The sequence below is a fragment of the Zophobas morio genome, unplaced genomic scaffold (genome assembly GCF_036711695.1).
Source record: "Zophobas morio isolate AGI-343-1 ecotype UQ-CSIRO unplaced genomic scaffold, CSIRO_AGI_Zmor_V1 ptg000021l, whole genome shotgun sequence".
Lineage (NCBI taxonomy): Eukaryota > Metazoa > Arthropoda > Insecta > Coleoptera > Tenebrionidae > Zophobas > Zophobas morio.
The window spans coordinates 6048295-6120383 of NW_026972126.1; the positions used below are offsets into that span (position 1 = coordinate 6048295).

The window sequence follows — 72089 nt, forward strand, 5'->3', positions numbered from 1 at the left end:
TCGAGGTTGAAGAAGCACTGCAGGTGACTATTCGAAAAACTGTAGGTATATAAATGCATTTTTGAGGTAAATGTACGTTTTTTCAACAAGATTGCAGCAGTGTAACTTGATGTAGTAACACTTTACTGAATTAGAAACGATATTTCTCTATCTGTTCACATTTTAAAATCGCAGACTTCTATTCAGAACAAGTTTATTAGTGTTGATTTTGATGTGGTGTCCTATATGGCGAACTCGACCTACAGTGGAAAAAAACAGGCACAGCTGTTCTTGTTGAATGAGATAGGTACCCAAATGGCCTCTTCAAACAATAGTTGGGATACTATAGTGATTCGTGTTGACAAGGCTGCAACAGTTATACTCATTTGGAAAGATGTGATTTTTTTTCAAGGTGGTTGCAAACTGTTACAGATGTTTAGAGAGTCTACAGAATTGCAAATGTGGTGTTTGCAAACCCACAAAAACATTTGATTAGAGCCAAGGTCGTCAAGATTTCTCACTTTTATTCCACCTTGAAGGTCACAGCACAGGCAGTGACCATAAACTTAATAAAATAGACCTGCTTAATTAAAACTTTTAATTGTTGATAATAAGCTCGTATTTACAAATTATTTTGGCACATTCTATACCTCTAGGATTATTGTTTTCATGAATATTATTAAGTTAGACAAAACTTTTTTAAATATGATACAAAAGTTTAGGGAATTTTAGCACCTAAATCTACCACACTAAAAATGCCAAAACCCTCGTTTTTAAACAACAAACAATCACAATTACAAAAACGCCATTAGTAAAAGTAACAAAACTATTAACATAAATAATGACAGTTTATATGGCAGTATACAAAGTTAAGAATTGGTGTTACTTCCTATAGTTGCTGTTTCTGACTTCGATAACGACGGGACTTCCCCCGCTATATCTCCGCTCGGTTTCGTAAAACTTAACGCTAGGGTCCCCTCTGTAGTGGCTCTTCGTGACCGACTTCGTTTCGCTCGATTCTATCGTTTCCCTGCTGCGACCATTCTTCGAAGGTATAGTCTTCTTGGTGTAGCTTTTCATCGTATTCGTAACGCTAGGTCTGAGCGGATCGTCGTTCCTCGTCGTGGTGTGGTAAGTCTCAGAATAGTCCGTACTTGAATTGCTGCCTCTCCTCAGAATAGACTGCGGCTCCCTCAAGCGCGTGGGCGGCTCATAAATGTCTCCGTTGTACTTGTTTTTGTGGTGGTTCTTCACCGGCGTGCTGTAGACCACGGCGTCGGGCTCGTCCTCGTGCAGCGTTTTGAACAGTTCCGGCGCCCTATCCTTCAAACTTTTCATGAACACTCTTTTATTATCACTGGTGTTTTCACTGGTGCCGTTTCTTACAAAACGGTTCGTGTATACACTGTCTTCGTGGAGGTCTTTCTGGCTTCTACTAAGGCTGGAAATCAATCCAGGACTCTTGAGGCCGACGGGGTTCTCGTCCAGTCTGTTCAGATGGGGGTTGCTGGTGTACATCCCCGGTCTCCTGTAGTCGTTCGCGTGAACGTTCAAACTCTTGCTTCTAGACAGATTCGACTTGTAAGTCCTCGCAGGTTTAGCCGGCCCCAGCTGCGGTCCCAAAGTCCGCGAGACCGTGTTGATGATGGACACGTTGATGGTGCTGTTCGACTTGTTGTTCTTCTCGAGCCTCGTCGGCGGCTCGTGGTGACGCGACAGGTGCCGGGGAAGGGTCTGCGAGTTGCGTTCGTGGGGCGCCGAGCTGTTCAGCAGACGACTTGTTGATTTACTGAAGCGGCCCAGGGTACTCTGTGACCTGGAATGGTCGTGACAGTTTAGACATTGGCTTTTATGGATGATGCCCACGCCGCCGGCTGATCGCCTTAATATCGAAAGCGTGGGCCAACGGCGTACGGCATGGGACGAAAGGACATTTCAACATGAACAAAGGCACAAAATTTCCATATTCGCTAGTTTTTATGTCTGAAGTTTTGCCATTGCGTCATTATTTCAGGTGATTTGCGCTCTATGTGTTGTAAAATGTGAAATCTGCGAAAGCCGCGGGATTTTTATGAGTACTATTACGTGTGATAGTTGTGACCAAATTTAGATGTGGCATAGTTGTAGACAGCTAAACAAACAAGATATGTGTTTACACGACCATGCAAAAAAAGATTGTGTTGTGGCAAGGAAGTTGTACCACGTAATTGCATACACCAAAATTTCCATGCGGTGTTAAGCAAATGTAGAATTGACATCTATGTGGGATTAAAGGACATATTTTTGCACAATGAATTATTTTAACAAATACATAACTATCATATCGGTCTGCATTTCATTACAATCTGAGTGTAAGTATAACCATCATACACCGCAAACACTTCTGAAAAATAAAATAAGAAAGCCTCCTTTACTAGAACTGTAAACACTCCTGTCGATTTGACAAAAAAAGTGGTATATAAAATGTTTATTTTTGTATTCTTGAAACTGTTGATGTTGATGTTAATTATGTTCAGTTACTTTCTGAATTACGACTCCACCACGCCCACATATTTATAAATAAAACCTATACAATCCGTAATTCCTTGGGATGCGTAACAAACGCAAGAGGCGTACGTGACACCTCATTTATGGCATGAGGTCAACAAGGTAAGGATCTGCGTTGTATTTATTAAATTAGATTTATAAGGTTGCTGCAGCGTAGACAAGAAAGTTTCAATTTCTTGTAAAAACTTTACGTTTAAGGCATTCACATGCAGTATGTTTCCTTTTAGAAACAGCTTTCAGTCGTTTAGTGGCTTCCTTTTTGATCGCTGAGAAACTATTCCGATTAAAGAATTTAGAACGCTCACACTTTCAATCATTTTCTTAAATGTATCGTACTACAGTATATAACAACCGATGCAAATTAACTTAAACCATTTAATACATTCCTCGGTCTATGAGTTTTTGGGTTTTGGAGGATTTAGAGGACCTCGACATCTCTTCGGCCTCGGATTACTTGTGCACCGGCATGCAGTATTCTAATCGAATGTGGCTTTGATCAAAGAGTTTCGATTGCACTGTATAAAACGTAATAATGATTAATTATCCGACTAAGCTCTTCTAAGGACAAAATCAATTGATACGACCTGAATCTGGAACACGAATATCATACGATTCGAATGTTGTCCATAAACAGCAATGAGCACAAAGGAAGAAAGTCCATTCTTAGCCAAGTGGTGATTCCATATTTGCCAATTGTGGATTCTCGAGTCAATTTTGTTGTATTGACCTAATTAAAGCGAACTTACATGAAGAAATCACCGTTATAATCCTACTGTCTTGCAGATGCCGTAAAGTGCTGGAAGGTGTCAATTTAAAGTGGGTAAACTTGATTTTTAGTTAAGAATATGTAGTTTTCCACCCACGACAGAATCATCGTAAATTGGTTACTGTTAACAATTCTTTCGTGGCGTCAAACTTCCAAAATTCCAAATGAGTAATAAAACTAAGTATTTCGACTAGCGATAACCTTAAATAAAACTTGGTGAATATCTAAGCGGAAAGGTGCTTCGATCAAGTGTCCACAATAACTATTTGCATTGTAAATATTTTTCAACAAATTCTGGGTATGGTTCTGTTTTACATGACTCATTCTCTATTCATTATGTCAGGAAATCTAAATTGCGGTGGAGGAGGTAATCTGTTCAAGAATCTCGTAACTATATGGTCTATTGATTGTTCGCCGATCCTCAATCGCACTTCGTAGGCTCATTTTAACAGTGATCTAATATGAAACATCTGTTTTGCATTGAATGAATGAGAATGTCTTCGATTACGGAGCAACGTTTTACTTTTACAATAACAAATTGAAGAGCTCAATTATTGCACAAACCTCATTCATGTCGGCGTTTCGCACAAATAGATAATAAATGTTTAAGTGCCATCAGATTCAGTGACAATAAAAGAGGTGATGTAATTGCGGCAGTCAACACATCGATTTGATCACTATAAAATCACTATTTTTTCAGTCACGGACTCGGTGACACTATTCGCAACGGCGTAATGTCCGTGTGTCGCCCGTAGCGGCGTCATATTTTAACAGATTGTGTAGAATTTAAGATCACTTTCACACTCTCGACTGTCCAGTAGACCTGCGGACAAATTCTTCGATACGAAACATACTTCAATGTGCGCTAATGGTCGGCACTGACTTTCACGTGATCAATCGCACTGTAACAAATACAGCCGAACACGCCCACACAGATGCAAATTCAGTTATATTTATGGTCGTTTTCATTAATAAAACCACCTGTGCGACGCAATAGAAAACTTAATTAGCACGCCATATAAGTCCTTTGCCGTGAAACCGACCTCGTCATCGATGCGTCTCCTGCCCCTTCACTCACCTGTGGTCTTCTTCTTTTTTCTTGGAGCTCCTCGCCGGTTTCACCCCGTCGTACTTGTTCTCCTTGCCGAAGATGCTGCCGCCGAACGGGTCCTCGCCCAGGTAGTACCTGTGCACGGGCTGCTTGTTGTTCTCCATGTGGCCGTTGCCGTGGTGGCTGATGTTGTTGTCGATCACGTGGCCTTTCTGGTAAGAAGGACTCGGCGACCTCTTCGTCCTGTGCCTAGCCTTGCGCTCGGAGCTGGCCGAACGGATCTTTCCTACTAATTTGCGTATCGACTGGCCTGAACCGAGAACAACAACAAAAACGATGATGTTATCCTTGCGAACTTGACTAGGCGAATGTCAATACGAGTGTGTCAACAGGTGTGGATTCGAGGAAAGCAAACACGTGGGTCGATGCGAAAAACGTCACTCACCTATTATGTTCCCGCTCTTCGCCTTAGGAGGGTCCGGTGCGAAACGCGTCTTCTGCATGGCCTTCTTCTCGTTGACGCCATGGTTGGGCGACGGATTCGGCGGCGAGTAGTCCGGTGGTGGTTCCGCCATCGGTTCGCTGCAGCGACCGTTGGTCAGGCGGGAGTTCGTGTAGCGACTGCGTTCGTCGACTTGGTGACGACGGTCCGAAACTCGTTTTCGCTGTGGAGGTGTCGGAGTGATTTCCCGAATGGGGGAGATGCGGATCGGAGGAGGCATTGGTTCGCGGTAAGCGGGCATGGGCGAGCTGGTACGGTAATCTGGGATGGGGGAACGACGCGGGGGTGAATGACGTGGAAGACGGTCCACGACGGGCGAACGGCGCTCTGGAGGATACGTCACCGGTTCATGGACGTAGATCGGCGTGTCCTGACGGTACGCCACGGGCTCCGGCTGATGGTACGTGGTCGTCGGAATCTGGTGACGCTCTGACCACTGACTAATACCTGCAACGACAAATTGAACGCCCCCGAAAGTTTCGCCCGTCTCCCTCACCTTTGTAGTACTCGGAATGCTGCGGCCTGTCCCTCTCGGGCTCCACTGGACTGTACACGCGCGGTCCGTTGCTGATAGTCGTGATGTACTTCTGCGGTGGTGTCTCGGCTCTGGTCGGCTGCGATTTGATAGTCACATTAAAAAAACTAGTTTTAGGTGGCTGTTCTTCATCGTCAATGACGGAATTATTCGACGACCTTGATTCGCTCCCGAAATGGTGCTCCAGCCACTTGGACGTTTCCACCTTTCTGGTCTCTTCCTCCTGGTCGAAATCCAAGGGCTTCTTCGTCAGTGCGTCTTTCCTGTCCAACGGAGAGATCCCGTTCTCTAAACCTGGAACTCTAACTAGTCACGGTGCTACGACGCGAATCGCGCTTTCTCACCTCTGTATCTGTGAGGTGGTCTGTTATTGGGTCTTCTCCTCGCCCTCGCACTCAACGAGTCGAAATCGGGCTCGTCATCGTCGTCTCCGTGCCGTTCGACTTCCATCGTTTCGGTGCGGAAGCGCATTTCGTGCCCGATTTTGACACCGTCGGCTAAGTAATCAACATCTTCTTGGTCACGTGTTTTCAGGTATCGTTGTGAACTCTCTTTGTAGAAATCTTGTTCGGGAGCGTCTTCGGGCAGTTCGTCGTCTTTGATCTCTTCGTGTTCGGTGGTTCTTTGCGTCTCTGTCACGATTTTCCCATCGGGCAGTACGGAGCTCAGTTCGCGCGTGTCTTCCGTGTCTATAACTTTGTTGCTTTTCGACGTGTCGAGGACCAAACGGGGACCGGTAGATACCAACGTCTGACCGTCTTTCGTTGTTCGTAGGACTTCGCGCAAATCTTTCCGCCCGCTTTTCACGGCGGCTAGGAAATCCTGTTGACAGTAATACAACGCTTGCATCAGGAAATGACGTTTTCAAGGTTGAGGGCTCTTGACGAGCCCGGACGACCTTGCAAACATCGGGCAAATATGTTTTTTCGTTCCGCGCGTCTATTTTTCTGGGTCGTCAACGGTGAAAATTTCATCCCCGATGGCTAAAAGGACGCACAACTGACGGAGAAAGTGTGTAGCAGTGCCAATGATTGACAGAAACAGGAAATCGGTTTTTTGTTTTGACGTGAGCATCTCGATTGATCACCCATTAAGATTTCACCGAATTCGGGACAATTACGTAATCAGAAACATATGTAGGTATATGGCATAAAGTTGCTGCTGTCGGTCGATTGGCGTACTTTCTCCCGGTGTTGTCTCGTAATCAAAGGGGACAAACTTCCTGGCAAAAATATAAATAAAAAAAGAAACACACCACCGCGAGGCGTAACAGTCGGGCGTATTCTCTCCGCGGAATTCCACAAGGGTGCGTGCAGGGCCCGATTCTGTTCGCCTTTTCGACGTCCTTGATGTAATCGGCACGGCGGACAAGTGTGCGATTTCGTCACAGTCTAAGCGGATCACGTTTTTAATGTTGCAAGCCTCGGTCGTTGAATAAAACTGAGATCTGTCCGGTCCAGTTTTGTCGTTTTCAACCAGCTAACCGAATAATGACGGTGGACAATAAGGCGGTTGAGACCCAGTTATTACCAGTACCACGGACCGTATTATAAATAATAATCATTGCGATTTCTCGAGAGCATTCTCTTTCGAAACTAAAACTCCGTGAAGGCTACGGCAAAGATTATTGTTGTCGTGGTGATAACAAATACATTTTCTTACGATTGTGATTTAGCGAACAAACGTAAAGACCTGCGGTGGATTTTTTCCGAAGCGGTTCCGTGACGTAATCCAATTCACAACGTTTAAACGCTCGAGAAAGTAATAATAATTTCAACAATGCATTGTTGAGGCCATGCAAAAAGACGGTTTAAATGTCAGAGATATAAATAGCATCATCGCGGACTCGAATTTGATAAAACTGAAGAAAACTGCGGCCATTTGTACGTGCAAGAATGTGAATTCCAGGGCAGTTCCCTTCTGACGCAACGTCGCGAGTTTCACCGACGGGATTTTTCCGGGACACCGTTAGAACACTGCGAAAAATACATACTTTCACATAAATACTATGCACTTATCACTTGATTAGCACTTTATGTCTTTGTTGGTACTGAGTTTGTGCTGGTTGCTTGGTTTCAAGTCTTCGGCAGTGCCGGTGAACGGTTGTCTGACTGGTCGTGGAGGCCCCGTCTTCTCTCTGCCCCCCTCGTATACAGGGACGAATCTCGATGGCCATCGCTCCTATGCACAATAACGAAAGCCGCCGCCACATATACGCGCGTTCGCGATCATTACACCGCAAAAAGGGCGTAAGTGGCAGGTCGCGATTGACCTATCAGGCATCGGCATTTCTTACCTCATCGGTGATGTCGCCGAAATGTTGCACGTCTTCCGTTTCTTTAACCTCTTCGGTTTCTTCACGGGAGATAACTCTCTTCTCTTTAACTTCCCTAACGATGCCGTCCGGGTTTGGCACCGCCACCCATTTGGAATCGTTCTCCACGAGCTCCTTCCCAGGCCCTTCAAGGGCACGGGGACCGTCGACCTCGTCATCGCCGCCCAGTTTACGCAGCTACAAGCAAAGTGTCTTGATTAAAAAAAGGATGACAACATAACCGGCGTCTAGAAAGAAAATGACTGGTGACGGTAGAGTACGATGAAGGTTGAACCTAGACCTGGTACACCCTGACCGTTGAGAGTAAGCTGTCAAACGTCTATTTTCTATTTTCTTTTCAGCGGGTTATTCACTCTACAGAAGGCTGATAAAGATTTTACGACACCTATTGTTAACAGTTTTTTTAACATACGTGAACAGTCTCAAGGAACAGTCTTATAGGATTAAGGATTCAGATAAGGTGGGACCGAAATTTCAGAAAGGATTGATCCCTAAGTGGGGTTTAATTTACAAGTAAGAACATTCTAATTCTGGGCTTGGAATAAAGACAGAAGGTGGCTAATTGTGTTTTGAATAAGTACTTAATTTGATATTCTTTAGTAACTGAGGCATAGCAAAACCAACAAAGAAGCTAAACAAGTATGACCTACACTACTGACGTAATTAGAACTTTGTAAACAGGTGGATTACCTTAACATTACCTGACAACAATTAAAGTACTTTTGAATCTATACTGGGAGACAAAAATTATGAGTGGAAAATGTACGCCTTCGAATTTTCTTAACAACCTTTAGGTAAGTCAAAAATATCTTAGATGCTTCAGTTCCAGGACCGACTTAAAGACTTACGTACCTCGGTCTGGTGGTGTTCCTGGGTTTCTGTGTCTTCGGTGGTGTTGGTGGTGACCATGGGCCCAGAGTCTTCGACGACTTTGCCATCTTCCAGGACCACCTGGCGCTTGACTCGAGTTTCTATTTGCTTGGTGTTGGTCACTTCTGTCTTCTTCTTGCTGACCCATTCCTCTGTGGTTCTCAATTAGAGATGGGTTTTTGGGGTTGTGCGTACTTACCTTCTTTGGTGGTTGCATAGGTTTCTCCCGGTTCGACCTGCGCGTAAAACAAGCCCGGTTCAATGAAGATGCGCGAACAATATGTAACTTTTTTGGCGGGAAATTGTGAACGACCTGTAGGGTCGTCGACGAAAACTATAACCACCATTCATAGCACAGGACAATCTTGAATTGCAGCAAAAACGTGAGTATTTTCGCACTGGCAACCGAACAATGGGACGTTTTTAAGCTAATTAAGTACCGACACGTCTCAATTGTAATTAAAACAGCTAGAACAATAAAAGGTGGCGCTGTTGGGCCGTGCTTTTTAACCTTCAAAACGACGCACGATCGAAATTGTAAACATCCGGCGATTGAATCGATTGGAAAGCCGTTCGACGTTTATAGACGAACATAAATTAAACTGCTGTTTAGGTTTTATTATGAGTCCATGGTAGGTTGTCGTGTTTATGAACAATTACGTTTATTGCGGCCGGTCGCAGGTGATTAAACATGTACTGTGCACACACTGTGGAAAAAATTCTCTAATACGTTTATTTGCCAGTTTATCCGGAATCTAGTAAGACTAATTACTCTATTGCGTAACGTCCATCAAATTATATCATTATTTAACCGGGTCGTAACGTAACGAGACGTACAGCGGGAGACACGCACCCATCTCTGGCCGAAACTAAACTCGCAGTTAATTTGTGGAAATTTAGAAATTTTTGCCGTTTCCCACAGACAATAATGGCTTTGCGCAATTTGTAGGAGGCGACATAATTAAAGAATAAAACGGACAAAGAGAGAAAACCTCGTACCTACTTGAGAAGGTTATAAATAGAACGCGAACCTTCAAACAATTAATTGGTGATTTGCATTAATTCTAATTAATACAAGCTGGACACGTTAGTCGGTTGGATCCATAAGGGTCGACGATACGGAAAAAGATAAGCACAGATACACTGTATGTGGATTTTAGACGCACTGGTACCACTTTCCCGCATCATTTCCGTCCCATTTCCTCACGCGAACGCCACTGCACTAAAAACCATTCAGAATTGCAACTCGTTACTACTACCACCACACGTTACCGAGTTTACGGAATATACACACTCACACATAGGTACATGGTGATATTGTTACATCATAGTGTATTGTTCCACCTTCCACCTGTAGCAGTGTATTCTATCCCGTCCCAGTTGACCGCGCCTCGATCTCGCAAGAACAACTTCATTTATTTGTCAATATTATTATACTTAAATGGTAGTAACACTATCATTATTAACAACATTGTTACAAATAAATAAGTACCGGGTACAATCTACAAAGTCCATTTTTAATATGGTCTAAAATAAGACAGATATAACGTCACGACCAGCATTCAACTTTATGGGTACCAATTTTCTTTACCCACGTTTTACAAACTAATCAGTTTCTATATGCGACCAGAGGAAAAACATTTCAATTTTTTATCAACACCGTTGTATATGAAACTCATTTGCACTTTAATGCATGCGGATGTGCATTAGTTATTTGTGTATAACAAGAGCGAAACGTGCAACGCTCAGGCAAGTGTGACAAACACACTTTTTTGTGTGTCGCCCACATTTTTTCTTGAATAATATGTAAAAAACTAATCTAAAAGAAAGTCATATTTAAATTTTAATCGACGTTTTAAATTCCTCATTGAATTTCCACCTCGCCCAATTTACCGAATATTTTTAGTAGTGCAGATATAATTATATGCTAACATTTTTTTGGCATGAGGTACCATTCAAAGTAAAGAAAATCTCTCTTGGGTTCAGTCTGAGAAAGCTGTTTGTGATCAAACCTTTGAAGAATGGAGGGTAATTATACTGATGGTTATCAAGCGATGTCAGTGTCAAAAACTGAAAACAAATCAGTGAACCAATATTTGAGAAGGATGTTCCATCCATGGTTCCATCCAAATAGCGCCGATAAAAAACTTAATCACAATAGTATAAAAAAATGCGTTCATTTCGTAATCTGATTTCGATTTTATCGCGGTAGAGAACGTGTTCTGTAGAGAAAAACATTACGTTAAAAAACAAACATCTAAATGTTTACATTATGAAATCAGACATTTATCAAAATTATGCTGTTGCTGTGGTTCTTTTGGCGAGGAAGTAACTAAAAAGCGAAAAAGTCCTCTAGTAAAATTTTCTATTTTTCGTTTATTAAACTGTCTTAAACTAAACAAAAAAATTGGCATCATTAAAAACAAACTGCAAAAAAATAACGTATTACACCATGATTAAGGAAGTTAAATAAGACTTATATCACTATTTTCGAAAAGATAACTACCATATAAGTTTGTGTGAAAAGTCATTGAATGGTCGAAGGGCTTTTTTTTTTAATGTCAATCTTATAATAATTTTTGTAATTGAAGTTACAGCTGTAGATGAGATCATTGTGGCATTTTGAAGAGGGGAGGAAAAAAATCATGCAAAATGACAGTTAATAAGGAAAAGCGCACAAATTAAGAGCTTTATTTGTTATTGATTGTATCTGTTGTTATATTGCTATTTTGTGTACATTAGGGTGATTAAAAAAAAAAAATAATTTTTTTTTTCGTGTCAAAGAGGTTCAAAAGTTTCTTTTCAACGTAAAAAAATACCAGTTAAAAGTTGAGCTCTTAATATTAATATTAAGACCGTCCGCATCGCGTTTTTCTATTTCCCATAAGAATAACATGGGAAAATTTTTGTTTGCACCTTCTGATTTTTATTGCTAGCCCGTCGTGTGTCGTGAAAAAAATTCAATCACATATTTTTATAGAGAATTGAACGCTCTACAAAAAGTGTCTCCTATGATTTTGCGAGAAACCTGACTATGATTTTTTAACCCACTGATGCTGAAAATGTTCGGAAAGAGTTTTACTGGCCTTATTATAGCATAAAATTATAAACAATTACTGTTTAAAAAACTAAATTTAAAATGTGTATAAATTTTTGTGGTGATTTATTCCAATAAGACCATCAAATTTATTGTAATGCATCAAAAACGTCAAAATTTGGATAAATTTAACTTTAGCCTAAAATAACTCTTCAACTATCAGGTTTCTCGCACAATCATAGGAGACACTTTTTGTAGAGCGTTCAATTCTCTATAAAAATATGTGATTGAATTTTTTTCACGACACACGACGGGCTAGCAATAAAAATCAGAAGGTGCAAACAAAAATTTTCCCATGTTATTCTTATGGGAAATAGAAAAACGCGATGCGGACGGTCTTAATATTAATATTAAGAGCTCAAATTTTAACTGGTATTTTTTTACGTTGAAAAGAAACTTTTGAACCTCTTTGCACGAAAAAAAAAAATTATTTTTTTTTTTTGAATCACCCTAGTGTACATACAGAAGTTCCAAAAAATTGATTTGGTTATCGATTTGACAAATAAATATCTCTTAGAATGACATAACATGCGTCACTGCCTGTGGTTTATCCAACATTCTAACTAGTTTTTTGGTTTAGAGTATATGTACAAAAAATGTACAATGAAAATTTACAGTCAGATTACCCGTCAGCTTGAAAGTTTGAATTGAAAATGCAACGATCAAAGACAAACTTTTAAAAATCCATGGTTGTCTTTAATCGTGTTTTTTATTGCTCTCTTGGGTTGTATTTTTGATGAAAACGCAATTTATCCGAAATTCTGCTGATGATATATGTTAGATTTATTTATATTCGATGCATTAAATAAGCTTTATTGGTCCATCCCTTCTGTTCTTACATTCCTTCAAGGACACTTTCCCCTTCACCCAAAAGAAGCAACAAAATATAAACCCGTTTAATTTATCCATTATCTTAGACACTATTCACAGAATTTCTTGAGAATTGTGGGAAAACAATTACGTGCATACAAATACATTCGTGCTATACTGTATTATCACGGATATTAAACAAATAGAAAAATACACTGCTTTTATTTTTAATCCTGAACGTAAGTTTTAGGAGTATTGTAATATGATCCATTTGACGAATGGCTAGTTCAATGTTTATTGGACCTGTCATGACCCCTAGAGTACGACACAATCGATCTCCCGTTTCCGTCCGTCCGTCTGTAAAATTTTAGATGTATGTTATGAAAGGTAAAACGCTAACCAAAATTTGTCTAGTCAATTTAATTACAAAAGTTTCTACATTAATAAATGGTCCAATCGTGGGCTTTTATCTTCTCTTACACTGTGACTAGTGTAATCTGTAGTGTTTTTGCTTTATAGAGGTGATCACAAAAAAGTAAAATGTTGCAAAATGAAACTTTATAATTTTTTCAAAAATGTGGGATTTGTTGCTTTAGAGGTGAGGGAGGTTCAGTCGAAATAACTTTCAACCAATTTTTTAAAAGTTATACTGCAACTGATCTTTCTAAAAAATGATTTATGGTTTATTTTATAAATTAGAAACGAAACAGTTACATTATAACTGTTATTTTATTATTACTAAAAATAATAATAATAAATAATAATCTTTGGAAGATACAATCTCACAAGCATGCTTACCAAGATGAAGAAAATTCTATTGAAATAACCTTATAGAATATATTTAAAGGCCACTAATATTCAGCTTTGACGAAAACATTACTGTAAAAAAATCCTCGAGCGATTAGAACATCAAATTATTTCAGTACTTACTAATAGACATTTTTACTTCCAGATTTTTGAAAAAAAAATCAAAACTGTATAACAATATTTAGCAATTTAATTTTGAATCTGCAAAACCAAATGCGTTGAAATCTTGCAGATGTTCTAAAGATTTCGTAAGCATAGCAAATTTTTAATCAAGATATATTTTTGCCCCCCCCCCCCCAATTGATGACGTCGTCTCAAAATTTTGCTGAATAGATCCTATCTAAAATATGTAAAATAATGTGAATCTATACTTGTGGTTTATGAATGCATTCATATTTTTTAGGATTTCTTATACAAGATGACCCAAACAAATTAATCTACTTTATAGATTAAATCAAGAACGGTTAACTCAATGTTCCCGAACATTGCTTCTATCCAACTGTTATATGTGTCCTTGCAAAAATGTCGATGACGTCATCAGAAAATTTTGTAATAGAAAAACCTACTTGAAACAATACATATGCGTAACATGCTTCTTCACCTTTACTTTAACGTTACATACATGTTTTTATTTTAACTAAGAGGGGTTATCATAAAAAAATAAAATTCGAAAAATCTAGTAATCTTATAATTTTTCGAAAAAGCTGTTGTAGGTATACTTTAAGGCGAGGGAAGTTCTTTCGAAATAACATTCGACCAAAATTTTATACTTAGCTTTTAGCTTAGTACTAACATTAGAACTTTTAGTTTTTATGTCTTGAATTCCAAATTTCAGCGCGTTTTAATTTTGTTGCCTTTTAAGAGCCATTACTTTACAAAATATAATATGTATATATGAAACTCTTTGTGTAAATGAAGACAGTCACCTACCTCATGAGTAATTAAACACAAAAGTAAGTTTTGGTGAATTCAGATCAATAGGTATTATGGTATTTGTTATTCACAAACGACTTTTTTTTAAGTGGAACTGCATACAATGGTAGATTATCGAAAAATAATGTTTTAATTAAATAATATGTCGTCATTGCGTCACCACTAAAGAATTTTTTTTAGTATTACTATAGGTAGAGACAAGAACCTTCTTGAATATTAAAAGTTGAGGTCATTCTATTTTAGAAACAAATGTGGTTTCCACTTCCAATGAAGTCCATTAATAAATTTTATTTTGTGATTCCTTTATTGTCCAGTTTGTTTCCCTTACCGGTAATAGTGAAATAATTTTGACGAATCAGTTGACTTGAGACACTTTATAACTTATGTCATTTTAATAATATGTTTTACAACTTGTAAACACATTATTTTTAGATATGGTATGGTTCAAAAAGAACTGCACAGAACTGAATAATTTTAAGCCACGACTAATCAAATGGTTGCTGACATCCATATTCGTTTCTGTGAACAATGTGACTTAACCATGGACAACTTAAAATTCATAACAGATAATTAATTTTTGCAGTGATAGATTATTACAGTAAACATTTGTTAACAAATTCCAGTGTTATTTCATACACAGAAACAAGCTCCATAAAATTAATTAGTTCTAACAGATTTACAGAAATTCGAAAAAAGTGTTTTATTATAATAATTATCTCAGCCATTATCGCTGACAACGAATTCTAAAAAAATCCAAAAATGTATAATTATAATAGTTATATTCCGGATGTTTTGCAACGAAAGTACAGTCTTATTCGACGCTATTACAGGAACGACCCAACATTTATTGTTACGGTAAGGATTTACCGAGTGAGTCTATTGTAAGGAGAATTAACTTTTACACAAATGACCATGTCGTAAAAATAGAATAAGACTTGGAAGAGTGTAGTAAAGAAGCAATTGTAAACTGAATTGTAATTTAGGGAAATGTTTTCCTTTAATTAATTTTATAGAAAAAAATTGCACAGAACAAAGGTATGTATAAAGTGCACAGTGAAATAAGTGGAGTGAGTAGTTTGTAATTCCAAACATTTAACTCGAGCCGATTATTAATAAAATAAAAATAGACTAAGTTAAACCTACTCTAATGGATTTGTCTTACTGCTAATAAAAATATCTAATATAGATCTTCAAACTTTCCTAAGATCTCATTTTTAAAAAATATAAACTGTCACCTGTAACTACCTTTAGAGATACGTATGTACTTTTAAAAACGAAACAATATACCATGCGATTTTTTAAATTTCGGCTCTAGTTAGCCATGACGCTTACGTCAGCACTGTAATTGAAACGGCTAAGCGTCAATGGCTACTAGAGCAGAAATTTAAGTTATTGTCTTAGACGGGAAGACTCGACGTTTCTGGAATCCAGTTTGCAATTTCCTCAGGCCAGAAGTACCCACAAGGAAATTTACAGTCAAGGTATAAATTCACACTTTACTTGAAAGTAACACATTAAAAATAAAAACTACAAACCGAACAGTATAAGTAGTAAGTATTATATCCATATGTCAAAAGAAAAGAGGAAACACTAAATTTTCACATAGTAAAATGCGAGGGAAATGCCCTAGGAACATACATTAAACTAAATACAAAAAATTTCACACACGATAGAAATTCATAATTGCCGCTTTAGTTCCCAGAGATTACGTACAGCGATGTCATCGAAAAAGGTTTGCGAACGGCTTGGCGCCAAAGAAACTTTTTGTGGATATTTTACTGAGGACTTTCTCATTAAATTTAGGTGTGTCACACATCGATATTTTCAGTGGTACAAAAGATGTAGTCAGTTGACATATACTCTAAATATAGCATCAGTTGTATTCAATTGACATTTTACATTGTAACTTATTTATTTATTTAAATAGTGGCATTGTAATAGCTGTCAGTAATAAATACTTCAGCTGCCTCTTCAAATTATGAAATTAGGTGGAAGGTTATCGAAAACTGAAATATCAAAATATTTGATAATTTAACTATTTTTAGATTTTTACTTACAGAATAAAAAATTTCGCTTGCATGTTATTCACCTGTATGTGCTTAATTGGTCAAAATAATCGTTCTAGAAATCAAGGACGAATTTCACATTAATTACTCAAGTGAATTTACTAAGCAGCGAAACAACATAAATATTCAGGATTCACGAGACCAAAAGTTAATAAATATTTCGACACACTAAATGGTAAAAAAATAAAACATAAATTTCGAATGAAGCATGAGTTACACCACATTAAAATGCTAAAAACAGACCTAACCTACAACACATCTTTTATTCAAATATTTCAGAGGCAACAAAAACAAATCCGTATCGCAAGAATTTCAAACAGGTGCTCACGTTTAGTTTTTCCTCGTAGGTACGTGTTGTTTAAATAGTGGCAATTTTTTAAAGGGGTTGACATTTGAGATTTTGATGTGGAACAAGGCAGGTGCGGTTACTGATGGAATGTTGTAAGTTGTTCACTTTCAGTTTCAGTGCTCTAATCCTGAATTTTGAAAGTAGCGTTAGCGTGAGAACAATACTGAAGATATGAATCGTGTCTGACAGTGCGGTTCGTCAGATGCACCGCCGCTGTGTGAACGTAATAACAGTGGGTGGAGTTGTGTCATATTGCTGTTTGATTGCCACTTCATTATTATTTTATGCTTTATCTCTCGGCAATAGTTATGAGGTTTAGATTTATTCACCAAGTTTGCTTTCCAATGTACCGTAAATTTATACGTTTATTCATGAGACCACTTTATAGATACCGAGGGGTGTTCTCTGTTGAACGAAGAGGTAATTATTAATGAAGGGTTCAGCAATGGATTTGTGATGTAGCAGCAACCGAACTTAGCGATGTGAAAATTTTATAACTGTGTGGGCGGATACTGCGTGTCGGAATCATTCATTCTGCACAGTTTATATTTTTATGAAACAGAAAAATGTCCTACTGAAACGAATCAAATATTAATTGCTCCTTTACCTCCTTTATGATAATCTGAATGTAAACGTATTAATAAAATTCAAATAATACATTCATTATTTAGGAAATTGTACCTCTAGGTTGATAACTAACTGACATCTAACCTAAAAAATCTACGAAAATTATTAAGTTTGATAAAAAATAGGTTCCCATACATTATTAATTGTTTATAATCACGTGCGTTCAAACAATATTTAATAAAAGAACTGTCTACTATAAACAGTCTCTTGATTTAATTTGCAGGTACGAGTAATAATCATTTTGACCCTTCAATGTCATTCCGGTATTCACAGCCAGGGATGCCAACCAGTCAAACAAATGGTTGAAAACGAACGGAGGTAAAGAAAAGAACAACATATATAAAATAGTAATTGATTATCGAGAAACTGTGAAGTTAATAATTAATAAAATTCAGCTCTTCAATAAAAAAGACGTCTTCAAATTTTGAAAATATTTTCCATACATAATTTTAAAAGTAAAAAACAATTTGTTAAACGAATTCCTCCGAAACATCTACAACATTCCAACTTAAACAAATATTCACACAAAAAAGAACGTACCGAACACGAAACCTTCAAGAGATACAATTATTATCTCCGGCTATTAGCTAAGTCTTCTTAATGAAGCCAACAACCGGAAATGTTTAACTTCGTTAAAATGAATGAAAAACATTTCAAAAGTCAGCCACTTCGATTCGCAAATTAAAAATGCAAACCTTTTAAATGCTTATTAATTCATGAATACAAGCCTTCAATGAAAGGAGAACTATTATTAATAAATTAACGCAAAACGGATTGAATAGCACCGGAGACAGAATTGTGTAACAGTCTTGCATAAAAACATCACTATTAAATTATTAAGATGTCTTCATCTGGTAATTTGTTATTACTTATGTTTTAAAATAGTTTATAGGTGAGATTGCGATGTTATCTTGCGTAAATATCGCCTGGAACAGGTAGATCGCCAATCGAAATCATGTGTCAATTGACACGATACTAAATTTAAAGCGAAATTTAGGATGAGCACGACTTGGAGTATAGAAACCGGATAAAATCGTATTCGGCCCAAATTTAGTGTTTACTTTTCCTTTATTAGCCCAAATTCCTTCCAATTTGGTGGTATCTGTTTTAGATTACCGAGTAATCACTAATCACCAAAATGTTATTATTTATTAAACCGAGAGAAAAGAAATTTTACTGGAATAACTGTAACTTCACATTTTCAACATCCAGGAAATGCACCACAGGAAAGATTAAATTTTGTAACTTAAATTGTATTGCGTAATCTTAAATCAATATGTATAATACCTACATAACAATTAGGTTTCTACTACTGCTTTGGAAAGTGATATTTAATTTCAGAATAATATGTAAAGGAGAAAATGTATTACAATGAGATTCCAATTCGATTAAATTATAGAAAATTTGCGTTCGTTTCATAATGATTGTTCCCCCACGTTTTGTTGATATGCGAATAATGAAATATTTTTGTAATAGAATACCCTATAGATATGTTGTCCCATATTCTTATTAGCATTTTCCTAGGCATTATAACCATAGTTTAATTTTAAAATTTTGATCCGACGTTGCCACGTATTTCATTCTTTTTGAATTTTTTAACACATGACTGCTTCATAAAAAAAATCGCAATAACGTTATTTGTGATGTGTGTTGGAATATTTTATGGAAATATAAACAAAAGTACGCGATTTGTTATGGTATCAATTGAATAAAATTTTAATAGACTTTAATAGAACAGATTGTCAAAAATTTACAATTTTCAAATATCGATATTTCAGTTTTTTCAGTAGAACATTCTCTATTTTATTATTGCTTCTTACTTTATTTTATGTTTTCTTTCATTCAGTATGTCGGTGTCCCTTAAAAAAGTAACAAATCTCAACAACCGTCAACTTTAAATGTAGAAAATAGTGAACAAAAAGAAAGAAAGCAAAAAACAGAATAAGATGTAGTAATACAATACATGTTCTATTTGAAAAAACTAAAATTTCGATATTTAAAAATTGTTATAATTAATGGTTTTTTAAAAACATCAGTTTATTAAAACCTAATACAAAATGTTTTAACCGAGGTGTTAAAAATAAGACTATTACGCTTTTTTTCAATTGTTCGATTGCTAAAAAAATGCAAGAAAGGTGGAATAACTTGGCAACGTCGCAACGAAATAAACTGTGGTTAAACAGAATATATAAAAATACACAGGCTATTCCATTTGAAAAACCTAAGGGCCAGTTTATACAATGTTTTTACTGAGATTAAGTTGAGAATTTTAAATTCTCAAGGTCGTTTGACATTTTCGCAATACATATAGGTTATAACTTATAACACTTTTTTGTTGTATGATACGTTTTCTTAAAAGAAAATAAATTAAACTACGAACAAAAAATACTACTTTAAGTTTTATAAAATATATAGCATAAATACCATTTTTCTACAGTTAAAGAAACAGCTTGTTGATTAATGAACACTGTCTCACTACTAAACAAAACAACAACGTTTAAAAGTCTTATAAAGCAGTGAATGAACTTATTTAAAATCTGGTTAATCTTCACAAATTAGGAAATGTTTTATAGACGCATATTCACATATAACATAACATTATAAATAATAGAGTAGGTATCAATTGAAACAAAAAGTTTGCAATATTTAGTGATCTCTGTTGTATTTTTTTTTGTGCTTATAAGTGTAAGTTTCAACTAATATGTAAAATTTTAAACTGAAGAGCTTAAATAAAAGAAGCAAATAATTGTATTTTTTTTTCTTGCTATCCGAACGGAACCTGTCGCTAACGGCCAATTTCATATTTCCTTTATATTCCATAGATCCTACAATATGAAAAAGTAGGTCGCTCGTTTTCGTCTGTATGTCGTCTATTAGTGAATTTATTAGATAAATAATCTCTGAAACTACTAGACATGTTATCATGAGATTTTAGGTATATTTCAGATGATGAAACACTAACCAAAATTTGTCTGTTCATGCCCATTAAAAATAAGGTGGCGTCATTTCTTTTTTTTTTTAATAACTCGGATCTAGAATGTGCATAATAATATTTTCTATCATATATATACATATCGTTTAAATATCCAGCTTTATTTTTAACCTTGGGCATGTAGATTTTTGGAAAAAGAAAATCAAAATTTTAGAAAACCGATTGCTCTGAAATTTTGCACATCTTTCAAGTTAAATTAACCAGTTTGTTAATGTTATTTAAAATGTTCAGAGTGGGCTGCCTGTACATGTAGTGTAGTCTCTTGCAGACTTCTATTTTTTTAGAACTGATTATGCAGGATGCCCCCAAAAATAAACGAACGAAGATCATTGCGTTATAAAATTCAGTTTTATGGAAGAAAAAATATTGAAGCAATAATTTATTATTAACCTACGTAGTTACTTAAACTCCAACTTAACTACTTAAGTCACGCTAAATGTAGCAGTTAGGTTAGGTCAAGAAATCGTTTGATACAACTGAAAATATTTCGTGTTGTGGAGCAAAAATGCTTGTATTCGCTAGGCAAATCCATATCGAAATATCACCACATTCTTATTAAGTATATACACATAAACAGCAAAAATTGTTACACTAGAATTTCATTCGTAAACAAATAAATGGAGCTTGCATTTGCCAGAAGCTATAAACAGTGTTATCTTCTGATATTTTTTACATTTCATGTTGCTTTGTTTTGTAATTGACAAATATAGACCTCAACAAGTAAACAAAAACAACTCCTATCTATTGTATTACTACAAAACTGTAATCTTGAATACAAGCTTCTATTTATACACGCATTAAGCGCTCGAGGTAGTAAAATTGAGACAATAAAAACACAACCGGTCCTGGCAGGATTTTTTTAATGATGTAAACTACAGACAAACTGCTTTGTCTCAATCCCATTTATAATTCATAACCAACAACATTGCAATTGTCAAATTATAATTATCAGATAAAATTTACACAGTGTAGTCAAAATATGTACATAATTTTGCGATAAATTCGATAGCTAAATTTAATTACTAAATTTTCAGTAGTTTCGGCATTGTCTGTCGTATTATAAAATCTCCAATAGACGTAGAGACAGACAAGATGGAAACGGGAGACCCATTTTTCATACTCTTGGAGCCATGAGACGTCTATAAAATATGAAAATAGTCTTTTTCTCTAGCTTACGTTCGGAAAGTAAAAATAAATACAATTCGATTGTGTACAAGCTTCAAACGGTTAAACCACTTAGGAACAGATATATCCACGACAAACAGGTCAAATGCATGATACATTTATTATTATGCTAAATTTTTCATTTTCTAATACATATTAATGATCCACGATATAAAAATACTTGGATCGTCAACACTTATCTACACGCCCCACATTCCAAGAGTAAACTTGACAGACTTTGCCCGTTGTCCTGTTGATGTCAAAATGGTGATTGATGATATCACATGTATATCATACTTGCATTCATATAGGCTGTTCGTATTGTAATTACAAAATTAGCCGTTTATTTTTCAAATTGTTGATGCAGAGGATTTCCACATGTTACTTATTTCCGTCCAAATTAAGTACAGCTGACGTCATAACTCAAGAGTTAATGACGTCACAAACGGATAGCACTCCGCATTTATTATTGCACACTGTATAAAGAACAGCTATGTTTCAAGTGTCCTCCGTGATAACATCTTTTATGGCTCGAACAACCACTTGCATACTATTTGTATATCTCAACTACTAGTATGTTAGAAAGAACATACCGGTACCTTCACAGTGGCAAAGATTTTATGGAAATACCAATTTTTATAAGAAACATGGGAGTTATTTACACTACTGCTATAATTATGTGCTTTAAGTTTTTGTAATACTGCCCATAATTTTAGTTTAAATTCTATGTCGTACTGGAAAACCGGTGATTTCAACGATAAGTAAGAGCCAGTTTACACGATCTACTCCGTGAATGTCCGAGCCAATGAAATAATTAACGATTTCAGCTTACTCCATTTTAAAAGTTGATATTTATAGAATTCGTGTTTATGTACCAGTCTACATCAGTAGATTGAGTTGATTTCTAAACTCATGCCAATTTTACCTTTTAGCTAACAAAGGACAATTTTTTCTGCTAATGTAGCCAATTTTTTTCGATATTTTTTATCACGTAAAGATAAAATTTAGATAGGTAACCATTTTCGTCAAAAGGTTAATGTAACCCGCCCACGATGCCAACATTTTTTCTGCAAATTCTTTACTTTTTAAAAGCAGGAAAGTAAGACGCTATTATATCACTGCGAGCGTTGATACATTTAGCTTAACCGGCCTTAAAATCCGAATGATTTATCTCTGAGTTTTTATAATTTTACATCAAGGCTCGAACTGAAATAAACCGTAACGATTAACCAACAAATCGATTCAACATGATTATGATCGTGTTAAAACGCGTTACGCTATTGACGTTCTAAGATGATAAAGGTCACAAGGTGTGTCTCGCAATACTTATTTATTTATTGCCCATGATGGAACGAGTGCAGGTCAACAAAACGCACAGATTAAGACTAAATAAGCGCTTACGCGTATGTTTGGTTGCCTGTGCAATTCAAGATTGTCGTATTGCATGAAGTCTAGTTCGTATTTTGTATATTTAGTTCATGATTGTTCTTACCAGCTCTAATCCTTCTGGGGGTCCTGCTTCATAACGTCTAACAGAAGTTAATCTGTGGTCTGCCGGCAGAAGACTGGCAACTTCCGTCATCGTCTGAAACGAAAGATAATTAAGTACAGAGGCGGCAACGAGAAAAGGTCAAAGAAATAAATGACGTTGACAACCAAAACAAAGTAACTGTTTTATATAAATATATAATTCAGGAATTTGTTGTAAGGAAGTTGTGAGAGTAAATTACTGGAGTTTTTGCTCGCGGGCGATAGTTGGAGGATGTACTGTGATAAAATCATTTTGACGAATGTCTAATGTTATATTTCTTGACGTTGGAAAGCTAATGGTGAAATACGAAAATGTTCCTTGTCTGTTTGTGTTTGTGCTATAGTTAGTACAGATTGTTCTAAAAGAATACTCAACTTTAAAATTAGTTTCGGGAATTATTACGTAACGATTTCTTAGAAGTACCTTAAAACTGATTAATTTTAGTGGGATAGCAGAACATCGTTTAAAATTTATTTATTTTTCATCCAAATTGGCTAGTTAGTTAAGTGCTATTTTAATCACGGTCTTTATTATTTTTCATTATTTTAAAAAATAAATCGAGGCGAAAAAACTTTTGTTTTTTGTGCTTTTTGACTGATTGTTATATAAACATGCTACAATTTTGACTTAATGTCACAAAGAAATAGACTGATTGTTTAAAAATCACAATCTTAGTTTAAACCTGACAAAAATGTTTGCTACCAGGAAACCACCTCTCTTCTGATTTCATAGCAAACTGAAGTCTACAGTCTAGTCACGATTTCCTAAAATCAAAATGACTACTAATAGATTACATGTGGAAATTAACTTGCATGCATAATATAAACAACGGCAGTCGTTATTACCATTTTACCATCTGAAGTAAGCAACTCCTCCACGCAAAATGATTTAATTAAGAATTCTATTCCTGTCCTCTGAATAAAATAATATTGTCGCCATACATTATCGTCTAATTATTAAATTCGTTCCCAGAATTTTTTTCTCAAATTAATTAAAGTGTTGACAGGCATTTACGTCCAAATTAATTACAATTTGTATCTTATAATTCGTATATAAATGTATCGAATAATTAGCAAAATATAAGTCCTATTAATTTTATTTATGCGCAGAATAATAATAACGCTCTCAAACTAGTAGGTATATCTTCAGATAAATCATTTCAAAACCGCAGCACGATTTATGTTTTTTTCCAAAATATTAGAAACCATAAATTTATTTATATATAGTTACCAAAATAAACGGAAACATCAATAATACGATTTTTTACTTCTCGAGCGTAGGCTAAGGAAGTATTTTAATAAGGTCCATCGCTACTTTCATGTTTTCTTGACGTTTCTTCAGTTTCCGTCTGTCTGTCTGTCGTCAATTTTCATTAGGGAGATCATCTGCGAAACTACCGAACCAATTGTTGTCAAATTTTATGTGTATGTTAGGAATATCGTATAGATGGTAAAGCGTTAACCAAAATGTTTGTAATTATCTCCACCAACAGTGGGATGACGTCAGAATATATATAACATACTCCTGCACTTGTAGTTTATGGATCCGTGTTAAAGCGGAAAACCGATTAGTTCGAAATCGCAAACGTTTTAAGGTTATCATTAGCATGGTAAGTCGTAATATTTAAAAATTTATCTTGGCCTTCTCCCGAAATTGATGACGAAAAATTTTTCCTTATTCCTCCCATCTAAAATTTTGAAAACATTACGAGTATGAATCTACTTTGGTGGTTTATCAATTCATTCATATTTTTTTCTTTAGGGAGGTTATCCCAAAAAAATCGTAAAATCAAATGTTATATTTTTTCAAAGAAGCCTGATTTATTGGACTCTACTTCAGGGACGAGGAAAGTTCTGCAGAAATAACTTTCGACGAATTTTTATGTTGGGTTCAAGTTTAGAAACTGGATTTGACGTCCCTATTACATGCTTTTGTCACTTATACTTATTTCTATTACTGTACTAAAAAATTTAATAAACACATGGAATTTAAATAACATTATTACTATTGTAAATTTTGGAGATGATTTTCTATATTTCCTGAATAAATACAATGTCAGGTGTGATATTCGAACCTACGCTCCCTTTCGAGAATCAGAGCTTAAATCTAACGCCTTAGACCGCTCCGTCAACCTGACTGCACTTTTTAAAATCTGTACTTTGCTACTAAGCTATATGAGGGGATAGTCAGGATAGAACTCGAGTCTGCGAAGGACTCGAGGTCAGGTCGACCGAGCACAAGGCGATGACAAATGATAAAAAGTACTGGGGCTACGGGCTACTAGGCCAGATTCGGGGTCAGGTCGACCCAGCACAAACGTGCCGACCTCAGAGGTCAATGATCGATCGATAAAAAGTAATGGGGCTGCTGGACCAATTTGACCTCATTTGACCTGGCCTAGAAGCCCCACTATATAACTACTGTCATGTGATTTAGTACACTTCCAAAATTTTGAGATGACGTCATCAAGTTTGTGAAACGAATTAATAGAAAAATTTTAATTCGCCGTTTACAATCTTCCTGATAACTTCAAAAAAACATGTGCAAAATTTCAGAGCAGTCGGTTTGTAGTTCCAGTACAATCTGTAAATTCGTGTATAGTCTCTGAAATACTACAAGATTATATGGCCCCTATAAACTTAATAATAGGATGTTATAATTTCTTTTGTGCGGCTGGTTACGGACTCAACCCTAGTGTCATAAATCAAGGATTTGTCTCAATATCTTGTCACTTCAATATCTACTACAATTTGTCTTTTACAACTGTGGGTTTGCTTTATTAACTGCTCCATTGTCGTCTTCACAATGCCCTAATTTTACAACAGCCATATAACCTTGTAGTATTTCGGAGACTATACAATTGTGAATTTTGTATCAAAGAAACGCATAAAGGCTGTCCGAATAAAACTTGTTTTAAATAATTTTTATTTCCCGACTTACTAAGGAAGTATAGTAATCGAATTCATTGACCGAATTGCCACTTTCATATTTTCTCGACGTGTCATGACCTCCAGAGGACAAAAAAGGTGGTCTCCCGTTTTCGTCCTTCTGCTGTCTCTCTGGTGTTTTGTAATCTCCCAAACTACAGGATCGATTGTTGTCAAATTTTATACGTGCATTAACAATATGATGTAAATAGTTAAACGCTGACTACAATTTAGTTAATCATGTCCACCACCAATGAGATGACGTCATCTCCAAAATTTATAATACTTAGTCAGTTTTTTTTAATTTTATAAAATCAGATACTCCTGCACTTGTTAAATATCGAATTTTCACCCTAGACATTCAGATTTTTGGAAAAAAAATTTAAAGCTGTAAACAATATTTTGTAATTTAACTTTAAAAGTGCAGAACCGAATGTCTGAAATCTTGGAAATATATGTTAAAGTTATCGTAATCACGGTAAATCGTTAAGCAAAATTTATTCTTTATTCCCTCCCAAAAAATTGATGACGTCATCACAAAATTTGGATAAGGGAAAGCTCATTTGAAACGTAGCACAGTCAAATTGCTGATCTGTAAAATTTTCGAAATTTTTCTAAAAAAAAACAAAGCTTTTGAGATATATTTTTATTTTTCGATAGATATCTTCCACGCATGCGCTGAATGTTTCAGCGGCAAATTTCTTACATTGATCCAATTTCCTTTCGATTTTTTGGCTCATTTTTCTTAGTAGGTATGTATCTGTATTAAACTCAAATCCTACAACCCTGTTATTATTAGGAGTAGTATTGGTTTGATATGGAATAGATGTCTGTGGACTTTCCATGACCGCTAGAATAATATAACGTTTGAGAACACACAAAATATTTGCTGACGCGTTCTGCCAACCACGTTGGTATTATGTAGTTAAAGTTAAACCATTCATAACCTCTAGGGTGTCTAGGGTAAGAAACAATCGGTCTTCCGTTTCCGCCTGTCTGTCGAATTTTATTACACATTTTTGTTAAATTTTATGCGTGTTGTAAAACACCCCATTGTTGGATAGTCTTTCTTCTTTCTTTATAAGAGGCAGCCGTCATACTTTCTGATAGGAATTTTTGTGTAAACGGAGATGTTATTTCGATTGAATAATGGTTTATTATGCCGTCCCATCGTAAGTAGTACCCAAACTTCCTAAATAACCCCACACCTGACACCATTTAATTTGTAACCCGGTCTAGCAAGACCGATGTGGGTTCCAGCAATATTTGATAAATAAAACAAATCTACAGACTGTTCTTATCTTTTTTTTTTTTGGAGAAAGCTTATTTCCTTTTGGCGTCGACACCAGGTCTCAGATTCACTATTTGTCGTGTGTCTGAAATTATTTTTGATAACGCGCCTTTGCGGTTTTCTCACACAACCTGGTGTCGACGCCGAAGCCAAACAAGCTTTCTCCGAAAAAGGTAAGAGCAATCTGTAGATTTGTTTTATTTATCAAATATTCATAGGACCCACACCGCTCACATAAAAATGTCTCATAGGGAATACTATTCAAATTGTGTAAAATAACATACTCTTGTACTTGTGGCTTACGAATCCGCCTTGATTTTTATCATAATCATTTTTTTGTGCCGTATTTGTCGCGAGTGTCACGTAACCGATATTTGACTTATGCGCATAACAACCCTCCAGAGTTCGAATCCCAACCTCTTTTTTTTTGTTTGTTTGAATATTTGACTCCAGGAACAAGGAAAATCTAAAAAACTTTAGACCAATTTTTTGTTTCATGATCATAATTTTTACCATAAGTATTAAAGCGAAACAAGTTTCATAATTTTCAAACGATTTTTGTAATTGAATCTGATAAAAAGAATTATATAGGTATAGATCAAAGAATTGTCAACAACGAATATTATGCAAAGATGTAACTCTTTCTTTCAGCTGATAAATGTCAAAAATAGAAAAAGGTTTCGCATACATTTAAAATGACAGTAATTGTAGTGAAATTATTGTAAAAGATCCCATCGGAGGAATAACTACTATGTTTTCTCGACGTTTCATGACGCTAGGGTACGAAAAAATATGTCTCCTGTTTCCATTTGTCTGTCTGTTGTTTTACAGACGATCGTCTGTGTGTTGATTTTTAGTAGACAGATAATCTCGGAAACTGCTGGACTCATTGATGTTGTGGCGGCACAATAACACGTCGGTAAGCGGAGAAAGATAAGTCGTCTTGGGGTCTAGTGGTCTGGATGCTTGCCCGGAATGCGAGAGGCGTGGGTTCAATTCCCACCGAGGTAACCACATTTTTCTCTGCTTACCTACAATGTCAAATTTTACGTGTATGTTACCATTTGTTTAATCAACCCCATTAACACTAACGACGTCACCTCAAAATTGTGTATACTAACCGCAGTGCGAAGAGCTGCGTAGCGCTGCTGTAAAAGTGTTGCGTTCCACATACCCCATTTTTCCGAAAATTTAGCAATAGAGTTACGTTGTGCCTGATATTTAGTATGAGATAATAAAATAAGGATTAACATATTAATAGCTACTTAGTCAAAATAATATTCAAAACATTTTGCTCCATTTTAACTTAATTAATAATTTTAGTCGCCTCCTTTATTTTGAAGACACAAAATCATTCAAATTCGTCCACTTAATATGGTCAATCAACTTGCTACGGCTTAGTAGTCGCATTCTTTCAATGTATAAACATAAACATCCGAAGTTAAACATGTGCTGATAATATATTTTTTCCCGTTGTTTTAAATATGTTTTATTCTATTTTAGAATCATAATCTTGTTTATAAGCACCCAAATGCGGGCATAAATTGGCCTTAATGGCACAAATCAGTCAAAAATTGCTAAACAACGATTGATTATTCTTTACATTAATTAATTATTCAAACAAGCTTCGATATTCAACATTTTTATTTAAAAAAAACCAAAATTTCATCAAATCATTCCCTGGCCGATTTCAAATTCTCCTAAAATTTCTTTTGAATAAACGTTTTCCGCTTCTTCAGTTTGCATTTTGAAAATCGAATTATTTAACAAATAAACAACGTGGTATCCATAACAACATCAAAATAATAGTTAGCTATGTATTAAAGTTCGCATCGGCACAATTTGCCGGAAATACCCAATATTTCGTTAAAAATATTTGAAAAACTAAAATATGTAGAATAAAACGTTGTATGTACCACGGGCATAATTGTCGATTATAGCCCTCGGGAAATTAAAAGCCCTCCTTCGTCGGACTTTAAACATTCCCTCGTGTCATAATCTCCCTAATTATGCCCTTAGTACATAAATAACTATAATATTATTGTCGGTAACTTTGCGGACTGCACGCTCCCTGGTGCAGTGAGTGCAGAGGTATTACTTGCGCCATTGTATAGGATGTTTTTTTTTACCTATATTTTAACCGTCCACACATATTTTTATTTTAATTTATAAGGGTTGTTATAAAAAATTAATAAAATTGGCAAAATTAAATTTATTTATTTTTTGAAGAACCCTCAGAGGTGAGGCCACGGTTGTAGAATAGATAGGTTTGTACACTAATGGCTTGGGATGGCGACGCTTTTTTTCGATCCCTATATCCATGGAAAGGACACATACAGCTAGCGCCTCTACCTTGTCGAGCGGAAATCGTTCTAGTTATTTTGGGGATTTTCGTTTACATTGCTTTATGAACAATACAAAATTTGTAAATGACATTTGATCGGAGTCGATAAATACGATTTCTTTTATTAATTACATCGGTTATAGACAGATGCCTATAGAGTTCTGTGTCCCTAAAACGTCAAAAACCAGGCGACGCGATCGGCAATTGGCGTCGCTGGCCAGGGATATGCAAATGTATGCTAGTGTATCAACCTATCTATTCTACAACCGTGGGTGAGGCAAATTTGTCGTCTAAATAACTTTAAACTATTTTGAATTCAATAATTCATTATAATAAACATCCAAGTGACAATTACAATTCTTTTTCAATTTTACGACTTGTGCTGAAAAATATATGTAAAATAAAATTCGATAGTTTAACTCAGAAAGTACATAACGGACTTCTTTGAAAATTTGGTAGGATACTGACATTATTTTATTAATTTGGGATTATACAACATTAAAGTAAAATTTATCTTCGTTAAAGAGTTGATGCTGTCATTAAAAAAAAAATGAAAGAAGCGGTACACACAAGCGTGGAAATTTTTATGTAAATGATCCATATCTTTTTTCCCTTTCTGCGCCGCCGCTGATGCGAGAGATCGGAACCAAGACGAGCGATTCTTGCTCCTGCCCATGTAAAACAATGGGGATCACGCCGGCGGTAAATCATACGTTTGTGATGTGCTAAATCTAAACAAGTGTAAAACCGATGAAAGTCGCAGCTTTATCACCAGCACAATGCACTATTGTTACATATTTCAAGTATGAAAGAAAAGAAACTCAAAATAAAAACAATATTCACCTGTCTTGTTGCGCAACGGTTGTCGGCTTCCCACGGGTCGACAACAATTTTGGGAAAACATAGCACAAGGATTTCCTAATTGATACAGCAAACGCGTTTGAATGTCAAGTGATTTGGCGGATTTCGTTCTCGTTCTTATTTTGTAATCAAACTAATATAATCGCAAGGAATTCATTTGCGCAACGTGTTTCGGACAAACAATAGATTGGAAAAATATATGACAGGTGAACTGGGTAATATTTCTTTTATTTTCGCGATATCCTTGACCTGTATTGGCTCTTGCGTTGACTATTTGTCAATTTGTTTTCCTATTCGCACATGTGTGAAGCGTTTCAAGAATAATAATAATAAAATACGGAGTTTAATTAATTCATGGTTTGGGAGAAGGCTGGTTCGGCTAATTAATACATTTTGGCTAGGCACGAGCCTTAAATGTAAATGAATAGTTTAGTTCACGGAAACTGGGTTCGCGTCATTCAAAAATTATTGCAGTTCACGTCATGACTAACACTTCCGCGAATACTGTTGATTTGAATGATGAATGATAGACAAATAGTTGCATATATTGTTCTCTATTTAAAAAAAAAATACTAGTGAATTTCTGGGAGTTTGTGTTATTCATCAGGTTTCTGGTAATGGTTTGATTGATGCATTTCCTTTAAAAAGTCTGAATGGTACGATAGTTCCATCCACTGAGGTAACTAGAAACAAGAAGTGGGAAGGTCGAGTCAGATGTTAACACTGTTAAACGTTACAATGTTTGTTTAGTGTTATTTACACAAAAAAAAACTATCTCTAAAATATTATATACCTCTGAAATTTATTAAAATGAGTCAATTTTTAAATGGCAAGTGACAAAATTTGGTTACCTCCAACCTTATGTGAAAGTAAACTTTTCCTACCGTTTTTTCCGCTCTTTTTTTTCCTCCTTGAGCAATTATTCAACACTTATCGTCAACAAAGAAAAGAAAACTAGGGAATAAATCTGTTTTAATTAAAATATAGTCGGAAACTTTTACGTTTCTCAAGGTCGTCACCTAAATTTTAGAATTTGGCTGTTTTAAAACACAGTTGAAATTCTGAAATTTAAAAGGCAACCTTGGGACATATAAAAATTCTTAACAGTGTACAACTTGGAAACTGTTTACAATACATAATGATTTTAACAATCTGATAGATTACTATAGTACTTAGGAAAGAAAGAAGATGGTAGAAAAAATTAAAAGTGCAACTCTAGAATTAAGCGTGGTTTATCCCTTGTTTCTAATTCGTGTTCTGTGTGCACAGAGGTAAAAAGTAAGGGACACTTCTGGAACATATAAACTTAAGGAAACTTAATCATTTTAAAATATTTTTTTATGGAACATCTACTTGTGCCAGAGGAGAAAACGATTGCTCTATGATTTTTTCCATGCTAAAGTAAGATACTCCTGTAGTTGTGGATTATGAATCCGCTTAGGCAGATTTTCGCAAAAAATCTAAATTGTATAACAACATTTACACTTTAAATACTATAAAAGGAACGCACAGCAATGGCCGATTAGCTCAGTGTCTACTATTATCTACAGATTTTAACTTATAGAAATGATCACAAAATAAATAAAATTTCGTAGAATTAAATTTTGATGATTTTTTTGAAAAAGTTGAATTGGTTGGACTGTACTTCAGGAGCGAGGAATGTTCTTAGACCGATTAAAAAAAAACATGACTGGCCGGATTTTATTTGTTCTTGGAGCTACTTGGCTAGGAAAAATAATGTTTAATAATGCTTCCCGGGTATAATTTAGGAAAAAAATGTCTTTGACGGATTGTTACGTTTTTTCCACGTTTCTGTATGTTGCTGATACAGTTAATTATACAATTATTACCTGCCAAATTTTCCTATAAAAATCTACCTAAAATTTACAATTTTTCTTAGAAATGACTAAACGCGGTGTTCTGAAGGTCTCGGTCACCTCAAAATAAATATGTAATGTGTAAATATGTTAAATAAGATGGATTTATCAGTGTGGTTTATTAATCCGTCCATATTGTAATCGAGTCCCTCGGCCGACTCTCTACTTTTACGTTTTTCGACCTTTCATGACCCCATCAATACGAAGAAATAGGTCTTCCGTCTCCGTCTGTCTGTCCGTCTGCCATCCCGGATTTTTATTAGGAAGATAATCTCCGAAAGTACTGGGCTCATTGTTGCCAATTTTTGTACGTATATTAGAAATATCATGTAGATGGTAAAACGCTAATCAAAATTTGTCTAATCATCCCCACCAATAATGTGATGACGTCCCTTCAAAATTTTACATACCTAGTAAATGGGTTTTAAATTGTGTAAAATAACATAGTCCTACACATGTAGTTTATTAGTCCGTGTTGAGTTTTTATCCGAAACCTCCAGATTTTTGCAAAAAAAATTAAAATTATGAAACATTTTGCAATTTAATTTTGAATCTGCAAAACCGAATGCTTTGAAATCTTGCAAGTTATGAAGAGCATAATAAATTTTTAGTCAAAATATATTTGCTTATCCCCTCCAAAAAATTGATGACGTCAGCTCAAAATTTTGCTGTATAAATTCTAACTATAATGTGCAAAACACGATGAGATTTTACTTATGATTTATTATTTCATTAATAAATAGTTTTTGGATTCACTTATACAAGGTGACTCAAAAAATTATTGAATGATGTTTTAAAATTATCATAAGCATGGTAAATTTTTGATCAAAATGTTTTTGCTCATCTCCTCTAAAAAAAATGATGACGTCACCTCAAAATATTCCTATCTAAAATGTGCAAAATATCATGAGTTTATACTTGTGATTTATCACTGCATTGATATATTTTAGATTTTGTTATACAGGGTGTTTCAAAAAAATTAAGTCAATGTATTTTATTGATTAAATCAAGAATTGCAAAACTGAATACTTTGAAATATTGGAGACGTTTTGAAGTTGTTGTAAGCATGGTAACTTTTGAATCAAAATGTTTATCAACCCCAAAAAATTGCTGACGTCATCTCAAAATTCCAGTCAGTCTGTACTTGTAATTTATCATTTCATTCATATTTTTTAGATTTGCTTTACAGGATGACTCAAAATAATTAATGAATCAGTCAAGTTATTTTATTGAATAAATCAAGAATTCCAAAATGAATACTTTGAAATTTTGCAGGCGTTTTAAAGTTATTGTTAGCATGGTAAATTGTTAATCAAAATATATCTGTATATTCCAGTGTTGCCAATTTTTTTTCGTAATCTACATTATAAAGAATGTTTTTATTATTTTTTTGGGATTCCCCAAACCCCCGTACATAACGTAGTGAATATACATATGTATATATATTTTAATTTTAAAAAATAAATAGTAAAATATTGAAGCGCAAATTTAAAGGAAAAAAAATGTGTATGTTTTAATAACACCTTTTCAAAAAAAAAAAAAAACGAAAATACATGGGTAGAAAAGTACTGATTCAAAATGACTAGATAACTTCATTGACTATTCACTATTGTATTGAAAAGAATTATTTTTAATTTACATTTTCATCTCCTTATTAACTGGTTAAACTACTAACCTACTATTTAAAACAACAATTTTCATATACAGGTGTCCCAGATAAAACTAAGCCTAATATTCAGACAACGGCTAAAGATATTAAAATTCTGTAACCCTATTGTCAGTAGTAGGAGGAAGCTTAATTTAGTACAATGATGACGCATGTACTCGTATGGTGTAGGCGTTCCAGCTCAAACCTATATATTTTTAAATTACAGTGAATTACAGTGAATTTTTAAAGGATTTTGATAGACCACTAAATTATGATCACAATGATATTAAATATTTACATGTTATGCATTAGCTTTAATTAAGTGTTTGTTATCATTACATCTAATCGCAATTTAATGATCTATCAAAATGCATTAAAAAAATATAGGTTCGTAAAGGGACGCCGCCAATATATTAACGTCATATTTGCATTCAGATTTCCCCCCAAGCTAAAAACAATAGCGTTTACAGAATGTCGTTTTTAAGATATAATGTTGCGGAGTTTTATCTGCGACACTGTATACACAATTTTACTGTCGTCTGTCGTCCAGTAATTTTCTGATAGGTTATGAGTGTTCTTTATTTTTAAAGTACCTATACTACAACACAACTTCTATAAGCTACGATATCAATAATTAAGTACTCAATTTGCATGGAGAAATATGATCTGAAAATCCATATAATCAACTTAAAAGATCATCTTCGGTATGCAACAAATAAAGATAAATCAACTAGAACTAAAAGTATTTCCAGTAGAGAATTAATATCTTCGACACAGCTCACAGCAGGAAAAAAATGGTAATCATTAGAAGCATAAATATGAAATTTTCTGCATACTTGTGAATATTAATTGCCATACAAATTTTTTACTGCCGGTATTTTATGTTCAGATCAAAATCACAGAACGTCATAAAAATTGGGTTTAATTGCAAAGTGTAGGTTGGAAAAATGCCGCACTGAGGTTTTAAGTTTCAAATGTAAGGCCGTCTTTTTTGTCACATTTTTTTGGGTAGTATAGTCAAAAAGAATACACAGGAACACAAAACGACTGTTACTCCTCAAATTTGGAACATTAAATTATCACACATTTTAAAACAAAAATTTGATACAATAACAAGGTAGAAATTGGAACTTTCTCACGGAATCGGACAACGATTTTTTTATCATCGTACGATTCGTTGGTGTGACTTTCCAAGTGTTATCAAGACGTTCCACTGACATGAGACTCAATAACTGACAAGAAAACCTCATCTGGTGAGTCACGCATCATACAACTTTTTTGTGAAGGATTTGTCTAATACCGAATTTAAATAATCATTCAATATACTACAAAACACATGTTCCAGTGACAATAACACTGAATAACAAATTGCGTAAGTTTTTTATTTATTACTTAGAAAAATAAATATAAATGTAGCTAAAATTAAATAAACTGAAATCACTTTTTTATGATAAAAAATTAAAAATATACTCATGGTGCAATCAATTGTACATATTGTAAATATAAATAGTCTTAACCTTCCATTCTTCATGTGTCTAAGTACCACGTTTCTAAGTCACTCTATATATATATTTTATTTTATATGTATTATGAAAATAACACCATCCTACACAGGTACATAATGTGTTCTTTAACTGCATTCATAACTTTGTTTATTCAATTACTTTCAAGGTTTTTTAACATGATACTGATTCAGTGATTCTTCAATTCATTTAGCAAGAATTTAAATTATAAAACTGTTTCACTGTTCTTCGTCCATTCTACGTAAAATTAATGATTTCGACAGAAACTTATAATAAGAGACAGGAAACAAAAGTGAGGTTAGTCAGATTGCGAATTTTTTTTGTAAATCAAGGAATCATTAATTCTCTATAGACATAAGAAATGTAAAAATATTCACGTAAAACCTCGAAGAATAAAATAACGCTTTGTATAGTTTTACTTTAAACCAATGCGTCACTTTGTCTTGGTTTTTCCAAAACACTAAAATTCAGAAAAATCTCAAATAAAGAATTAGATCTCTATAATTTGTTCTGTAATTAAATAGGTTTCGTGTGATTTATCATTTATCTTAAACGTTTTTTAATTATATGAATTCCGTTCGAAATAAATGTAATTATGCCACTATTATACAAAATTTCTGCTATGCACAAGTAATTATAAACTTTTATTCCGTGTATTATTATTAATCAGTTGTACAGCAGGATATCAAGAATCAAAAGATGATGTAGAAGATACAGTAGAATTGTTGTTTAATTGGCAGGCTGTTAGGAATAGGGAATTTTAGTTTTAATAGATTTTAATTAGGAGTAACTATAGATGATTATCATGTCAAGTAGAGGTTTACCTTTGCCACTACGTCAAAGTGGAAATTAAAATCAATCTGGCGTTATTTTGTGACTTATTGTTAACGTCAGTGAGTGGCAAATTTGGATACATTTAAATTTCCAACAATAAATCGATGCAAACATCATTGATGTACACTCTATATTGTTTCATAAACCTTAAATACTCACTTTAGATGTTTCCGATAAAAATATATAACAACGAATTTAAATAACAGGTTCAACAAAAAACACACGCACTTTCTTCGTGCAAACAATTGTTAACAACAAAAAATAAAAAAAAATGCACGTAGAATCTGTATTTGTAGGTACAATATAATCATCCGCATCTTATGAGAATAATAATTTCGCTGCGTAACAGGAAAATAATAGCGTTTAATTTAAAAGTGAAATTCGGCCGATAACATCACCGTACAAAAACGTGCAATAAATAAAAATTTATAAAAGTATCTCAGAAGATGAAGATAACAGTATACCAGGAAGCAGGGACAATAAATAATGCTTTAGTATTTGCCGCGAAAATAGAACAGAAACGTTAAATCTCTGTCGTATTTGTTACTTTTCTGTGAGAGTTCAATTTGTATTTCATTTAATCCCACGATACTGCACCTGTGTTCAAACTGAGACAATAACATGAGGTGTTTTTTTAATAATGATTTTTTTAGATATTTTTTGGATATCCTTGTCAATTCTTGGTGGGGATAAATATATTCACTTTGATGTATACAATGAGATTCTAATCTGTTTGATTTATGAATTTTATTCACTATTTTTGTGTAAAAACGGTGCTATAGTCTAGCTTCTTCTCAATAGATGGCATATGTATGGACTACAAATTCTCTTTAAAGGATTTATTACTAGCATTAAATAACGATGATTTAGTATTCTGGGTATTACCAACCGTTGAAACAGGCTGATCTTATTTCAGATGGAAAGATTGCTTTTAAAACGGCAATGAAAAAGCTCAAATTAATAACGCTGCTTAAGAATTTTTTTATGGATTCTACTATATATTTTCTAATCTATTAGAAAATTTATGGCTTGACTCTTAAAGTCTTAACGAACAAAAAAGCAGCGAGTTCTTAGCACGACGTCTAAAAATCAAGAATATTAAGCTCTTTGTGTAGCGCTCCCAAGTTAAAAATAACTATTACTAAAAGTTGTTATGTCAAACAGTTATGCATTAAACCAAACCACTACAATACCACAAATAAAGTAAAAGGGATTTCAGTACAGCTATATTTAAAGTTTTGTAGATAGTATCCTTAAGTTAATAACTCAATTTGAACTAACTAAAGGAGTGCCTCTTAATCGCTGATAAGCTCTCGATATGTATTTATGTCATTTCCACAGCCATAAATTTGTAAAAAATTATAGGTGGTAGGTAGTTTAACGGTGTACCGACATTTTAATACCTACGCCAATTTTAAATTATTGTCTTGACACAAAACTGATGAATAGGTAATTGTAGGTCAAACTGCGAAAAGAGTTAATATATTAAATATGTAAAGTGGCACATTTGAGTCCGATTTGATCATCGCCATTTATCCACCCATATTCCTGTTTTTGTTTTCAAGTGATTCATCTGTTAGGAATTGGAAATCCGTTTTAAATCTTTTATCGAATTGTGTTAACCCAAAAAATTCTTTTTGTAGCGCATAAATAAATAAAGATTACACATAATTTTTACCTTTATGAAATGAGTGTTTGCGTGCAGTGTAACACATAGGAAATCATGCATCATGTAGTATTCATTAAGTATTACCAAACTGTTTAACACTGTGTTTGACTTAACACTTTACAGGCATAATAATTGCGTATGTGATATCACACTAAATGAATGACTGATGTAATACCTGCATATTTTCAAATATTTTTGGAAGGAAAAACATCTATTAGAATTGGAAAACACGGATTATAATAGTGGAACCGTTTTACATAAATAATTTTTATAGTTATTCTACACGCGAATAGCCTAGAGTTGTTTTTAAATCTATCTGAAATGCTAGAATATTGTCTACGATATAATTATTGTGTAGGCAGACTGAAATTTAAATACGAATCCCTAATGTTAAATATATTTCTGGGCAATGATTCTACTAAACACTGTATAATTAATCGTGGAGATCTCATGCAGAAACTTTAGTATAGCCATAAATTCAAACAATTAACTAGACATGACTTCACTGTTTTAATCTATAAAATCTAGGTTTTTTCACAAGTAAAAAACTCCACTGGGAAACGTGTATTTTTAATCGTTACGCCACCCGAGCCAGTTTAAAAATTTCTTACTCCTATTTGAAAATCTTGCCACAAGAATTCCACTGATTTAGGTCACGAAGAAATGATTCGCTAAAATTACTATTCGTAATTCACTGACAATTGATAATACGCTACATCTAACTAAGTACACGTTGTGGCTATTATCGAAGAGTTACAACAGCTGTTAACACCGTTTTCATAAAAGAAAACTCAATTAACTTATCTCTTATTTGTGTAATAGCCGTAAATGACCGTCATCTTTCAATAATGCGTCTTATTATGCAACAGTGATTGATAATTCCAAACAAACTCACAAAGGAGAGGTCAAATTTTATTTTCAGGGTCATCCTGAAAGCTGTCATGTAAAGAATGTAACTTGAGAATTCTAGTAATGTTGTTAAGAAGGAAGATCGTGTCATCATCTGCACAGTCATTTTGAAAGTGAACTGATTTTTTATGTAGTTTTCGCTGTGTGAAAAAGTGATTTCACATCGATGAATCTGTTTTGCATACGAGAAATTTTCGATAAATTAATGAAGACGATAAAAAATCTCTCGCTGGCAAAGTGTGTATTTTTGGAGTGTTTATTACCACTTTTACTGTAAACATTTCAGTCGTCGTTAATGTGTATTATAAAATTTGTGTCGGTTTTTTTTAAAACTTGTACTTTTCTTTTTATGGCGTTTAATCCAAAAACAAACAACATGATCAGGTTAAAACATTAGCGAATAATGATGCGGAGAAATAGAAATTATGTATCTATATATGAGTCATTTAAGTTGTTTTTAATGTCACAACAATACTCTCATTTGTTATACTCTGCGTATAAAGTGTACAGAATTATACTTATGTACATGTGTAATTTTTAATAAAATATCAAAATAAGCGTTTCAAAATCGATAAGGTATTCTTTGTTCCTTTAATCATGCCAGACTTTTTTATGTCTCTTTGGTTTAATAGGTAATAAATTTTTACAGTGTTTTATGTATCCTTTACCTAGTTAACGCTTGTTAACTAAAGAGTTTTTCCTTGAAATAACTAGTAGTAAATACTTCAATAAATTAAATGGAGACTGGCATGTCTATGCTAACTTAAGAGTGCAAGTTAGTCAAGAATTGGACAAAGTTCAAACAAGTGCATCGCTGAGGTTTTACATTTCAAGAACATGTACGCAATCTAGCGGTGAACGTCTGAACCTAAAAAGTCGAGATAAGTGTTAAAATCAAGCAATTTTTGAGGTTTACAACATGCCCAACATCGTAACTTTAAATTCGAAAATTAATATTTTCAAAACTGTTGTTATGTCTTTCATTGGTTTTGTTAAATTTACTATTTTTAATACCTCTACCACATCTTTTCACATTTAACAACTTGTAATAATTTCAGAATGTAATATTTTCGTTGTTAACAAACCCAACAGCAGATTTTCTAAAAACAGTATATCGTCATCTTCTTTTTACCATTTTGATAAAATTTTTCATCACGTATTACGAGTACTTTATTATTTATGGGAATATCCTAACGCAGTTTTCACCCCAGAACTCTATACGTTACCCAGGAAACATTGCCCCTTTTTTGTAGAAAATCAGATTTACTAAAAAGAAGTTGGTGTCGCAGAGGCTTCTTTTACTGTATCTCATTTTCAACAAAGAAAGTCGACAATGTTTTCCACATAAATATAGAGATTTGTAAACTGAAAACAGTGGTTAAAACCGTATTTCGAAATTTCCATAAATAATTGTGATATTGAATTTTAAAAATACGTGATGAAAAATTTCACCAAAATTTGCCTGTTTTGCTCTTTTTCTTCTTCGATTTCTTTAATCGTCCAATCCGTCCATTATTAGAATTTTCTATAATTTCAGTTCTGACCTGATCAAAAATCATGTAATGAAACGAAATTTTCCAAGTGCGTTCTAAGCTGGTTCTTAAGTTATGTTCTTCCTACGTTAGTCAAAATTCCTGTTTGCTAGTTGTTTCTACACTCTCTCTTCTTGTTGGTTCAACATTGACGATGGCATCTTTCTATATCCCAATATATATTCGCCTTGATCTCCAGGAGATAAACCTTGAAGACATTTTTGGTGTTACTCGTTAGTGATTTCCTTTGCGACAGCCCACTTTTTCCGATGCTTGTTATAAACCTTAACGTTCCTATTCGAGAATTTTTCCCAAGTTTTGTACCGAATAGTGACTATTTGTCTAAATTTTCAGTTCGTTCTTAGAGACCTTTAATAAAACGAAAACTTCTTTTTTCCTTCTTTTTACACTCCTTTGAGTAATGAAATGACTAAACAAATTCATCTCTCGCTGATCTTTAATGTATTCTTCATTTTTTTCGATTGAAGCATTAATTACTCGTTTCTTTATTTTTTTCATTTATTTTGTTCCTTCGTCAACTCTTGTCATTCTTTTTTACTCTTTAGCAGCATTTACATCTTCCAAATGTATTTGTGTTGATTTGTGTGTACTTTCAAATCGAACAATTCTTTATCTAATCGTTCATATTTTTGTTCAGCTCGTTTTTCCCTTGGCATATTTTTATCTTGGTCGCATAATCGAGAAACTTTTTGAATAAACTTCGAATTTTCTTCTTATCAATGCCATTGTAAAGTTCATTAAGAAACCTTTTACTTCCGAAGGTAGGGTAGGTCCATCCAACGGAGGCTACTTTCATGTTTTTACGACATTTCATGACCCCCTAGAGTACGAAAATATAGGTTTCCCATTTTCGTCATCTGTCTTCCGTCTGTCGTCTGTTCGCCGTTCGTGTAAATCTTTATTAGACAAATTTGTCTAATGAGCCCCACCAACAAAAGGATGACGTACCTCCAAAATTTACAATAGAAAATGTTAATTAAATTTAATAAAATAACACACTTCTGCACTTGTGGTTTATGAATCCATGTTAAGTTTTTACCATAGATGTCCAGATTTTTGTAAAAAAAATTAAAATTGCCTAACATTATTTTGCAATTTAACTTTGAAACGGCAAACGTTTGCAAACGTTTGAAGATTATCCTAGGTATGGGTAAATCGTTAATTAAAATGTATCCGTTGATCCCCTCCCAAAAACTAATGACGTCATCTCAAAATTTTGCCGAATAATATACACAGTACTAAGACTCTATACTTCCAATTCATTAATGCATTAATAGTTTTTAGAATTACTTAAACAGGGTGGCTCAAAAAAATTAATGAATGAGTCAAGAATGCAATTTTCTCTATTTTCCCGAAAATTTGTAGAAGTACTCAACTGATTTAAAACGATAACCAAAATCGTCACCAACAATTTGATGACGTTATCTCAAAATCTTGCAAAGTAAATTCTATTTCAATTTTATAAAATAATAAGTTCCTCTATTAATCCTTTTTTAGTTTTTACCTTAGATATTAAATAAAAAAAGTCAAAATGATACAACAAAATTCTACCATTTAATATCAAAACAATCGATTGCTATAAAACACTGTATAAACGCTTTTTAGGATATCAGAAACATGGTTATCCAAAGTTATCTGTTTATTCCTTCCGAAAACTTGACGTCATCTCAAAATTTGAGTTACTAAATTCTATCCAAAACGTGCAAAATACTATGCGTCTATACTTGTTATTTGTCAATTTTCACCCATTTTTAAAAATTGCTTACGGAGGATGCCCAAAAAATTAATAAAACAATTTGTTCTATTAATTAACGCTTAAAAAAATTCACAAAATCAAATGTTATAATTCACTTGACAAACTGGAATTGCGTGGAATTGACTTGAGTGTGCCACAGACGAAAGAAATTTGAACAATGAAAAAATATTCATTATATCATATTCAAAAATCTCTTTTCACTCATTCTCATAAGAGGCGAACATATTTGTTCGATGGTGCCTCATCTGGGAATATGTGCTAAAATATGCATAAAAAGCAAACAAACAACTTCTTACTATCGAATTTTAAAATGTTTTAATCAACTACCTATTACGTGTTTGAAATTTATCAATTTTTGTTTATGATGTGAGCACAAAATTAATAATAATGGTGTGACTTAAAACTGGTAATTTTTAAAAATGTTTTTAAATGATATCCTTTTCGTCAAGGACAATAAAGTAATCTTCTATTGTTTGTTGTCAGTGTAAGTGTTCCACATTTTTAACCGTTTATTTTATATTATTTAAACGTTAATTTATTTATTTATTTTAATTCTTGCTCTATGGGTCTAAGAATCACACCTATTAATGATGGGATCATGTATTTAATTTTTTTAATTCGATAATAACACTATAATAAAAAGAAAAGTTGCACATTGTTTATTTTTATTTTTATGATCCTTTATATACAAAGGTAATGTGTATAAACATTACAAGGACGCTATTTTTTCCGGAGACATAATTATTTCAAATTGTCTTAAATTAATTTGCCTGTTTTTAGTTCCGTGAATTTACCATAAGCTGCAAAAATTTAAACTTAAAATAGTTTAGCGTAATTCATTTGATTAACATTTTAGTGTAATAATTGCCGTTGAGAAACAATTTTATGCTTGATGGTAAATATAAGTTACTGGCAGGAAATTGCAGCAACGGTTTTCCAAGATTGAGTAAACTACATCAGACAGTAATTTTCAAAAAGAAGTAAAAGTAAGACAGTTAAAAAACGATTTTGCCGATCTTATGGAATATAAACATCTAGTTTACCTAGGCGTTCTAACGCAAAAAGATTTTTATAAACTGTCTTAAGGATATTTTTTCAACGTGACTAACAAGGCGATAAAACCTTAAGTATTCGCCACGATTATTAATTTATATGTTATTGCCATATTAGTATATAATTAATCACTAATTTATTAGTGCTGCCATTATGAAACAATAATAATCAGATAAAAACCGTCTAACTTTCTTGCTTTCCATCTGCTATTTCAAAATTAAAAAGCCACTCCTAATTATCTTACCGTAATTTTATCAATTACTATAATTTTACTATACTCGAAATCCATAAATTATCACGGCGATCTTAATTTATCAAACTTGCGTGCCACTAATGCTAATTATCATCCACACACTATCTCTCGTGTTTGGCTTGGTGTAGGTCTAACTCGTTTCTCGTTTTATTATCTTGACATTTTTTAAGAATACTTGAAGCGACGGGTTGTTAATGATTGATTTGCCTGATTTCCGCTACTAATGTCAATTCTAGCGAACCACCAGTTTTAAGAATGGCGGTAGGTAATTCCTTGGTATGTTTATTTAAAGGCAGCAGCTGTCATGTCGCCGAGACTGGATCTTTTTCAGAACGCGAATTCTTAGTCTAAGAGGGTCCGGTTACGATTAGATCTAATCGCTTTGGGGCCCCATCTAGCTCAGATGCTGGGATATTTTTTTATTTCATCTGACTAATTTGCTGTCGTCTGAACGAACCCTTGCCGTAAATTATGCAACTTACCATCAATAGTTGAAGCTTAATAGCTGCCAGAGGCTTAACTAGATGCTTAAGCATTAAGATATGTGCAAAAGCGGAAAGAGCAAAACGAAGAATAATATGGCGGTGAATATTTGTGGTGTTCGATTTGTGGTTGGGGAAACCGTTTTAGGATTTGCAGAGCTATTTATAGTGTAGTAGTATATCGAATGTCACTTGGTTTTTAAATGTGGAACACAGGACGTATTTTCCAGTAAAGATTTATGTAATAATTTTTACGATGAAGACATTGGTTTTAGTAGATAAACATATTTATTAATTTTGACAGTGTAACCATAATCGTAACGTAACGGTGCTCCCAAAATTTTATAGTAATTATGAGCACATAATCCTCGTCTGGATTAATAGATTAATAAATAAATCAGAGCAGTGCTAAAATTTGGAATAAGTCCATGATAAAATGTGTTTTGTTATGTGTTTTTTAGGACAATCCACTTATTCTATTCTATACCTAGTATGATGACTGATTTTTTGTTGGCAAGTAGATTAATTATTGCATATTTTGACGATACATTGCATTTTTCGAAATGAATGTACCTGAAAATGTGTTTGTTGCAGTTTATGTTAGCCAGTTAGATTTATAAGTGTGGTTATTTTAAATCATAAAAGTCAAAAATCATGTCGACTGATCATACAGTATTTCATAGTTAATGTTGGCAAGGAATGATAGGGAGAATAATTTGACAATATATTTCTAATTCATTCATAACTAGACTTCGAAAAAACCAGTGGTAGTAAATTTTAACAAAAATACCTAGAGTGAAAACAACTTTAATAAATTCATGGATAAAACATGACGAAAATGTTTTCTGGAAAACATGTAGCAAAACGGTAAGTACTATTTTTAAATTTATGTTGCATATTTTTAAATAGTTTTTGTCTTAAAATAAAAAAATATATATTTTATTTTCTAGATAACATCTGATCGCAAGTTTCAAATATCACAACAAGTTTCAACACAGCTCCATAAAAGTAAATGTCAAAATCTCCATGGATCAAAACTGTCGCAAATTTCCTTGAAACAATCTTTTACCCAAACTTCAAAGAAAAGTGAGCAGCAAATATTTAATTCAGATTTATTTAAAGCGATGCTTAGTGCTAATATTCCACTTAAAAAGTTGCAAGACCCTTGTTTCAAAGGGTTTTAAAAAAATATTGTAAAAATGTTATACCGGACCAAAGTGCGATATCGACAATGAGACCATTTCTAGTATTAAAACAATTGTAAAAATCCAATTTATATATTTTGTAGAGATCGAAAACTTCTAATGCTTGCGGGCGTTATGTTGCCAATCTACTGGTAGGTTATTTATGTGATAAATAGTCTAGTAAATCTTATTTAATTGCATGCAAACTATTAGAAAAAACCAACCATCTGACTGTATTGAGATTTATTAATGAATTTTTCATGAATTTCTTTATTCCTGATGTTGTGCCGACAGAGAAGATTTTAGTTAAGTTGTCCGATGCAGCGGCATATATGGTTAAGGCCGGTCAACAACTTAAACTTTTATAACCTAATTTGATTCACGTTACATGTTTGACGCACGAATTAAATAGAGTTGTTGAGGAAATTAGGCAACAATTTCCAACTGTAAATTCCTTAATGAGAAATGTTAAAAGCATTTTTGACTGAGAATTGCAGTGCCATCGCAACATGTCAACAAATTTTCAAAAAACATTCTTTGCTGAACGAATTAGCATTTATTAAAGCGAATTATCAATTTGTTTCGCCGACTATTACAAAACTAGGAACTCAGTGCATGGTCTTAATTGAATCTGTGCAGGTAATTAAAAATTTTCAAGCCAATATTTTGAATAATTCAGGAAAAACATAGAATTCTGTAAATAAAAAAGTAAAAGAGGTAACTAATAAAAATAATGGTTAGGTACAAGCTCCGAGAAAACATGAGTTTAATTTTAAGTGGGGAATCACTAGATATTAATGTAGAATTACGTCCGGACATTATTAGTGTGTTAAAGTACACACAATTACAACCGTTGATGTAGAAAGAAATTTTTCTTTATACAAAATGTTTTTGACAGATAGAAGACAGAATTTTACAATGGAAAATTTAAAATATCAGACTGTTAATTGTACCAACAAAAAAATGTAGTTTACAGCATATTTATGCTTTATGTAAAAATACCCTTTAGTCATTATAATGCATTCACGACCTTTTTAGACCGCAGCAAGCCATGGGTGGTAGTCAACATTAGTAAGCAAAAGTTTCATGAGGTACAGTTTTTAATTCTCTACAATTTTTTTACAATTAGGGGAGCCAATATCTCCAAATTCCTGTTGTTACATGTAAAATCCCTAGGTTTAAAAAACGATTGTACCCCCAGTATACTTCATCTTAGTATCAATTAACTTGAGTCTCAACATACAAGCAAACCTTTCTTTGCGTTGTTAAAAAAATTTAAAAAAATTGCATTGGAATTTTAAAAAAGAAATATAATCGTATAGCTTAAGAAGAGTATATACAGTGTTACTTTACAAAAACAAAACGCTCTGTAGATTTGAAAATAGAAATCTAAATAAGGCAGTTTCTTTATTACAAAAAAACGGTTTTTGTTAATTTTTCATTGTGCTGTGCAAGGTACAACTATATTATAATTCCTTTTAATAGTGATCAGCACGAAATAATGCCTTTTTCTATTTTTAACGTACCTCACATCTTTCTAGGTTTCCAGTATCACAAAATTCAGAAGGAATGACAGCATCACCTGTCTAAGATAATTTGACGACATTTTTATAGGTTTAAAATTGCCACATATCTTAACGCAGTTTGCCATCTATACTGGCAGCTTCTCAAACAAAAAACGACTAAAACCGAAAATTGGCTACCTTTTATTTATAGTCCAACTACTGCTTGTATCCCTCTTCCGGCCCCTCTCCTTCTCCTCCTCTTGGAAAGCAAAGGAGGGAAATAAGACCAGCACCCGCTTTGAACACTCTATTCCTTTTATTAGTTTTTTAGACTCTCAAATATATCCATCAACTTAATAAGAATCTTAACCATACATCTAATTTTAAACACTTTTTAAAGTTTCAGTCAATGTCTGACATAGACAAGGTGGTGTCGCTGACATTAAATGACACGACGTTGGTCTGGGAAATGTCTACTTGTTAAACGGATAATTAGTAGAACCACAATAGGACGGAAACAATTATCAACAACAGTTTATTTAAACACGTATCCAAAATGCCAATATTTTAGTTTTTCAGTGCAACCTTGAAATTTCTTTTCCTTATCTTTAAAAGCACTCTGCTTTACAGCGTTCTTAAAGAATGTGGAGTAATTTCACAAATAACTATAATGAAAAATAAAACGTTGGAAGACTCGTTTAACGTTAAAATGGTCAGTAACAAATCAAATGTATATGCAAGCACTGAAGGCCATTATGACATTGCATTACTGGTATTTTGCTAAAAATGTTTTGAAACTTTACATGGTGCAAATTACTCTCACTCTCCCGACATAATAACATACTGTAAGTAAAAGAACACATATTTTACCTCCTATTATAAAAGCGTGTTGTCGAAATAAAATTGTTTGTAATGTGTTTGCGAAATCGTTCTTTATTCCCGATCTTCCATTAAGCGTTAAGTTTATACTTGACAGCTTGACTAGCAAATTAAGAAATAATACTAATATAACTTGAATATGTTGAAGATATACTCTATATTTTTACATCTTTATTGTAAGTGTAGTTAGTTGTAGTTTTGGATCCACTTAGTCTATTGTAGCGGAATTTATATAAAACACAATCAATAAATGTTAAAGCTTTTCGTTGTTCGATTTTTTTAAGTTACAAATAAGAAATAAAACATTAATAAAATGTTGAAAGAAGATATAATGAAACGACTGCGGATAAAGCTTAAATGGGACGTGAAAAAGATTGCGATACGCTTAACTTACTTCGATTAATTTATATAACGTAACAAATTTTATTGGTATTTCAACATTTCACGTACCTATATTTCGTTTTAATTGTCATAAGCCGGCGTCTTAAAACATATTAAAGTCAACTTACTTAAATAAGTAAGCACGTGTTTCTTTTGCTAAGATTAATTACCGCTCATAAATTGAATTTGTAGACTAAATAATAGTATACATATATCGTATTCCTATATGTGTTATTTTCTGAAAAACTAAATTAATCACAGACACAGAGTAATGTTTTCATGTCCAGAAAAAATTGAATAGATCTTCTGAAATATTTCCATCGGAGTAGTTTTATTGTGCCTTCATATTTTAAGCCATTATGAGAATGGGTAATAATAATAACATCATAAAGCACCTGATCAGCATCGTTGAAGTTTAATTACAAATTACAATGAAATGTAAAAATTTATACGTTCACGGTTAACAATGTAATAAATGTGCAATCATTAAATAACGAGCGAATTAATGTTACGTGGTGATTATTAGTTTCATTCCAAGAGAAACATTATTACATACATTCATAATTGATACCTGTAGTTTTACCTAGAGACTGATGTGCGATTTAAAGTTCTGCGATTAATTTTCACAGAATATTAACAATTAATATGTTAATAAAAACATTTGTCACGGAGTTTCAAGTTGTTAATTTTTTATTCTATTCGGAGAGGTTTGCAAATGTTTCCTGTACTGTTTTGTACTATTATTTTGTAAACGCCACTGCTTTTAGCTTCAAGGAGGAACTTTAATTTAATACAAATTTGTTTTAAATTATTTTTGTAGCAAGACAATTGATACACAAAAACGATAAAAAAATTATCTAATTTCCAAGCATAATAATAAAAATAATACGTCTTGAGTTCGATTACTATTCATTTGTTAGCGTCTTACGTGGTTTCAATTCCGATTAATGCATATGATAATGTGCAAACAAAAAACGATAATGATCGACTCAGACATTCTTCAACTGAAACAGACTTGTGACGCTTGTAGACTTCCAAGTTTGGGTTCTACGTCACTTGCCAAATTTCGAGAGACGAGTTACTGGTGAAGAGAGTCATTAATTTCAACCTTCTTTTTAGTTTTTAAAAAACGACATAAAAATCTGACTTGTTGTTCTTACTATTATTTAAGCACATCTCAAGCGTTACAAATTTCAGCTGTCAGTCAGCGGCTGCCTATATCACTTTTATTTTTGTTTATCTATATTGTAATTAAATTAAATTAAACAAAAATGTACAAAGTGATTAAACCTGTTCCGCTCTATTTCTTCTTAGGGTGCTATTGTTTTTTGTGTGTCTAGACGAAGCCCATAGCTTGAGTTATGCAATTCACTATTGGCAGCAAAAACCGTAATAGTTCCCAGAGGCCTTAATTGTATGTTTAAGTATGATAAGTGTCCGATATTAAATCGCAGACAAACTAGGCATACTCGTTTCTCTCTCAGTATCCTTTTATAGACAACCAAGGAGTCGAGCGAGGACCCTAGCAGATCAACCTCTCGTATATTATTGCACTGCCGTGACTGCATGACTCATCGACAACCGTCATTTTTATCCACAACGTCTAATACGGCAAGACATTTTTGCACCCCGATTTATTGTCATAACTGGACTCCCGGTTATGTAAATTGGTCAACGAACTGTTAATTAGATTCATTAACAACCTTGCCCATGTGATTCACTTTTGGGCAACGAACTAACCTTCGAGCGATGGAAAAAATGCAAGAACCTTGCGGACGGCATTGTTTACCCAAAAGGGACGTCTCCAAGGAGACCGTCGACCAAATCGCACAACTTTGCTCACAATGTCGCATTGTGCTCCGAACAATGTATACGTGTACAGAAAAATTATGCGATCCGATGAGAAATCTAGTTACCTTAGAGATACCAAGGTCACGCGACATGTGCGTCATCCGGCCATGTTCAGACATACGTGATATCGATAAAAGCCCAGATTTCGGCCTGCGTAACTCCAGCTTTGCGGGCATTTCCGGAAAAACGACGCGGAATGCTACCCAGATCCGCGGCCAATTAAAATAATCGACGGAAAACAGCGTTTAGCGATTATTTATGGTGGCGTTATCGATTATTGTTCGACTACACAAACGGTCCGGACGTGGGCAACATAACGACTTTCTACGCGAGCAGAACATTCCGGAGATTTCAACGCTGGAGCAGAAAGGAAGCCGAGTTTTTTCCTGCTCCGGCGCTTAATTCACTGGAAAACGCGCCTTGTCACGCTCTTGGTGGTATTCCCGGTATCCAAACAATGCTGCCCTTGACCGATATCGGACACACATTACTCCTATTATTTTTACTATTATTATTTTTTTATCATTATTGTTGTCGTTGTTTTCATCATTTCTTATTACCATTAATATTATCGTCGTTATTACTAATCTTATTATTATTATTGTTGTATTTTAAGGGGGGTGATTGTCACTTCAGCGCCTGGTGACCGGTCCGCCCTCGGTTAATTAGCCTGCTCGGCTTCCAGCAAAACTCGACTCCATCGCTCAACATCGCCAAAGTGCCGAGACCTGAACCTTGTATTTTCGCCAGGTCAAGTGGACCCTCCACATTGGCGTGTTTGCGGACACTAACTGTTTGTTCAAATATAGGTATGACTTCAGTGTCGGCCGATGTTGACATTGTCCATTTCGAGTCCGAAACTAATAAAATCCCTGTCGGCTTGCTACTTACCGCTTGGATAAATCCCTGTTACTGAAGGTTCACCATGTTTATCACTGCACTTGATGAACTGTTCGGTACACTGAAAGAAGAGCGCGTGCTGTGCGTTCCTGCGGCTTTAGCAGCAGAGATACGTTTCCTGCGAGTGTCGCAGCGTGTTTGAGAAACACGCCGTGCCTCGCCTTGGTGCCCACAGATCACCTTGCAAGTCGTACTCGTAGTCGCGTGTAGGTGTTAGCTAGCACCGATTGCGCCTATCTGTCAATGGTATAAAACACGAATTACTGGCTCGGGTGTTTACCAGGAACTAATTTTGCTTCATGTCTTTTTCAACGGAGCGAGATTCATCTCGCCGAGATGCTATTACGGAGGAGCTGCGTATCTCTTGTTGTAAACTATCTAAGTGATGTATCTGCGAATTTGTTTTTTTGGTTTTAATAATATACGGCAAGAGGAAGCTGTTACAGTTGAATCTTGTGTGAAATTAGAAAATGCTGAAAAATGTGGGGCATGGTCTTAAGTTTAACACGCGAAAATGCCTTTTGTACGTTTTTACAACAAGTCGTTTATATCAAAGTGGGAAAGTGTTAACAACAACATAATAAAAGCATTCTCAGAACTACGTAATCGTTACATTTGCATGTGGTATGTGTTTTGAATATGTCTCAAACAGTTAATAAATCGTAATACGGTTAGGGAAACCAACACACAAGTTACTCTTCACTAGTGCTGAATGTGTAACTATGATGTCACAAGTTTTCGAAAAAACGTTGTATTATGACATTATTTTATGCTTAACTTATTTAAATTTTAAAACAAGTTTTTCAATCGCTAGCTAATTTAAAACCGATGGATGTTTACTTATTAGGATAATCAATCCTCTAAAAGTTACCTAGTTCTGAATAATTAAACTTACACATTTTCTAAACATAATTTCGAATTACAGATAGAGATCTAAATGGGTCCACTAAAAATGAATAATCTCATTCAGACAGTTATTAACTCCGAGATATTTTTATTGCAGCTTATCATAGTTTACCAATCTTTTTAGTAAAACTGTCGGTGGCAGGGAAAATATCGATATTTAGGAAACTTTATCCTAGTTGTAAAATATTGAATGAGAATGTTACTAACAATTTAAGACACATAATTGCATTGAACATCAATAATTATTTTCGTACAATCGTTTTGTTATATGTATTTACCGTCATTGTTGACAATTTGTAAGTCGAATATATAAACCGTTCAAGATGTTTTTAGACAAAAGTTAGCCATGGATTTTTTTCTTCACGTTGGATAAACTGATTCATTGACAAAACGGTTTGTCTGACCGTGCGTGACACTGACGTTCACTTGAGGCTGGTTTGCCACATTTATTGTTATTTAGAAATCATATTATCAAGTTATAACATCTTCTGTCATTAAAATTTAAAATGCCGAAAATTATTTTGTTACAACAAAAAATTTCAATAAAAAGGTGCTATTTGCAAATGAAAACCAACTCAAGCGTGAAGGGATAATAATGAGAATAGTGAATATTTTCTGCGACTTTTAAAGCTTTTAAATATTTGTTAATTAAAAAATTTTTGTAGGTCAATCGCGCATCTGCAGAAAATATTGTCCTTACTAAAGACGAAAATTTGAAAATTTCGTCTTCTATCAAGCTAAAACCCACTGACATTTTTTCAGATTATGTATTTAGAAAATACCTGCAACGATGTTAATACAAAACCTAGATTTATGACGATAGACTCTTGCCGATGACCAACCACACAAAACTGTTGCCAAGCATTCAGTTTTGCAGTTTCCAAGTTAAACTGTTAAATATTTTTATACACACAATTTTGATTTTTTCCCAAAATATGATGTCTAAGGTACAAATTTGAAACGCATCCATAAACCACAAGTATTTTGGGTTGTTTAATAAAATTTAAATAGGATTTAACTGAAAATCTTGACGTCATCAAATTGTTGCTGGAATAATCTATCAGACAAATTTTGGTTAGCATTTTACCACCTATAAGATATTTCTAAAATACACCTAACAATTCACACATATACTCCAGCAGTTATAAAACGTCGAGAAAACATGAAATTAACCGTTCACCAGATGGACTCAATTACAATACTGGGCATAGGTCAGTTGCGCGCTACGGTCAAAAAAATCTACAGGGAAATGTATCCCACCAGGTAGTAGCGCGCAGACGACCTCCAAAGCAATGGTCAGTTGCGTGCTGGGGTCAAAAAGATTTGCTTATACCATACACAGTTATTGCCTATTCTAATAGTTTATGTGGGTGTTATTCATTTAAAAATAAATAAGTACTATACTTTCAGAGAGAATTTCACACATCTATATATCTATGTAAGGCTGACAGTATTTTTTATTGTTCTTAAATTTTCTACCAATAGGTTCCTCCTGTATAAAATAAAACAATTTATTGAGAAATTACTTTATCTTTTTATATATCCATACCAAACATTTTTCAAATCAGCCGAGCTTATTGTATACATGCATTTATCAACTAAAGTACTGTTATCTGTAATATATAGGGCGAACCACCAAGCGCGGGTCCTCGATATATCATTGATTATTATTAAAGATGAAAAAAAAAACAGAGACTAAAGTTGCACTGCTCTTTAAGTAGCATACATTAAAATTCTTTTAGACTGTAAACAGTTTTTGTTTTAGAGCCACAGCACACAACTCAGTTTTTTTTAATAGACTACTCTGTATACTTTTACATACACCTTTTTATTAGCCTATTCTTAGGCATTATAACCACAGTTATGAGTTATTACATTTTTTTTTCACTTCCCGAGCATAAGCTAAATAAGTAAAGTAACCTCATTTGACATACACCTGTTAAAACTTTTATGACTTAAGCGGCTTAAACCAAACCACCCTTATAAGTCAAACTGGCTATTGTATTACTTAACTCATTTCACAGCTACATTATGCCAACAATGGACAGTAATAATCTTGTGGTTCGGGTCCACAAAGCTTACAATAGCCAGTTTGACTTATAGGTAAGGGTGCTTTTTTACAGGTGTATGTCAAATAAGGTTTGTGTTTAGTAATCGAGTTCATCGGACGAATTGCCACTTTTATGTTTTCTCGATGTTCATTCCCATTAACAATTTGATGACGTGATCTCCATGAATTATGTTTTAAAATGATTTAAATTATGTATACAAAAATATACTCCTATACTTATAGTGTACGAATCCGCTTCCAGTTTTTGCTAAACTTTCAAATTTTCACAAAAACATTTGCTAGGTATAATAACGTTGTATGACACGGGATAGAAGCCTTCGTAGCGCAGAGAATTTCTAGGGGAACGGCGACCTGCGATCGTGGCCCTTTCCTTTTTCTTCTTGCATTGGTAATACGCCGTGACTAGTTTTCTTTTGTGCTACGACTAGTATTATCTTCAAGATGTCATAAAAAAAAATTTATTGTTCAAATTAAGAACAAGTCACCCAATTTTTTCGAAAATGTAATTAAAAAAAAACGTACTTCAATAAAAAAAAAATAAAATGTGAGAATATGTCTTTATATAATAATGATAACATAAAACAAGAATTATAACATACAGAACATTTTGTTCGATTGTAGTTCCATTAATAATTTTAGTCCTCTGTTTTGAGAAGACAAACACATTCAAATCAATCTAATTTCTAGGTGACATTCTTTCGATGTATAAATATAAATAGATATTGAGTTTCAGATTGCTATTACCTAATGTTGAAGGACATTTTATCCCGTTAGATTTGTGCTTGAAATATGTTTTACATTGTCCGTACCGAATAGGGACTGCGGAGATGTTATTTACACCGCTGGTTTTTACTTTACAAAAATTATCGTAAAACGAAAATCGTAAAATCAAATTTCAAGAAAATTGGAATAACTTGGCAAGGTCACATCAGAATTTGGAAAATAAACTACGGTTATAAAGCTTAGGAAGAGATCAATCAAAATATGTAAAAATATACAGGGTATTCTATTTGAAAAACTAAGTGGTGTGTTACGCCTTAAAAACATAACATTCTGTGTAGTTGAAAATAATTTTGGTATTTGGTCTTCGAAGAACTGTCGAACTTTATTATTACACTTTTTTGGGGGTAAACTGCTCGCCGCGCACAAGTGACCAACATCCACGACACTTACCCTAAGCAAAAAATGCGTTTAAACATGATTTGATAAAAAATTTTCAGAAAACGTTTAAGAAAATATTACTTTCATTTCGATTTTTTATTAAACAAGACTTTAATATGAAAAAAAATTTTCATTTATACTGTACACAAATCTTCCAATTTGTCAATGACATTTTTCAGTTTTTCCACTTGAACAAGGAATGTTTACCTTCGAGGTAACTCACATTATGTGTGACAATGACATTATTATGTGACACGTGTTATAAGCTTTTCTTTAAAGCATGTTTAAAGATGTCAGCAATCATATTACAATGATAATCATTATTTGCATATCAAATATTCTTTCCAAATGCAAATGGTGTACTTGTCAGAGAATACGAGGGAATCTAAATTAGCAAGTTAATACAATAACACAGTTTTTTCCATGTTTTAATAACCCTTGTCCCTTTGCCGAATTGCTAAATTCGGTTAAATTTTACGTTAAAACAGCAGCCAACCGAAACAGTTAAAAGCTTTTTAAATCATTTTCAGTCATTTCACGAACAAAACGGTAAGGTTTACGTGCTTTGTTCTGTTACGACAAACCAAGTTGTAGGTCAATTATTATTATTATTATTACGTTACTGCAATATTTCATTCGTGACTTCGATAAAACAGTAATAGAGTTTGTGTCAAAAAAAACTGTATTTATATTTAGTATTTCGGTTTCCTAAATTCTCATGAAACGGGAGCATTTGCTGCAAGATACAACAACAAGAGTAAAATCTTCTCCACAACAGTCATCCATATGTCTGATCTGTTCATATCAAATCTTCTTTTAAATGAACTTTTAATGAATTAATTTATCTTAAATAATGCAAATCTTGGTTAGCTGTCTTCAGCATGATTCATCGTGATGCTCATTAAATTGATTCAAAATACTTGCTGTAAGTGCCATATCTGGTCAGAGGTCAAACCGAAAAATGTCATTTTTTATTACGACAGCGCAAAAATATGTACATCTACTATTTCTCCACATGAACGTTTATCGCAGCTGGTCGCATTAATTAACTTTGTGCCAGGTTCTATTCAACTTCTCCAAACATTACATCCTTCCAGAATAAAACGATTTACGACGGGTAGTTATGCACTATGAATTCTAAACACATTCTTTTTCAAATAGTAGCTTAAATTTCTTAAATTCTTTTACTGCAAAACATTTCTTCAAGTATATTATATATGTTATAAGTTTGAACAAATTGTTCTATTTTAAAAAAAATTTGTATGTATTTTTACCTTCTGATCCAATAGCGTAATGTTTTAAATTCTCCTCGGGAAAAAGTTTTTAATTTGTTTCGAACGTTTCATTGTTTAACTATTAAATTTATTTCATTTGCAACTGTAATAAATCATTTATCCACAAATCAATTCCACATCATCGATTACTTTTTTAAACGAGTTGCTTACCAGGCTTACATAAAAGTTCCGAAGTCCTCGTCACAAATCAGTACGTAATGCTAATGAAGTAATGACTAATGAATGAGGTATTTCAACTACGCGTCTTTCAGGAAATCTCACATTTCAAACAATTTCAAATTTTGCTTTATGATCCAAACTCTGTAACCTTTCACCTTAAGAGTATATTTCACAACTATTGTTTTTTGTGGTTTATTGCTACTGGGTGTTTTGCTCAAAATGGCATTCAAATCCAAATTCGCGGAAATATCTCAAACAAGGTTTTTTACCCAGTCATTTCCTGAGGTGCAACTTGTTTAAATTCCTTAGTGAGGACATACTTCATATACAATAAATAGTATTAACCGTTCTAGCCCATATTTGCCGCATGCAGAACACGCAACCCATCCTTCGTTTGACTCCAAATAACGACGCTGTAATACAAGGAGAGTTTTCAGTCGTTGTCGCTGTTTTCTGGTGATGATCTGGGCTTAGGTACCTTTTTTTACTTCAGACTTTTTCTGAGTTGTCTTTAATTCTGTCATTTCTTTTCTTTTCAGTTTACTCTCTTCAGCAATTTTCTTGTTAAAACGTATCTCCCATTTTGTTTGTGTAGGTACAGTGACGAAGAAATAATGGTGCTTTTGCCCCGTTTTCTAGTCACGCGTCTGGGAGTTGCTGGAAAGAGCATTATTTGCTGCGGACTGACAACTGAAAATTTTAATTGTTGTGGTGTAATTGCTTTTGAGTATTTCTGTATTGTCAAGCTTAGAACATCCGAATTCAGAGGTCGATAGGGTGGAAGAATAATGATACGTGTCGGAACAATAATGGTTGCTACAGGGACAGCCGACACAGGGACGAAAATCGGTTGTTTCAGACTCAGCGGGTGACAAGAATACAGGAATCATCGCAGGTATTTGTACAGTGGTGGTCGCTGCAAGGAAGGCTACAGGAATATTCGGTGCAGTTTCAATGAACGTGGATGTCAAGATTATAGAATTCACCGAAGGTGCTGTAACAGTGACAATAAGTTTGTTGTTCAGTCATTTAGTGGCTCCAATTAAATCTTGAGTAACTATTGGTAATTATTAATTAATCTCTTAGTTAAAAGGCCTTTCCAAAAATGTGCGCAATTTGCCGAATGTAACATTCATCGTTGTGGAGCCACGTTGTGATGATTGTAATATGTACTGAATTATCTCATGTAAGCAACGTCAGCGACCTAAAGATGGTGAAGAGTAAGTGGAGGAAAACATAAAGTAATAACCCCGTGGGATCGCGCTTCATTGATCAGATCGATGTTTTGTGTGTGGGTGCTATCTTTATCCAACAACAAAACGGGTCGATCAACTGTTGTCCCAGTGAATTCCTCGAACTTTTTAAACCATTCAAGGAACAATTCTGTGGTCATCTAGCCGGAGTCGCTATAAATTTCCCAAGCTACAAGCTTAAGGTGCTGAATTTAACATCAGTAGTTGTGTGGGTCCATTCGCTTTCTAGGAAAAAACATCATAGATGGCATATATTGGCCAGTAGTTTTGCTATTATTTTCGATTCCGTTCTAGGCACAAATTATTATTGGTCACCATCTAATTGGCCCTTTTTTCATTAATGGGAATTTAAAGTCTGAGGGATACTTAGGGCTGTTACGGGAACGTATAGTGCCTATACTTTGAGAATTGTTTCCCAGTTACCAAAATTCGGGGTTACTAGCAGAAACTATTTGATTTCAACAAGACGGTGCTCCATCCCATTTTGGACGTCAAGTGCGACAGTACTTAAATGAAACTTTTCTTGGCAGATGGATTGGCCGAAGGGGTAGGTACTATTGAGTGGCCTGTCAAGTCACCGGATTTGACACCGCTTGACTTTTTTTTGAGGGGCTATTTGAAGAATCGCGTTTATATCAATAGACCGATTCACATTGAAGACTTACAGGAACGCATTGCTAGCATTCGTTCAGAAATTCTTATTAACTCACTACAAAATTTTATTCAGCGTCTTTTTTAGTTGAGCTTTTGTAGAAAACAAGTTTAATTTTTGTTTCGGTGGTTATTGGTTAATTTATTTATTGTTTAATATTAATTTATTTAATTATAGTTTAATAATTTATTTTGCCATTTCAATCAGAAAGAAAGTATGATTGTGATAATAATATGTCAGTGAATTCAGAAAAAAAACTCTATTCAAAAATGCATTAATTATATTATGATAGTGTCATTACAAAAAATCAAGTTGGCCTTGCTTCTCAAAAACAAATGAAGCAAAAAAAAATTTTTGTCGAATAATTAGGGGACAACTTATTGTACCCCTACACCTAATTTCAGTTGATTTGTATAAAATTGGTTTTCAAGATATTTAACCGTTCCCATAAATTCTAGCGACCCGGTGTATTAGGAATATCATACAAATGGTTAAACGCTAACCAAAATTTGGCTCTTCAGCCTCACCAACGATTTGATGACGTCATCTTAAAGAATTCTATTTTCGAAATCATTTAAATGTTTTGCACCAACATACTCCTATCTTTGTGGTGTACGAATCCGCTTTGAGTTTTTTTCCTAATCACCCAAATTTTCTCAAAAAACATAACAGAATATAATAGCATTTTACCACTAACTGAAGATTATAACTAGACACTATTTCAAGTTTAATATTATTTATTGTTAAATTTATTTTTATATATAAATAAGGTACTTTTCCCTATGGGTTAAAATCATTCTTGATTTACAAAAATAATTTCTAATATAAAAAAAGAACATAATTTTTTGATAATAATAAATAGTTTTCTTTCCTTTATGGCATTCCCTTTACTTCCATCCACCATACTCCTCTTCCATCTTCATTCAATATTTCTATTACACTTCTACCCTATTTTTCTTTAATTTTCCCCCAGTCGTGTAGCATGTGTTCTAACGTCTCTTGCGCTTCTCTTTCTCCATACATCCTACATATTCTATCGCCTTCCCTCAACCAAAACATCTGTTTTTTTTTTTCTCCTTCGTGCTTTCTCTATCTAGGTATCTTGGCACTGTCTCTATTATTATTTTTGTATAAACCCCCATTATTGCACCTACAATCCCTTATACTCGCCATTCTGTCTGGCTTATCTGTGTCTCTGTTACGCATAAGCAACTATTATATCGTACTCACCTCCCTTTCTCTCTTTCTCTAGGTATATTATTGTAAATAGACATCCATGCATATCCTAATCTTTCACAATAATCTTACCTGTCCTTGCAATGTTCCCTCCCTGCATTGTTAGATTTTTTTGATCTGTCAAATTATCTTAAAATTTAATTTTAAAGTGACAAGTTACAAACATTTTTAACATCTCTCCGGTCAAAGTGCATATAGGAGTGTTAACTGCATAAGCGTGCATTTTAGTTTGACTTGGTGACATAAATAATGCCACCGTATTAAATGAGAGACAGAAGCGGCTCCAAAATTGACCTTTGGGGTACACCAGAGTTATTATACCAACACTTGAAACAATATTGTTAATCAATACAGTCTGAGTTGTACCATTTGAGCTGAAATGCCGTCTACTCCAGTAGCATTAGACTTGTTTTGTAACGCCTAAAATTTGGCTAAAAGTAGTGCTGAGGCTTGCTCGGCTAATTCGAACAGGTTTGTCAAAGATTTTGATACTGATTTTTCAAGGGCGGTACGAATTTAATTTCCTCAACTGCCCTACAGCTTAAATTCTAAAACAGAGATATCAGTCTATCAATCAATAACTCAGACAGAGTGTGAAGGTGCAAGAACGGAATTAGTTAATTCTAGTTTGGAAGCGACGATTGTTAACTGCCCCGGGCCCACTGAACAGATCCCAAATCGCAAATACACGGTACCGACAACCAAAGATGGACAGCTGTTGGTTAATTGATCGTCGTCAAATAAGATAAATAAGTCCGTAGTTAACGCGCTGATGAGATAGACGTCTAAAACTAGGGTACAATACTAAATACAACTGAAACTAAATAGTAAAATCAGACGTACGGTCTGGCTGCGTTTAGATGCTGACAAGAACGGAGCTGGTTTCCCCAGGTTCTTGGTTCCTTGCCTTGCCCAAAAACAAAGGGGTGATCATAGAGACGCCGAGAATGCGTCTCGCAAAGAAGGATATTAAGTCGCCACAATATGCCCAAAGGGAGCTAGCGGATTGTCCAGGGAAGTTTTGTGACGACAAATTACCTGCGGATGTTGTGTGGTTTTGCAGATGGGGACAGCTGAAGCTTTCGGAACCGACGATGTCGAAAGTGCTCTCAAAAAAACTGCACCACGGCTCCGGGGTAAATCGATCCGACTTTTCTGTCTAGTAGGAGCACTGACTAATGGTATTTTAATACTACCACGGAAAACTCAGCGATTCACAATTTCAGTGCCACCAAGAAGCCCTTGACTTACAACCGGGTTTATATTTCTTTTTTGAACAGTCGCTGTTTCGATACTACATAAATTCAGTACAGATGAATCCCATAGATGAATCTCAACGCTGTTATAAAATCGACCGTTACAGGTTCAACCTATTCTGTGGTACATATGGACAAACTAAATTCTAATTCTTCACTAAACTGCTTATCAATAATTGGGACGTATCCGAATTGCGCCCACTACCTGGAAATATTATCACACTTACCCCGCTTTATCCTCCTTGAAGTAGGTAAAATTTTGTTGGAGTTTTTTTTTCATAATTTCTAAATATGATATTTTTTCTTCATTAAAGAAAACCAAATTTTTACATAAAGACTAATTTCTTTAATACTTGAAAAGATAAAACTATTAGGATGACAAGAACTAAATGAGATAAGTATTATATTTCGCGTGGAACGATTTGCAAGCATTTGTTATTCCTCAAAATTTTTCACATGAAACGAGGAAACAACAGCCCATTAGCATCTGTGTAGATTATATACAATCAGACTGAGACAAATTTGATTACAAAACACTGGATTTTCCAATGGAGAGTAATTTTTACCTGCATTATAGGTTCTAAGAACGCGGTAAGGGAGCATTCAGGTAGTGGGCGCAATTCGGACATTTTCCGAGCGGTAAAAGGGGCAACTCCTATCTTTTTCAGGTCATGTGCGCAATTCTGACTCCCCCCAATACATAATTTGATTTACTTCCTCAATACAATTATTAAGAGGCTTATAGAGAAGAAATTGGCAACGTCGTTACGTCTTAAATCAATATTCCTAAACTTTGCTCGCTTTGTTGATGAATAACTTCTTTGTTGAACCCTACACCACGTGCAGCTGAAGTAATTTCGGGTGTTCATATCGACAACTCTGTGTGTTTTTTTTTCTTTGTTATTTTTCACAAGTAGACTAAACTAAAGTCTTTTTGTTGTACGCCCATAAAGTTGAGACTCCATCTCAAGTAGGAATATATACAGTATGTCCTCGGATTGTGTTGACAAGAGGAAAACAAAACTGTAGTTTCTATTTTACAAAAAAATGACATAGGAATAACATTTTTTCTTACATCTTGGTTACTTGGTTAAATAATGTTATGTACGTAGGAGACACGTTCGAACTAAATTCAAAATGTCCTAAGGAAATTGGCAAAAAACAGTTTTTTTCAGCCAACAAATAAAACAAATTCTTTAGCTAACAATCCCTACCTACGTCCACTACATCCTGGCACTTAGAACGATACCTATAGTGATTGGTCAATTAAAAGGTCAATAAAGACCGGGTACTCCGCTTTACCCATTTTGTTGCTCCCTATATAATAATAATCCATCTTTCTTTCATTAAATATTTTGTTGAGGACTCAACTCCTAGCATTTCTCAGTCTTTGTTTACATATTATCTTTACCACCAAAATGAATAACATTTCGGTCAAGAAATGTTTCAACACAATCTTTATGAAATTTTCTTGAAATTTCTCAAGGTCATATGTTCCATAAAATACGCGTTTGTTGCGAACAGTCATCCGGAAATCCAATGAAATATTTGATTACTCTACATATGAAAAGGAACCCATAAATTTTACATTGCCACTTCGCATTAATTTTTTTTACATTTCACGTATGAATGCGTTAATTAAGAGGCTTGACAGACTTGACAGAGAACAAAATTGACGTTGCTAATCTAAATCACCTACCACGAATTGCGGATAAACCCACATCCTGGAACATAGCTTCTAACAAGAAAATTCCTTAACTTTTTTATAGCAAAGTTTTATCTGTATTCATTTAAAAACCAAGTCAAATTTTATTTTGTTAAATTATCTAGTAGCTTTTACGGAGCGAGTGAATTTTCAGTTCTGAAAATAGGGACAGTGTTTTATTTTCATGAACGCCGCAAAAATTCTGTGATTCTTAATTAAGTATATTAAATAAACGATATTCGAAAATGAAATTCAATACATTTTTATAAATTTAAAAGCTCTGCTTAGAAGAAAAAAAACTACAATATATACAGGGTGTCCCAGAATTCGCGCCATTCCCGTGAATGACATGTTCCCTGTCCCGAACTGTGCCGTAATTCGCAAAAAGAATTGTCCAGGCTTTAACCGTGTGAGAACTGGAAGGCGATTAAGTTGACCAATAGAGAGGCTGCTTTTATATCCGAACGTTTCTATGTTCAAAGTTACCTATGCCAAGAACAAAAAATCGGGTAATACTAAAGTTGAATGAATTTTTTCCGAATCCCCCTCCGTCAACAAAAGGAAACAGAAGTGTGGTTATAAATTTAATCATTTTGACAATTGTTTGTCATAAACTGTCACGAAGTTTATCACTGACCTGAAGAGACGCTTCTGCGCCAAAGATGACTGATTAATGTACACAGAGACGTCAAGGTTTACTTTAAGGCAAGTAGCATGGGACAGAAGTTATTTCTGCTGCCATTCTAGTTAAATTGTGTTTAACTGGGCTGTACATGTCATAAGAGAAGCTGTTTCATTTCATCGTAGGCAAATAATACATTTATTACTATTCTACATAGAGTAGCTACCGAAGAGCAGGTATTAGAAGTCATTTTCTTAGAACCCCGTGAATAATCGTCGGCACCCAGACCAACATGTGTTTCACCGATTGTTACATCGAGCAAGAGAAGATCTTTTCAACCTAGTCGGAAAGGCCGTGCTGGGGCTCCACGGAATGTACGTGTAGGTGCTGAAGAGCAAGTGTTAGGAAACATGGAAGCGGATCCTAGGAGAAGTGTCCTCTACGTAGCGCAAATTAGTGGATGTTCAAGATCGACCACTCATCGTATCCTTCAAGAGAGAAGACTGCATCCTTACCATTACACGAGAGTGCAGCATCTGCGACCAACCGACTACCCGCGACGAGTACATTTTGCTCAATGGTTACTGCGACAAAATGAACTAAATCCTGATTTTACACGGCGCATTCTTTTCACCGACGAATGTTCATTTTCCCGAGAAGGAATGTTTAATGCACACAATTGGCATTTCTGGGCACACGAAAATCCACATCTCACTAGGGTGAGAGCATATCAGGAGCGATTTACTATTAATCTATGGGCTGGAATCATTGGTACTACTGTGGTAAAAATTTTAATGCATCTGATAAAATTATCAGATTACCTGATCGCCTTAATGGGGATGCATATGCTAATTTTCTACGACTAGAGCTTCCGGCATTGTTGGAAGACGTTCCTTTGAATGTACGGCGGAATATGTGGTTTCAGCACGACGGCGCTCCTCCACATAATTCGATACTTGTACGACGAACATTGAAAAGAGTATCGTCATAGGTGGATTGGGCGTGGCAGTACTAATATCTGGCCTCCTAGATCTCTAGACCTTTCTGCTTTGGACTTTTTTTTGGAATCAAATTAAAAATTACGTATATAGAGAACCCCTAGATATGTTAGAAGAACTGGAAGAGAGACTGCACGAAGCCTACGCTACAGTTACTCCTGAGATGTTACATAATACACAACACAACATAATTCAACGAGCTAGAACTTGCATTGAAGTTAATGGTGGTCATTTTGAGCACATTGTTTAATAACGTTACAGTACAACGATTCCAGCCCATAGATTAATAGTATTGCTCTTGATATGCTCTCACGTTAGCGAAATGTGGATTTTCGTTTGCCCAGAAGAAGTGAATTGTGCGCATTAAATATTCCTTTTCGGGAAAATCAACATTCGTCGGCGAAAAGAATGTGCCGTGAAAAATCAGGATTTAGTTCATTTTGTCGCAGTAACCATATAGCAACATGCACTCGTCGCGCAGTCGGCTCGTCGCAGATGCTGCACTTTCGTCAATAGTAAGGATGCAGATTTTTCTCTGTAAGGATACGATGCATGATCGATCTTGAGCATCCAATCATTTGTGCCACTTGTTCTTCACTGTCTATGCGTATAATCCGTGGAGCCCCAGCACGGCTTTCCGCATAGGCTGAAAAGATCCATCTTCTTTTGCTGGATGCAACAAACGACGAAACACATGCTGGTCAAGGAGCCGATGATTGGGGAAAAGACCTGTATATTCGCGCACAGCAGTGGCTGCATAGCGTGTACATTCTCCATAAATTGTTTGTATTGTTCTTAAAAAAAATTGCAACTATTGTTATAATTTTTATTCGTATCTTTTCAATCTCTAGAAAGTATGTACTCACAACTTTAAAGAAACTGTCTTAAATCATCATGTGCAACATCAATATTATTCTTGAATAAGTCTCAGTTTTCAGTATCTTCCCCACATGATTGACACCACAGCAGATACCTATGATCTTAATACACCAGAGAAGTGGAGTCTCGTCTATTTTTTCGTTGCTTAGATTAGGTATCAGCAACAAAGCTGTTCAGTAAAAATTGATACTGTTTATTGAAAATCATAATCACTGATTAATCAAAAGCGATATTTATGTTTAAATACACTTAATAACGTTCTTTGAATGGACATGTGGTACTCTTTTTTAGAAATAACGATAAACTTAATATCAGGCATATGATGCATTCTGAAAATGTACTAATTTTCGTTAAAAAGAACAACACATTATTCACGGGGCTCTAAGAAAATCACTTCTAATACCTGCTCTTCGGTAGCTACTCTATGTAGAATAGTAATAAATGTATTATTTGCCTACGGGCAGTTTCACAAATTTGTCAACTTCACATCAATAAAATTAATTGCAAATTTATACAATTAAATTTACTTCCACCACTGGAGTAAATATTCATTAGTTTCATACTAGTATTGATTTTTGAAAAGATTTTGAAATTATTTAATTTTTGAGTGTTTTTTATAATATGACCGAATACTTAATTATTGTCATATTACATGGTGACTTCGTAATTTAAACAAAAATAATTATTACGCTTTATAATCAAGACAAATTGTAATATTGCTCTTAATAATGATTGTCAGGTGTTACTTTACCCGAATTTAATCAATACAATTTGGGGTAGTTATTACAAAAGGAATAAAATAAATACACTTACTGAAAGCGTTTACGTCCGACACCAAAAAAAATACAAAATATCTTTGCCACATGTAAATTTGAAATAATAATTAATCAGTTTACCGGATATAATGCAACCTTTAGATGATACAACTCTTGAGATAATTAAGTTCAAGTATACTCTGACGGTCTTTAGTAAAATAGTAGTGTCGGACGTAAAATATTTCTATTTCTAAATTTCGAAAGTCTCGTCACGCAGAACATAGAAACCTACGCAAGCCTAGGCGGGTTCGAAATTATTTTTTTGACATTTTCTAAATGTATCTATGTATAAATTGTTGCATACGCGTGTTAAATAATGGCGTTAACAAATCAGCAAAAAATGGCAAGAAGAAGGGCAAAATTAAACAGTAATCCTGAATTGAAAAAAGCATACCTGGAAAAGGACAGATTAAGGAAAATTGAGTACCGGACCAAGCGTAATCAAAAAATGACAGCATACCAGCTAAAACAATTGAAATTAAAGGAATGCGAAAGAATGAAAAACTGGTATAAAATGAAGAAGCAAAAAAGTAAAGAAAATGTAGAGTCTAGTTCTTCTACTGAACAATTATCAACCGTCTACAAAAGTCGACAAGCATTGGGAAAAGCTTTAAAGAAGGTAACTAATAATTTGCCAAAGTCAGCTGAAAGAAGTGATTTATCAGTTGGCTTCACAGTACAAAATAGATGTTAACGACGGTCCGCCTATTTTCCCGTTACAAAAGGACAATCATTCAGATATTGTGAAAAACTTTCAGGAACAAGACGAAGTCAGTTGGCAAGCTCCTGGAAAAAAAGATAAAGTTGTATACAAAGAAAGTGGGAAAAAGGTGGAAAAACAAGCAAGATATTTATTGTCGTCATTAAAAGAAACGTACTCACATTTTCAGACTGTACATTCAGATATAAAGATAGGATTTACAAAGTTTACTCTTTTACGACCAAAACACTGCAAACTCTTTCGATCTCTTCCACATACGGTATGTGTTTGTATATACCACGAAAATATCAAACTTTTACTCGATACACTTGCAAAGTGCACAGATCTAAAAACAAATACTGGAGAATTTATTTCTCAAATCGTTTGCGACGATTCTTCGAAAGATTGTATGTTACAACTTTGTGATTTATGCCGTAATAAAATATTTGCGAACTGAAGAAATAGTGCTAGAGTACTGTCAGTGGCAAAATATCAATGGACGCACAGACAAAATCAATTTATCTGAAACATCTTCACAAATATTTCAAAAACTGAAGACTAAACTGAAACAGTTCTTCTGGCACACATTTATTAAACGACACCAATCGAAAACCGCGAAGTCTATTACTGATTGTCAATCTCTTCATTTTGTGCAGCCTTGTGGAAAAGGCGATTTGCTCATAAGTGAGTTGTCTGGAGATACTCCTCGGTGAGTAAAAATAAATGTTTAGTCCTATTAGTTTGTTTTCATTAAGAATTAAATGTTGTTCTAGTTAAATATACCTTTAAACCATTTTATTTGCATAATTTTATTTGATAAGTTTACGTCCGACACCATAAATTTACGTCCGACACCAAACTTAAATTATTTTAAAATATACAAATTAAATTGTTAACTATGGTTTGACGTTATAGGTGTATTCTAAACATATCATTTCATAGTATGATTTCTCTCAATACTTCGAATATTTCCAAAATTCGCAGAAAATTACGTTCATACAACTCACTGTTTGGTTATGGTTTTGTGTGAATACGTCCGACACCAAAATATGTAAGATTCTCGCTTAAACATGTGGGAACTATTTGCTGCAAATATATTATTTTTATAATCTACGATGTCTTATTAGATGTTTCGTTAGCAATAATAGTATCAAAATTATTATGAATTGATGCAGGAGGCTTTTACATTGTATTTTGTGTTCCAAATTTTACGTCCGACACCATGAAATTGCCCCTACGATGAAATGAAACAGCTTCTCTTATGACATGTACAGCCCAGTTAAACACAATTTAACTAGAATGGCAGCAGAAATAACTTCTGTGCCATGCTACTTGCCTTAAAGTAAACCTTGACGTCTCTGTGTACATTAATCAGTCATCTTTGGGGGCAGAAGCGTCTGTTCAGGTCAGTGATGAACTTCGTGACAGTTTATGACAAACAATTGTCAAAATGATTAAATTTATAACCACACTTCTGTTTCCTTTTGTTGACGGAGGGGGATTCGAAAAAAATTCATTCAACTTTAGTATTACCCGATTTTTTGTTCTTGGCATAGGTAACTTTGAACATAGAAACGTTCGGATATAAAAGCAGCCTCTCTATTGGTCAACTTAATCGCCTTCCAGTTCTCACACGGTTAAAGCCTGGACAATTCTTTTTGCGAATTACGGCACAGTTCGGGACAGGGAACATGTCATTCACGGGAATGGCGCGAATTCTGGGACACCCTGTATAAAGTAAAAGATACACCTATTCTAAATAAACAACTTTTGTACATACTGTAATACATTATGTTAATACGTTAAAAACATTTTATGTTATGTTTGTACATGTTATATTTAAATAGCAGAAACACGTCTTTTCTACTTAAGTGTTCTTAAAATTGCTACCTAACACAAATGAGTTAATTTGCACCAAGTTCACACACATCAATTTTGCAAAAACTTGAGTTCATTTGTATTTCGTCGGTCCCAACAGCTTAATTAATATAGCATGCAGTGTACAGACTATGCATTAAAACAAAGCACTTATTATGTGAATAAGCTGCGTCTTACACTCCATGTAAAATATTTATTTAGGTCTTTAACTACCACACAAAAAGTCTATTGTTATTTCTTTATGTGCCAAAAGGATTCTATCACATTATTACATAATGTATTATGTTTGATGACTACAGTGTAACACTTAAAACGAAGCTTAGATCATAAATAAAGTAAAATTTAACACCTGCAGTAGCCCCAAGACATCATCAGTCATCATAGTCGGAGCTTTGCATTGTGTCATATTAGAAAACGAACATTCTCAAAATTCCTGTTGTAATGACAATTTTAAAGCATGATTGTTATTATTAAACATTATTATTATTAAAAAATATATTTACCATTGCAGTTTAAAGTCACACATGGAGGCACTGAAACCGTTTATAAATGTTAGGTGTCTATATATATGCAATAAATTTTGCTCATCAATGTATCAAATCAACACAGTTGCAAATACTTCATGGTGGACAACCAGAATATATTCCTCATTATTGTACCTTTAGTATAGTTTCGTTTTGTATCAAATTATTAACACATGAAGTGTTGAGTGTAATCGTAGGTAATACTACGTTAGGCATGCTTTATTTTTTATTCAATAATAATTCGCCCTGTGTTTATACCTTACCTACGTATATGTATACCTTATCACAACAAATAAATTCTTGATGTTATCACGGGTATCTAGAGCAAAACAGTTTCACATTGTACCATGCACTTTTTCAAAATTTATAGCGTGCATTGATGCCAATTTATTACAGTGATAATACAATCTGCAACTGAAGACCGCATAATATCAGGTAGGCGCATATAATATTTATTATGTTAATATAAATTTGCATGTCATTTCAACACATCCATTTGGATTATCGTCATTTATCTAATGGAACGCCCAATAAAGTACAAAACTGAAGGGTAACTGAAAAATATTCCAAGATCTTTTATTGGGTAAAACCTGAATGAAACACGTCATTAAATTCTTTTATTATTAAATTACACATCGGATACTTGTAGGTGGAATGGTGATACAATACCGCACCAGAGCCATAAAATATTTATGCGCATAAATATGGCAAAAGGTAAAAACGGGCGAAAATACCCTCTGAATGAACTGAAGCTCATTTTTCATTAATAAGACTGCTTATATTCGATACTTTTGAATTTGTGATTCAACACTTAGAAAATATTATCCAATAATGCTGCACTTAATTTATTTAAGATTCTAGTAAATGTATGCAACACTGAAGATTTGTTTCATTTTGTGGTTGCACCGCGTTAATTAATGAGTTCATTATTTCACTTAAGTAATTTTGATGTCGAGCATAGTTTTTGTTCAACAGATAACAAGACAGATAATTCTCTAAAAACAGTTAACAATAAGTATAAAACTTTATGAACTGATGTCTAACATTAAAATGACGATTTGAATTTTTGAATATAATTTCTGGTTTAATAAGGCAAAAAAATAAAGATAAAACTCATGTTATGATTATAAGTATAAATAAAAATCTTTTTTTGGCAACAGTAATAAGATTCAAACTGATCTGCACAATCGTACTCTAAACCCACTTTACGACGTTCTATCAATTTCGACGAAATTAGATAAGCATTTTTGGGTTAAAATCATAAAAATAAATCGATGTCGTATTTTTAAGATGTGTTTGTAAGCTAAAAATAAACCATCTATCCCTATCATATCATATTTACCTACCACGGCAATTCTTTTATTTACTTTTCTTGAGATGTTTTCAACTCTGTACACTTTGGTTGTTAACCTTACCACAATTTCGAAGAAGACTATCAAGTAGTTTCATAAATAATTTATAACATTTGATAGTGAAATTAGTAGTGGTAGTATGCATAAAACTAAAAGTGAAACAGATTATTAACTTATAGGTGCATAACATGTTACGCTTCACATTTTAAACGAGATTTCCTTGTCAAATTTTGAAATGACGTCACTAGCTCTTTGGAGGAGATAATAATAAATTTAATATCTGGTTGACCGAGCTTCACTCGGCTCGTTTGGTAGTATTAGATCAGATTAGGACAGATAAATATGCGTATAGTATGCATTTTGAAGTACACGCGCTAATTAAAAATACACATTAAAAAAGAAATTCCATAAGCAGTCTTTGTTTTAAATAGTGATGAGTGACATGTAGAGATTAAAGAATAGAAAACTGGAATTATTGCTTGACATTTTTATTAAAATCTCATTTGTTACCCAAGTTCTCTCTCTGTCGTTCTCTTTTTTTCCTAGTTCTCTCTCTCGACTCTAGAAAAAGGTCACAACCACTTTCTTACTGCCAGAATGGTTTCGCCTCTGGTGTGATTAACATACTGAGTTACCGTGCTCTTTTGCGTTATTCCTAATTTCTCAATCTCAACCCTGCTCCCGAAGATGCCACTTACGAAAGTGTGCGAAAAGTTGAGCCCAAAAACTGAAATAACACGGTCCCATCCCGGAAAACGATCACATATTTACCCTGACCGTGGAACCTCTGAAATGAATGCTTGACAACATAACCTTAACTCAACGCACTTTCGTGTGCCTTTTATCCGCTCACTGTTTAGTTTTCCGTAAATTTTGTCACCTCAGAGGGTGAATTTTAACGTCCTCTATACAGTAGAGTATGTTTCGGTACGTACAATTGAAGATAAAAAGGTACGTCAAACGTACTGTCAGACTGTCACCCAAACTTCTCTTATAAAACAATCTCGTGTTCGTCTAGTGTCATCCGATGTTACCTAGCAACGAATATAATTCACCGCCTGAAAATTGCTGAAAATGTATGAAGCTGTAATTTTCAGAAGTTAAAACTATGATCAATCGATTTTTTGACCCAAAAAACCCCTAACCTGTAAATTTCATCGAAATCGTTAGAGCCGTTTTCGAGAAACCCATTACATATATATATATATATATACAAACTTTGCTCGTTTAATAGTATTAGATTTACCGCCTCGCCAACTTGACGGTGAGCCTAGAAACTTCTACGTTGGTCTCACAAAGACTTCAATAAATTTCCAACAGACAAACCAAAATGAAGGTCCCACGTTTTCGTATTTTATCAGAGACGAAATTTAAAAATACCATGAAAATAGACATTAAACAAGACAACTGTTCTAACCTCAACACGTTATTGCTATATCCACTGAAATTTTATGACATAATTATGAGGGGTTAGACGTGAATAATAAATAATAATACTTTAAACAGGTTTTCAAGTGTTTCCAATATTCATCCATCATATTAAATTTTGCTTTAGATCAATACTGTTCTGATCCCCATTGTATATTGACAATGTCTCATTATAAATTGAAGATAAAAATGCTCTTCAACAAACGTGCGATTATCCTGATATTTTTGTTATTCCGTTGAGGTTTCTGCTTTTGTATTCTTAAAAAGATATCGTGAATACGTTGTTTTCTTGCTCTAGGGCCTTTGTTCAAACAACAATCATTTTAATTTTTTTTTTGTGTAATATTAAATTTAGCTTCTGGCAGTGAACGTACATATTTTAGAGAGCTGAGAAAAATTTTCTGCAGTGTTAGTAAATTCTATAGGTTTACATACTAATCATCATCATTTGTTTCTTGAGTGTTTTTACACGTCAAAACTGGTTTAAGTTATTACTGTTTGACCAATATTTGCTAATTTGTTGTAGTTGTTGATATTTCATTTACTATCAACGAGCAA

At 34.1% G+C, this 72089-nt stretch overlaps 1 protein-coding gene across 2 annotated transcripts; it reads right to left on the reverse strand.

Moving 5' to 3' along the window:
• Positions 1-563: 563 nt before the first annotated feature.
• Positions 564-50799, reverse strand: Chas (chascon). 2 transcript variants are annotated; one of them, XM_064059800.1, is made up of 10 exons: positions 50633-50799; positions 22923-23015; positions 8785-8821; positions 8568-8737; positions 7677-7892; positions 5725-6202; positions 5342-5674; positions 4789-5292; positions 4371-4653; positions 564-1795 (listed from the first exon to the last, which is right to left on the reverse strand). In XM_064059800.1, exons 2-10 carry the CDS (start codon positions 23010-23012, stop codon positions 862-864), a joined length of 3045 nt encoding a protein of 1014 aa, XP_063915870.1. In that variant the 5' UTR covers positions 23013-23015; positions 50633-50799; the 3' UTR covers positions 564-861. The 2 variants fall into 2 exon arrangements, with proteins under 2 accessions (XP_063915870.1, XP_063915869.1); XM_064059799.1 differs by lacking the exons at positions 22923-23015; positions 50633-50799 and having other exon boundaries at positions 8785-9002.
• Between the last annotated feature and the right edge of the window lie 21290 nt (positions 50800-72089).

What these genes read in the sequence shown, in the direction of transcription:
- Chas (XM_064059799.1), bottom strand. Translation starts at nt 8,932, where the DNA reads ATGGTGGTTATAGTTTTCGTCGACGACCCTACAGGTCGTTCACAATTT. An exon ending in TCGGCGACATCACCGATGAG is followed by an intron (nt 6,203 to 7,676) that starts GTAAGAAATGCC and finishes TACTGTCAACAG; the next exon opens with GATTTCCTAGCCGCCGTGAA. An exon ending in GAAGAGCGGGAACATAATAG is followed by an intron (nt 4,654 to 4,788) that starts GTGAGTGACGTT and finishes TTCTCGGTTCAG; the next exon opens with GCCAGTCGATACGCAAATTA.